The sequence below is a fragment of the Manis pentadactyla genome, chromosome X, assembly GCF_030020395.1.
Source record: "Manis pentadactyla isolate mManPen7 chromosome X, mManPen7.hap1, whole genome shotgun sequence".
Classification (NCBI taxonomy): Eukaryota; Metazoa; Chordata; class Mammalia; order Pholidota; family Manidae; genus Manis; species Manis pentadactyla.
In genome coordinates this window covers 129,752,714-129,824,802 of record NC_080038.1, presented here as the reverse complement: position 1 = coordinate 129,824,802, position 72,089 = coordinate 129,752,714, and the positions used below count along the sequence as shown (strand labels likewise).

Genomic DNA, 72,089 nt, shown 5'->3' with positions numbered 1-72,089 from the left:
AAATGAGGAAGGCGTTTCCAAAGGCCTTCTAGCCAACTTCTCCTCACACAGACCCGGCCAAACCAGACCAAGATCCGTTTCACAAGAGGCATGGAACGAGCTGGTTTAGAAGGGTCAGCATCTGGGCTTGAAAGATCACCAGAAGGGTCTCCATCCCCAGGACCATCCTTTCTGTGTCAACATCAGGCACAGAGTGGCAGAGGACACACCTGTGAATAAGACATGGACCTCAAGTACTGGACCAGGAAGGCAGAGGCATCATATTCATTGAAACTCGATTTCTATTTTAATAGCATCTGACATTTATTGAAAATAAGGAAAAGACGTTTCTTCAGGTAGTGTAGAAGAGCTGGACAGAGTGCAGGGATTACTGTGTTGAACAAAAGGCATACGTCACAGAGACAGCTGCAAATTCAGCAGAGAACTGGATTCTGGGTAAAACTAAAAGGTCCCCAGGAGAAAATGAGTGACTCGATGGGGCTGCCAGGCACCACTGGGACCTGGCGGCCATCTGGCAGGAGCAGAAGATGTCTCTGGGAGTAAGTGGGGAGGGAAGGGGTCCCGCTGAAGGTGAAAGGCTGGCCGGCCCCTCCAAGACAGTGGCCAGCTGTTTGAACCGTTGTCCAGGGGCTGTGGCAGGCTTGGATACCTCCTGGGCGAGTCCAGATCGCTGGAGGCTGCGGTCTGTCGGTGGATGCGCTGGGCGGCGATAGCAGCGGCAGCGCAGGTCTCGGCACTCAGACCCAGGCCTGGTCGTCTGGCAGGGGGCGGTTGACTGCGGCCGAGCTGCGGGTGGTGTGTCCCATGTGTAACAGGAGCCCAGCTTGCAGCTGGAGTGCAGCACGGAGTCCAAGAGTGCGTGGGAGGGGCCGGCTGGCCGGAGAGAGCGGCGGTGGGCTCCAGAGCGAGGCCCAGCCGCAGCAGCGGGAACCTGGAGCTATTCCTGGAACAAAGGCAAGCACTGCGCGGGAGGGGACAGGCGCGCGGGGGACATCGCGGAGACTCGAGGTGAGGGAGGGGTTGGCGCGACGGGACGACGCCCCTGACGATCTGCGCAGCGGCCACTGGCGCGGCCAGAGGACCTCCCGCGAGCACCCGCCCCCAGGCCCGAGGCGCTCCCGGCCTAGAAGTCCTCGTCCTCCACCCATCCAAAGACCCGCTTCATCTCGGCCAGGAAGCCCCGGTAATCATTGAGGAGGGGGCTCTGCTTCCTGATGTAGGGGATCACCCACTGCAGGGCCGGTCCCGTCAGGCGTGTGATGAGGAACGTCACCTTCAAGGCATCGCTGGAGAACAGTGTCTCGTCCACTAGCATGTAGGCGCCCGTCTGCACGATGAACTCCGGGAGCCGGTCGGTGTCGCCGTCAAACGTCTCGGGGAAGGGAATGGGGTTCCTCCAGCGACGCGTCTGGGGTCGAATAGGCAGGGCCAGCAGGGCCTTAATCAGCTGCACTCTGCCGTCCATCTCGCCGCGCTCGCTTTGCTGAGCTGCGCGAGGCTTGTTAGTGGTCCGCGCGGAGGCGTGGCGGGAAGTGCGTGCGTGCGTGCGGGGGCGGGCGTAGGACCAGGATGGGCGGGGACGAGGGCCGGGCCAGGCAGCGGCAGGACCGCCCACAAGGCCAGGCTGGGGCTCGGGCGCAGGGTTGTGATACAAGGGTTGGGTAAGCAATACCGCAGAGGAGAGGCGGGGCGGAATCATGAGCAGACGTGGTCTGTAGGGGGCGGTGCGTGGGTCAGAGGGACGTGGCCTATGTTCCTGACTCCTTTGATCCCGGTTGGGCCAGGGTCCATGGGAATCGCTCCGTAATGGTGTCTCTATGTTGTGAAGGAGGGGGCCTCTTTTTCCCTTCCGGGTGTCGAGGTGTCCTCGCGCGTCACTCCTCCCGCTGTTCAGTCTCCTCCGTAATGATCCTTTGCTGACCTCTTCTCTGGACGCCACTTTAGTGAGGTTCTGGGAGCACATTTTCCTGTTTCTTCATGCATCCCTCAGGCACAGAAATATATTCCGGCTGGTTGTAAATGTGGTTGCTTTGCACCATAAGGGAAAGTCCTAAATGTAGCCAACGTAATCCAGAGCAGCATATTCAAAGGATTATACACCATGATTAACGTAAAGTGAGTTAAAGTTAAAAAATATCATAATTTGTTATAAAGCTTGCCAGCAATTATCTGCCTTATTGTCCTTCCATAGGTAGTTCAGAACACTACATATAACTTCTTCATGGCCAGCAGGAGAAGGGAGAGTGTGTCAGCTTTCATAATGGAGTTAGGTACAATGTAACATAATTATAGTCGTGAAATTCCATCACCTTTGCCATATTCTGTTGGTTGAAGCAAGTTGAATCGCCACTCACACTCAAAGGCATCAGGAGGTTGAGATCATGGGAGTCACTTTAAATCTGTCTGCTACAGTACTGACTTATATACCAGTTTTGTAATTCATTCATCCATTGTGGGGCATTTGGTATGTCTAATGTTTCCAGCAATTACAAATAAATCAGCTATAAACATTTATGTACAGATTTTTGTGTGACCAGATGTTTTCATTTTTCTAATGTAAATGCCTAAAAGAGGATTTTTATGTCATATGTTTCTTGGAAAAAAATAACTCTCATCAAACTGGGAATAGAAAAGTACTCCACAATCTAACGAAGGGTATCTACAGAAACTACAGCTAGCATCATAATTCAAGGTGAAAGCCAGAATGCTTTCCACTCTCAGATCAAGTGAAAGAGAAACATACCCACTCTCACTGTTTCAATTCAATATTGTAGTAGAGGTTCCAGCCAGTGCAATAAGGAAAAAGGGAGAAAAAGAAAAGACAAAGAAATAAAAGACATCTACATTGACAAGAAGAAAGAAAGCAAACTCTTCTTATTCACAGACTACTTGATATATATAGAAAACAGATTCTCTAGGATCTAGGATCAACATGAACAATAAAAAACTAGAGCTAATAAGTGAGTTTTGCAAGTTTACAGGACACAAGGAGAATATACAAAAATCAAGAGAATTTTGAAACTGAAAAATATTTAAACACCATAAAAATGTGCAAAACTTAGAGTTAAATATGAAAATTAATGTAAAAAAGTATACATTGAAAACTACAAAACATTCCTGAGATAAATTACAGAACATATGAGTAATGGACAGATATATGTGCATGGGTTGGGAAACTCAACATTGTTAAGATAATAATTCTGCCCAAATTGATTGATAGATTCAAATCCCAGCAAACTTTTTAATATATAAAAAGTAACTGATTCTAAAATTCATGTGGAAATGCAAAACACATACAATAACTGAAACTACTTTGAAATAGAACTAACCTGGTGAATTAATATTATTTGATTTCAATTTCTGATAATGCTATGGTAATTGAGAAGGTATAGTATTACAATTAAGATATACAAATAGATGAATAGAAGAGAATATGGAATCCAGAAATAGACCCACACATATATGGACAGCTGAGTTCTGGCAAAGGTGTAAATACAATTCAGTGAAAAAAGGATACTCTTTTCAACAATGATACAGGAACAATTAGATATCTATTTACAAAACAAAGTTCAGTCAATACCCCATACCATAAGCAAAAATTAACTCACAATTATTCACAGATCTAAGGGTAAAACCTAAAAGAATAAAACTCTTGGAAGAAAACAAGAAAAACTGCAACCTTAGATTAGGCAACTATTTCTTACCCATGACAGTAAAAGCATACTGCATGAAAAGAAAGTTAGGTAAATTGTGCTTCATTAAATTAAAAAGCTTGTGCTCTTCAAATAACTGTTAAGAGAATGAAAAGAAGAGGCACAGGCTGGGGAAAATATTTGTTAATCATGTCTGATTAAGACATGAATATATTATATACATATATATATCCCTCAAAATTCAACAACAAAAAGTAAGCAATCCAATTAAAAATGGGCAACATATTTGAATAGACACTTCACAAAAGAAGACATATCTATGGCGTATAAGCACACAAAAAAGGTATTAAACATCATTAATAATTAGGAAATTATAAACTAAAACCACAATGAGTTACCACTTTACACCCATGAGAGTGGTTAAAGTAAAAACAAAACAGAAGAAAACAAAACCTGCTAATACTAAGTGCCATTAAGTTTGAAGAACAAATTTATTTCTCATACCTCAATGATGGGAATACTAAATAGTAGAACCACTTTGGAAAACATTTCTGGCGACTCATAAGGTTTCTTCATGCAACTCTGCAGAACATAATTCCTTTTCTCCTGACATAACCACTATTCTGAATTCCATAACATTTAGTTTTGTTCATTTTTGATATTAATATAAAAAGGAATGATAAAAGTATACTATTTTGTGCCTCATTTCTTGTACTGAATATATTATCTGTAGCAGTCTTCCATATCGCTACACTAGTAGTTCATTTTTAAATATTGTCTAGAATTACACTATATGAACTTGCCATAGTTTATCTACTTGCCTAATCTAGTAATGTGTTAAAAGGAATAATACGCCACAATTAAATGAAGTTTATCACAGGAATGCAAGGTTGTTTTATCAATTAAAAATCAACCATGTAATATGTTATGTTAACCAAAATGAATGTTGTAGACAGAATAATGACCCCTCAGAGATGTCTGCATCCTAATCCCCAGACCTTGAGAATATAAAGCAACAGGGAATTAAAGTTGTATATGGAACTTAAGTTTCTAACAGATTGACATTAAACTAGCAGGATTATTCTGAACTATCTAATTACTTAAAAGTGGAAGAAGGAGGCAGAAGAGTGAGTTAGATAAATACCATATGAGAAAGACTAAACTCACTATTGTTGACTTCGAAGATGGAGAAAGGGGGACAGTAGCCAAGAAATGTGGTGGCCTCTGGGAGCTCAGAATGGGCTTCAGTTTACAGAGAGCAGGAAAATGTGACTTGGGTACTACTACCACAAAGAACTGGATTCTGCCAATAGCCCACACAACCAAGAAAGGGACAATCTCCCAGAATCCGCAGAAAGGAATGTAGCCTGCCAATATCATGATTTGGGTCTGGGAAGACCCAAACCAAACCTGTGGCCAACATAACCCTAAGACAATAAACTTGTGTTCTAAATTTGTGATAATTTGTTACGACAGAAATAGAAAACTAATACAATGGGAAAAGTCCATATGATCATACCAATTGTAACTCCAGGGGTGGGGGGTAATCTGTCTCCCAGCCCAGGGCAAATTACCTTTGAAACCTAGTCAAAGGGAGAAATAAAGTGGGAGAAAGATGTTTATTGCGCACAAGCATCGTCCACTTCTGCTCACCCATGTCTCTCACAACCCAGCTGAAAAAGAGACCCCACCAAACTTCTCTAGTCGAGTTATACCCTCACTCCCCCCACCCTTGTAATCAACTGTTGATATGGAGATGGACTACTTCTCTCCACTGCTTGGAAACATCTATTGATATATAGAGATGCACTAAGGCCAGGCAAGAGATTCTGGAAATATTGCAATGTTACCCACATCCTACCCCTCCAGAAATCTCACCTCACAATCTACTAGCTATCCATCTTCTGCAATGGCCCCAGTGTGAGAAAACCGGAGCATTGTAACCAGCAATAAAATGATAATCCTCAAGATGGAGGCTTCAGCTAGGTTGAAAGTCATATGCAGATTAAATCCATAGGTTGCCCATTCCACAGGCAGTCAGTAGCTGAAAGGGTAGGGAGTTCAGAGCAATCATCACACAGCAGCTGCAGCCAGGGGTTGGGTCCAGGACACAGGAACTGGAGAAGAAACTAACCTTAAGGGCGATAAGATACATGCTTTAGAGACACCAGCATAGGCAAATCTTGTCCATCAGGTAGGCACAGGCACAAGAGTGGTCCTGTGATAGGGCAGTAGCAAGAATGGGATGTCGTCCTGGTCTAGTATACCAGACTTTCACAAACCTCCCTGTGGGAGTTACAGATGGGTCAACACATAGGGCTACAGGAGGTACATGCACTGACCGTAATGATAAAACAAAACTTCGCCATAAGATGCTCTTACCTCCTGGACATTTTGGGTACACTACCATGATCTTTGGGGGCCATTCTGCTGTTACTGCAGGAACACACAGGAGGCCAGCTTCCAGGCATTTTCCCCAAGGTGCCAGAAGGGCCAGCCATCACTGGTCCATGTGTCAAAATGTCTAGGGTCATCCACTCAACAGAGTTTCCAGGGATTAATGCAGTTGGGGCTAGCAGCAGGATGTCGCTTTGCTGGCCATATCCTGGCTTCAATAACTCCTCTTTGGTTTGTACATAGAGTTGTATAGAAGAGGCAGAAATGTGTGTTAGTACATCCACAGGGCTCAAGGCTCCTTTTTGGGGCTTCTCATTCAAATGCTATAGCACTGTCCAAATGAACTGAACAGCCCCATAGACTATTGATGTCTGACTTCAGGCCAGATTTCAACAAACTGTTATACCTCTCTAGCATGCTTGCCCTGGTAGGGTTATATGGTACATGAAATTTCCACTTTATTCCTAATTGCTGCACCCATCCTTCTAACTCATGTCCAGTAAAGTGAGTGCCTTGATCACACTCAGTCACCTGCAGCCAGCCATAGGCTGCAAAGAGATGCTCTAGGTCCCTCTTGGTGGTTTGCTGATCTTCATGACATGCAGGAAAAGCAACCAATAGTCCAGTAAGTCAGTCCACACAAGTCATGGCATACCGATATCCTTCTGATATAGGTAGAGACCCAATATAGTCTACCTGCCACCTGACAAGAGGTATTGGCCTCTTTACTATCATCCCATGTTGCTGTAGGACATGGTGTAAGTCCCTCTTAGAGCACACAAGGCACTCCTTCCAGGCTCTGTTGACTTCTTCAAAGGTCAACGGCAAACCCCATAAATGGGCTACAACCCACATTGTCTTTTGCCCCACATGCTACAAACACTGATGTAACCACTGGGCTACATCAGAGACAGGTTTTCCTTCTAGCCAACACCCCTGGGCCAATGTGTCTGCTTCATCATTCCCTGGGGATGCCAAAGGCAAATGGCCAGTTACATAATATGTGGTAACTGTCTTAGTCTGACCAGAGGCCCATAGGTCTTGCCACAGCTCGTGCCCCCAAATGGGCCAGTGACCAACCATCCAGTAGGCATGGTACCATGTCAGTAGCCACAGGGACAAGCCCCAGCAGACAGCCCAGCTGTCAGTGCAGACAACTATGGGGGAAGGCTCCTGGGTGATCACAAGCCATACTGCCCGCAACTCAGCCCACTGACAGCTCTTCCCCTCTCTGTCCTCCATCCAAACTGTCTCAGTCTTGGGATGGAAAGCCACAGCTCTCCACTTCAGGGGCTGCCTATGACTGAAGCTGTCTGTAACCAAGCTTCTTCTGGTATAGGGGCTTTTCCCTCTTGATAGGGACTCTCAGTTACCAATGGCTCTAAAGCAAGTTCTTCCTGCTTCCACTAGTATATGTCACTGGCCCCAATAAGCGTTGGAGTTCTCCACTTAAGCAGCTACTAGAGAGAGCGCTATGCTGCTATAAGTGTGCACCCCATTTGGCCAGTGTAGGCATCTGTACCATGCCACTCTGTGGCCTTTAGGTCCAGTCTCGCACCCACCCCATGATGGGATAGGGGATTATTACCTTGGTCGGAGCTGTTCTGGTGATGGGCTCTGTAGCCATCAAGGTGTGGTGCACAGCAGCCAATTGCTTCTCTATAAAGGTGTACTGGATCTCTGCTCCTTTCCATAGTTGTGACCAAAATCCAATAGGTTGGCATATCCATTCAAGCCACTGCCAAAGGCCCCATCCATAACTATCTTCGGTTACATGAACATCTAGCTCACAGGGCCTTGATGAATCCATTACACTCAAGGCCTGTACAGCCTTGACTGCTCGCTTAGCAGCAATAAAAGCAGATGCACATATTTTATCCCAGTCCCACCTGATGCCCTTTCATACCAACCGGCATAAAGGCTTCAGAATTTGTGCCAAGTGCAGGATAAACACTCTCCAGTAGCCCAAAAGACCCAAAAACTCTTGTAATACTGCCACAGTGGTAGGGGTAGGGACAGCCTGGACCTTGTCTATGACTGCTTCAGGAATACCTTTAGTTTTACTCAACCAAACAACCCCCAGGAATTTTACAGACAAACCAGGCCCCTGAAACTTGGTGCTGTTCACAGCCCATCCTTTCTCCTGTAGATGTTGCAGCAGTCTAGGAACTGCTCCATCTAAATCTGCAAGAGGATCAGATGTGAGCATAATATCATCAATGTAGTGATACAGTTGCACTGTTTGTGGATTCTCCCATGTGGCCAAGTCATGGGCTACAAGTCTGTGACAAATGGTGGGACTGTGGAGGTATCCCTGTGGAAGGACAGTGAATGTCCACTGCCGACCTTCCTGTGTGAAGGCAAACTGTTCCTGACTTTCCTGTGCTACGTCAATAGAGAAGAAAGCATTAGCAAGGTCCATGACATAATGATACATCCCTAGTTCATGGCTGAGGGTGTCCATAAGGGTTTCTATAGAGGGGACAGCAGCATGCAAAGGGGGTATGACTTTATTCAATTATTTGTAAACCATGGTCATACACCAGGAACCATCTGGCTTTTTCACTGGCCACACCAGGGAATTAAAAGGACTATGAGTGGGCTTTATGATGTCCACCATCTCCAAGTCCTGTAGAGTTTCTCTAATTTCCTTGTGTCCCCCAGGCAATTTATACTGCTTAGTATTTGTCACCCACCAAGGTATAGGCAGAGTTACAGGTGGGTGCATAGCATGCCCCTCAGAACTGCCTTTACCACACATACCCTCAGTCTGAACTCACCTGCAGTGGTCTATAACCACAGGCTCTGCAGGTTATCTACCCCCAAAATACATTCAGGGATAGGAGAAATGTACAGAGTATACTCCTCTGGGAGTAAACCTCTTATCCTAAATTGGATTTGGGCTTTCTTCACTCTGTCTCACCCACATAGCCATCTATCACAGCAGGGGTCCCAGAAAAATGCTCAGGGTTGCCATAAATCAGAGATCATTCAGCTCCTGTGTCCACCAGCACCAGGACAAATTGTACATTCACAGGGGACCAATGAATTGCTAATTCAACATGTGGCCCTTGGTCCCCATCGCATCCCCAAATATGGGGGCCTAGAACCCCACCTCAGTCAAACCACAACACCCAATCGACTTCCTGTGGGGGTGAGGGCCCATGCAGAGCCTGAGAACTGTCCCCCAGGCTTGGGGCTTTGCCTCCAGCTTCCATGTCCTGGACCTCAGCAGCCGGAACTGCTGCTCTGGCTTTAATTGGTGCCACAGTTCTAACAAGATCCTATTGGGCTGCCCATCAAGTTTTCCTTTCACTACCCCCGCCTTTATCAAATCAACCCACATCTGGGTCCTCGAGACCTTCACGGGGCCCTTTGCACTCCTCTTTCAGTCATAGCCCATACTTCCTTCCATGCTCTTGTGTTTCAACCTCCCCCAGATATGCTAAAGTATGAGTAGTCTCACTTATGGGTTGCCCTATGTGGGGGGCAAGAATAGTCAATAAGGACCCAAAGAGAGATGGGGATGCTGTATGGAGCACCAGATTTCTCATTTCTATAGTGCACAACTCCTCATTGGGACCCTGGGGGTCCATATTATAGGTGATATTTTCATGCCCAGCTTCTGTAACACCTGCTGGAGCTCTGCATATGTTTTCTAGCTAGTGGGTAAGTATGGTAAACGACTCTGATTAGGCCAAACTGCCCTGATGGCTGCTGTCAGCCAATCCAGAAGTGTGTGCAGGACTGGCTGGCAAGGCCCTGAGGTGTCACGGGCACTTTGCAACTGCTGCTGGAGGGAAGGGTGAGTCATCAGGAAAGCCAGTCTACCCATTTCAGAACCCAGCATATAAATATTTTCCACCCCCTTATCCCAAGACACAGAAGCCATGTAGGGGGAAGTTCTGATGGCTTCTGCCAATACCAGACGCTCATATCCACCAGCTCATCCTGAGCATGCAGTGCTCCACAACCTGGGGAAGGGACTGCTCTTCCCCATGAGGAGATGCTGTAGTTGGATTTTTACTTTCTTAATTACAACTGGGTGGGCCTTTAATTCTGTAGAGGGTGGTGCCTTGGGTGGTGGCCTCGGCAACTGTTCTGCCCTTGACTCCACCTCCTCATCCTCCCCCAACATCTCCTGTACCATTCCTGGGCTGAAGGCTCCACTCTTTCCTTCCCCTCCCCCATGGCTTCCTGCAATGTGGATTCTCCTGGTGCCTCCTCCCTCACTATTAATGTATCATCCAGGTGCACGACCTGTCCTCTCAATATCTGTCTCTCTTTCTTATGGGCATCCCATAGGTCATCATCCAGCTCTTCCAGGTGACACGGAAGTGTGTCTCTCTCCTGCCAAAGTGTGTTTCCCTCCTCATTAACCCTTTCTACTATCTCGACAGGCATCCCACAATCCTGGCTGCTACACGGCCACTCAGGGCCTGTAAACAGTCTTCTATCTCCCAGAGGGCTAATTCCACAGCTTCTGGTGTCTCCATCCTTCCCCTATTCTGGGGAAGGCGCCACCTGTCTAGGAGGTGGGGGGGCGTGATTATACAATGTGTCCTGGTGCTGGTGGACACAGGAGCTGAATGTTCTCTGATTTATGGCAACCCTGAGCGTTTCCTGGGACTCCTGCTGTGATAGATGCCTATGTGGGTCAGGCAGTTAGAGTGAAGAGAGCCCAAATCCCATTTTGGATAGGGCGTTTGCCCCCAAAGGAATATACTGTGTACATTTCTTCCTAGACCAATTTCCTACTAGGGGCTCCCCAAGAGGAAGCCCCACAGATAGTTGGCTCCTGGGTGAAGCTGCACCCTCTACCACTGCAGCCACTGGGGCCTCCTCAACATCCACACTGGCAGCCTGCCCAAGCATGGCACCCATGAAAACAGATTTCAGGTTTAGAGGTCCTGCCCACTACGGTCAGGTGTACCTCCAGGGGCTTTCTCCCAGCCCTGGGCAAAATACCTCTAAAACCAAAATCAGTCAAAGGAAGAAATAAAGTAGGAGAAAACCATTTATTGCTTATAAGGAGTTATCCCCTTCTGCTTGCCACCCTGGCTGCAAAATGGACCCCACCAATCTTCTCCAGTCCAGTTATATGCTCTCTCCCCTCACCCTTGCCATCACCTACTGATATGGAGATGGACTACTTTTCTCCACTCCTTGGATACACCTGTTGATATGGAGATGCACTAAGGCTAGGTGAGGGATTCTGGAAATACTGCAACTTACCCACACCAATAGAAACAGAACATATAGGTGATGTCTTTCATTTCCTACTGTAAAGGAATAGAACATTCATGGAGTGTGTCTTGGAGTGTTTTGAGGCAAGATGCACTGTTTAGTTGCAATGACAGGAAGGACTATTTTACTGAGACGTCTATATGGATGAGGGAAGAAGTGCATACTATACTGCTCCTTAGAACTTTTAACACAGCAGATCAAACTGTTCAGAGTAGTAGGGTGAAAAGTAACCTAGTACACATCATCAATAAGAAAATATACTGACATTATAAGCACCTCGCTATGATACAATGACACTGTATCTCTTCAGTGATATACTGAGAAAAACAAATCATTCTAATCGTGAGAAAGCATCAGAAAAGACAGGGGGATTTCACAAAATGATTCACCGTCTAGTCTCCCAAAGTGCCATCCTCAAAGGCGGGCTAAGGAACACTCAATGGCAGGCGACCGGCTGGCAATCTTGAGCGTGTACCAGGCAGACGCTGCAGCAAGGAGCATTTGCTCCGTCCCTTCTTTAAGGGCACCCATCCCCGCCCTCATCAACTAAGACCAAAGGTCCAGAGCTTCTGTCCAGGTTCCCTGGCCCACGCCCTCAGCCAGCCTGGGAACCCCTCCGACGCAGGACCCTCCACACCGACCTACGTCCAGCCCTCTATCCGACCCCGCCTACTTGAGAGGACGTTAGGCGGAACCTTTCCCACAACCTCGCTCCTACGTACCCAGCCTAGCTCGCGCCTCCAATCCCCGGGTAGCACCTGCGCACTAGCGACACACTGGCCTGTGGGCGGAGCCCCGCCGATGCTAGGTCCCGCCCATGTCCCCGTCCGCCCAGGCGTTAGGTCCGCCCCCGCACGCACGCACGCACGCACCACCCGCCACGCCTCCGCGCGGACGTCTGCTGAGCCAAGCGCAGCCAAGGGAAGCTAGCGCAGCGAGATGGACGGCAGAGTGCAGCTGATTAAGGCCCTGCTGGCCCTGCCTATCCGACCCCAGACGCGTCGCTGGAGGAACCCCATTCCCTTCCCCGAGACGTTTGACGGCGACACCGACCGGCTCCCGGAGTTCATCGTGCAGACGGGCGCCTACATGCTAGTGGACGAGACACTGTTCTCCAGCGATGCCTTGAAGGTGACGTTCCTCATCACACGCCTGACGGGACCGGCCCTGCAGTGGGTGATCCCCTACATCAGGAAGCAGAGCCCCCTCCTCAATGATTACCGGGGCTTCCTGGCCGAGATGAAGCGGGTCTTTGGATGGGTGGAGGACGAGGACTTCTAGGCCGGGAGCGCCTCGGGCCTGGGGGCGGGTGCTCGCGGGAGGTCCTCTGGCCGCGCCAGTGGCCGCTGCGCAGATCGTCAGGGGCGTCGTCCCGTCGCGCCAACCCCACCCTCACCTCGAGTCTCCGCGATGTCCCCCGCGCGCCTGTCCCCTCCCGCGCAGTGCTTGCCTTTGTTCCAGGAATAGCTCCAGGTCCCCACTGCTGCGGCTGGGCCTCGCCCTGGAGCCCGCCGCCGCCCTCTCCGGCCAGCCGGCCCCTCCCACGCACTCTTGGACTCCGTGCTGCACTCCAGCTGCAAGCTGGGCCCCTGTTACACATGGGACACACCACCCGCAGCTCGGCCGCAGCCAACCGCCCCCTGCCAGACGACCAGGCCTGGGTCCGAGTGCCGAGACCTGCGCTGCCGCTGCTATCGCCGCCCAGCGCATCCGCCGACAGACTGCAGCCTCCAGCGATCTGGACTCGCCCAGGCGGTATCCGAGCCGGCCACAGCCCCTGGCCAACGGTTCAAACAGCTGGCCACTCCCTTGGAGGGGCCGGCCAGCCTTTCACCTTCAGCGGGACCCCTTCCCTCCCCACTTACTCCCAGAGACATCTTCTGCTCCTGCCAGATGGCCGCCAGGTCCCAGTGGTGCCTGGCAGCCCCACTGAGTCACTCATTTTCTCCTGGGGACCTTTTAGTTTTGCCCAGAATCCAGTTCTCTTCTGAATTTGAGGTGCTTTTAGTTACGTATTTGTTAGTCTACAATATAACTCCCACATTCTACCCAGTTCCTCTGCACTCTACCTAGACAAACATCTTTTCCTTATTTTTAATAAATGTCACACTATTTAAAAAGAAATGAGTTTGAATAAATATGGCACTTTTCCTTCTCTCTTCTTGTAAAACTGGTGCTTGTCTTTTGGGCTGATAAATCCCATGCTGCTCTGTGTCTGATGTTTGAGACACTCTCCTGTCTTTTGACTCTTCCATATAAAACTTTAAAGTTAGAATCCTGAGGTGGTCCTGGGAATGGAGACCCCACTTGTGACCATTCTGCCCCAGGTGATGAATCTTGTAATCTAGTTAAGAGTGTTCTGAGCCTCTTCAGAAATATGTATTTATTTTTATCAAGGTGGTGTTAGAAATCAGCCAGGAGGCTTCTCTGAAAAGTTTTCCTCACCCAGATGGTCACAAACCATTAATCCCACACAAATGGGGAACAATATCAAAGTTTTATTTAACCCAGTTTTCAGGGAACCAGCAGAATGACATAAGTACTTTAAAAAGCATTTATAGAATTTTCATTATATATGTAGTGGGAGTGGGCAAAGCATGCAGAAAGAAGACTTTATGTATAAACTTCAGGACAATAAAAGCATAAACTTCCCTAATAGAGTAGAAAAAAATCACCTCTCCTTGTTTATCTGCAGTTTAACCTCTTACAGTAGTGTAAAAAGCCTGTGCTCCCTCAGCAGTTGTTGGTCAAGAAAATTAAATATCTTGATAGCTAGATGATCCACAGGTGGGCTTATAGACAATTCCACAATATGATGTTTAAAGATTGTACAATCAACTTTTTGTGTCATTTCTAAATTCTGTTGATTTTCCGGAACACTGGAAAGAGGAATAAATCATACCAATGTCTTTTCGCCTGTTTTCCTCTTTATTCATTTGAACAGGTTAACTTTTGCCTTTCATGTGTCTGAGGTACATTATCTTCATTTTGTGTTTGGATTATTTTTTGTTCCTCCACGTAGTGAAACCACCTTTAACTTGCAATCTGGCATGTAATAGGTCAAAGTCTTGAAGTCAGAGAAAAATTTGAATTGCATAATGAGGTTTTTATGATTCACAGTGTTCTGAAAGTAATTGAAAGCAGGCTAAGTATGATGTTCCAGTTCAAGTTGCTGGCAGCTGGCCTTCCTGGATGGATTCGAAAGATGTGTTAAGTTTATTCACTTTTTGGTTTTAAACACAGATTGTGCTAAAGTGGTTTGAATTTTATGGAGTAGGCCCAGCATGTTCCCTAAGATCTCTGTCCACCTGGCTGTAGAGGTAGGTAGAATGGGCAGGGACTACTGGGTATCATTTGAACAATGTCAGTAATCCCTACTTCCCTCTGCAAAAATGCCTTGCAGTTTTATTCCTCTTGTCAGATGGCTGTTAGCAATTGTTCCTTTGTCTTTACTAGTTGTATTATCTCAAGTCATTTTTTTGTGATATAGATGTCTAGGGGAGGCTTAATAGTTCGCAAGAATTAATCATGAATATTTTTGTAAAATTCCTTAAAGGTACAGAAGGAAGAAATGGTATTTGTTAGGGGAGAAAGGATGATGTTTTTCATTAGTATCTCAGTCAGTTCAGGCTGCTGTAATAAAATATCATAGACTTGATGGCTTAAACAACAAAACATTTATTTCTCATGATTCTGGAGGCTGAGAAGTCCAAGCTCAAGATGCTGGTATATTTATTAGAAGACTTATGAGGACTCACTTCCTGGTTTGCAACGGGCTGCCTTTTTGCTGTTTCCTCTCAGTGTGGAGAGAGACAGGGAGAACTCAGTCTTTTCCTCTTCTTATAAGGGCACTAATCCCACTTGAGGCCAACCTGAAAACCTGATCTAATTGCTCCCCTAAATGCTCTATCTCCAAATACCATTACAATGGGAATTAGGGCATCAACATAACTTGGAAGGGGGACACTAACATTCAGTCCATAGCAATTAGCTGTCATCTCACCCATTACAGTTGTCATTCTTGGTTTGTTTCCCTCATTTTCTTCTCAGCAATCTGTTGTGTCCCCCACCATGAAGCCCTACCTCAGAAATGAACAACAAAGGAGGGAGAAACATCAAGACTGATAAAAATAAGAGGAATGTAAGAGGCATGAGAGAAAATGCAATCTACCTTTTTGTTTTTGTTTTTGTGGTTGTGCCCAATATCGACTTGAAATCTATAAAGCAACATTACACAAATTTTGTGACATGGGAAAAAAATTTAATATAGGAAATGTAGGCACAGAGGGGATAGAGTGATCTTTGAGTGGTTTAGGTCCTGATATCTTGGGTTCCAGGGCAATCCTGGTAGAGAGAGAACTTGTGTAAAAAGTGGCTTGAATGTACAACTCTCATATTGTTACAACCATACTTCTCACACCACTTGTTTGCAAACACCTGTCAAAATTTCTTTAATTTTTCAGGAAACCAGCAGAATGACAGACTTAGTTCAAAGAATCATTTAAAGGTTGTGGGGAAAAGAATGCAGTAATAATAAGGTCATTAATTAAGGTACAAACCTGGTTGATACCCAGAAAAATATCACCTCTTAACTATATTTCTACAAACTAACCTCTTAAATCTACAGTATTTTTTTTCCAATTTTCATAAGACTCACTTTATTCCACTTATAAGATATCCTTGAATTGGAGATGAAGGCTTATATAATAACAAAACAGCTGGAGATTTTTGAACACTCCCATATCCCAGGAAATTTACACAGATGTTCTTGTTTAATCCTCAACATCCCCTGTGAGGTAAGCACAATTTATAGTCGACAAAATAGGCTTAGCATAGGCAACTAATATGCCTGAGGTCCTAGAGCTAAAAAGTGGCAGAGCTGAGACTCCTCAAAGACACCAGAAGTTCTGCAGTCTTAACCAGTATGTTGTCTCTCCTAGGGCAATTTTTATTTTTAACAGCTTTATTGAGATGTAATTTGCCTACCATTTGTAATTTAAAATTCACCCATTGAAAATGTACAATTCGATGACTTAGTTTATTTACAAAGTTACGCAACCATCACCATAATCTAATTTTAGAACATCTTCATCACCCCAAAAAGAAACTTCATATCTGTTATTAGTCACTCACTGTCTTAGTTCAGGCTGCTGTAATAAATAGCATAGACTGCGTGGCTTAAGCAACATTTATTTCTCACAATTCTAGGGGCTGGGAATTCCTAGATCAAGGTTCTGGAAGATTCTGTCTGCTAATGACACTCTTCCTTGTTTGCAGATGCCCTCCTTCCTGCTGTATCCTCATATGTAGGGTACCCTTTGATTTCTTCTTCTTTTTTATAACCACTTTCCTGAGATATGATTGATAAATAAAAAGCTTTAAATGTTTAATGTATACAACCGGATGAGTTTGGGGATAAGTATATGCCTGTGAAACCATCACCACCATCAAGGCCTTAGACATATCCATCACCTTCCTGCCCCTTTTATGATTTTCTTTGGTGTGGTAAGAACATTTAACATAAGATCTGTTGAAACACTTGACACGAAATCTTTTAGAAGAAAACGGGAAAAGCACCTTAACATTGGTCATGGTAATGATTTTTAGATATGACAACAGCAAAATTAAATAAATGGGATTTCATCAAACTAAAAAGCTTCTACACAACAAAGGAAATAATCAATAAAATGAAAAGGCAACTTTTGGAGTGGAAGAAAATATTTGGAAACCCATATATCTGATAAGGAATAGCCAAAATACATAAGGAACTCCTACAACTCATAGCAAAAACCAAGTAACTCAGTTTAAAAATGAACAAGGACCTGAATATGACATTTCTTCAAAGAAGAGGTGCAAATGGCCAACAGGTGTATGATAAAGTGCTCAACCTAGCTAATCATCAGGGAAATGCAAGTCAAAACCACAGTGAGATACCACCGCACACCTGTTAGGATGGCTATTATTAAAAAAACAACAACAAAAGGTAACAGTGTTGGTGAAGATTTGGAGAACTGGTATACTGCTGGCAGGAATATAAATTGGTGCAGCCACTATAGAAAACGGTATGGAGGTGTCTCAAAAATTATAAACAGAACTAACGATATGATTTAGCAATCCCACCTCTGAGTATTTATCCAAAAGGATTGACATCAAGATCTCAAAAAGATATCTGCACTGCCATGTTCACTGCAATATCATTCACAATGGCCAAGATATGAAAACAATATAAATGTTCCTTGATGGGTGAATGGATAAGGAAAATGCAGCATATACATACAGTGGGATATTATTCAGCTTTAAAAAGGAAGGAAACAAACTTCAATTGGTGCGAACCCAGGTAATCCATTTGGGCATCTGCTGGTACTATCCTGATCAATTTAACTGAATTGCTGCACATTTGCAGCAAGCTGGTGTTGAGAAGGTTGCCAAGGAGTTAAGCCTTTACCACCAGGTAAGCCACCAAGAGCTGCAAGATGATATCTGAAAATGATGGAATTTTAGAATAGGTCATGGAGGAGAAAGAGGGTGAGTCACAGTTGTGGCCTAGAGACTGCTTACATCGATGGAGGCTAATCTACACTTAATCCACATCTTTTTAAGTTTTGTCTCATGAAGAGGCCATGGGAACCATGAAGAAGATGCTCTCCCGACCTGCATGGAGGAGTAGATTTGTGCTTCCCACGGGGTGCACTGAGGGAGCCGGTGGGGTGTACCACGCAGATCTCCCTTCAAGACAACATTCTATGGGGATAATAGTAACCTTCCAGCTGCTGCACTTTTGAACCCAATGTAGTATTCACACTGAAGTCATGCTCTCTTCAGGCTGCTGCCATCCAAGTAGAACAGGGCTGATAGAGCTGGGCTGTTCCTGCCTCACCCACACAATCTTTGTTCTGAGCTCCCCATTCGCCTGAATGAAATAATTTTCAGACTTGAACTGCAAACTTGGGTGCTTCCTTCCTTTTCTCTCTCCTTTGAAAGATTTCAGACTGGCATCATGGACTGAAAGCTCCATTCACCCATCCCTTTTTCTCCCCCTCCTCTTTATGCTCCACAGGTGTTTCCCCCGATAAATCTGTTGACTGTTTAATTCTATCTTGCCATCTGCATTCCAGAGGACCTCAAATAATAAAAGACTAAATTATAAATTGAACTTCAACTAAACTATGAAAAATGTCACACTTCAAAAGATAACTTTGAAAAAGGTGAAAAGCAAAGTATAGACCTTCAAATAACATTGAGAATACATATATCTGATGGAGGATTGTTATCCACAATATACAAAGAACCACTGTAACTCAATATTAAGAAGAAAAATGACAATTTAAAAATAGCCCAGCTACTTGAACAGCCCATTCCTAAAAGAAGATATATAAATGGTCAGTAAGGACATGAAAATTTTGCTTAATATTACTATTAATCAGGGAAATATCCGGGGTTGTGAGTATATGTGACTAATAAACTGCTGTTGAGCTTGTCTGCATGGTGTCAGGTGCCGTGTGTTCAGCAATCCCCATAACTCTAGGACAGAAATCACTCCCTCAACAATGGGGTGAATGAGAGGCAATTAAAACACACTCATACACTCACACATGCATATATATGTATCTATGTATTTCAAAATGCATTTTGAAGTGTATACTGGTGAGGAAGTTGGGGTTCCTATGGCCAGGATCCCCACTGACCTTAAACCACCTGATGATGTAACTGGCCTGTTGCTGGGCTACCGCTTCCACACCTGTAGGCAATAAGCTATTATTGCGCTATATAGAGAGCTCGGCCCAGTGCTCTGGGTGGACGCAGAGATGCTAGAGCTTGACCTACCACCGGAGAACAAGCCGGGTAATAAACCCTTTCACCCCAAGAACGATTTACTGTCATTTTCTTTGATCACATTGAATCCATAGTGAACTTGCCCGGGGCTGAGACCCATTGGCAAGACAATACTTAAAATGGGTGATTTTATTGCATGCAAATTATAACTCAATCTAAAGTTAATTTTGTAAATCTACAAAAATGAATGGGTTGAAAATCCACGATTTAATGAGATTTACCCTGTTTCAATATGGTGTTACATGAAAGTTTGAGGACCTATGGGGTGCCCATTAGAAGAACAATTAAAATAGACTTGGTGGTTTAGGAAGAATTTCTGAACAAAATGAACAGATCCAGTGATAGGAAATAGTCTTACTCATCTGGTGAAAGTTATGGGAAAGCAAAGAGGAAATACAAAATATTTCAGACAAAGGAAGGAAAAAGCTAGAGAGAGTCTGGCCCGTGACAGATTCAAGAATGGTCCAATTCCTAAGCCAGAAACTTGGCCCCCTCCCAGAACCCTACCTCTCCCCAACCTCCATTCTCCAACTAATTACCAAACTCTAATAAATCTAAATGTCACTTCTATCTTCCCATCCCCTTTGTCTTTAAGCCCTTGATAACTATCACCTGCAAAATACTCATTACTGGACTTAGCCCACATTCTGTTCTTCCATGATCTATCTTCAATATCACCTCCAAAGTGAACATTAAAACACGAATCTAATGACATCAATTCCCCATTCAATATCTTCCACTGTGCCCTAGTGAATACAAGATAATTGATATATGCCTCAGCAGGACATGTAAGATTTTTCATAATGTAGCCTACTACCTGTGCCATCTGAACACCTCATATCCTGTTCTGACTTTTATATACTAACCACAATCTCTCATTCTTCTGAACCTCAGAGGCTACCCTTTCAGATTGGAATCAATTCTCAACTCGCTTACTACTTCCTCCATTGAGATGATTCCTGCCTCATTTGGACAGATTTAAATACTCTTTATCTTATGCACCCACAGAGCCATATGCAAGCACTCAGTCATTATCATACCCTAAAAATCATCGTTGTTACCAAATTACAGCAAGTCTTGTTTATTGAGTGCTCAGGCTTTATACTTGTTATTTCATTGAATTCTTGTTAGGAACCCAATATATATGTATTACTTCACCTACTTTACATATGAGGTAATAATGGCTTATAAAGGTTAAGAAATTGCATATCATACAGATGTTGTGACTAAGGGCTCAAGCCCTTCTTAATCAAATCCAAAGCTGAGAATCCATACACATGTTGTTTTTCCACTACAGCCAAATGGACTCTAAATTCCTTGAAGACTTGGGCCATAATTTTCAACAATGTATTCACAGTTCATAGTAAGTGCCTGGGACACAGGAAGTACTTAATAAATGATAAGTGACTGATTGACAAATGAGTCAACCAGTAAATTAATCAAAGTTTGCAGAGAAAAGGGAAGGCAAATGAGTTGTGAAATCATTACATTAATATTAAGCATTATAAATATATGTTAACCAACTGAGACACACAACCTGATGAAGATTAGAGGGCTGAATGCACCAGTGTAACTCACCATCAATATAATTTTTCAAATTTCCATATGTTTCTGTAAAACATGTTTCTGGGTTGTTAGCACTCTCTTGTGGCTCTACATTATGTCATATAGAGATTTTGGATGTATAAGAAATTATTAGGGTAACTTACAACTCCAAAAACTACCCAGGTCCAAGACCAATATATAGATCTACTAACTAGGGGAAACTTCTTTTATTTAGTTGAAGAATAATTGACAAAAAGTATTGTGAGTTTCAGGTGTACAACAGAGTAATTTGATATTTATATACATTACAAAATGGTCACCCTGACAAGTCTAGTCACCATCTGTCCATCTGTCACCATACAAAGTTATTACAATATTATTGACCAGATTCCCTATGGTGTATATGACATCACTGTGTCTTATTTATTTCATAACTGGAAGATTGTACCTCTTAATCCCCTTCACCTATTTCATCCAGCATCCAACACCTCCCTTCTGGCAACCACCTATTTTTCTCTGTATCTATGAATCTGTTTCTGCTTTGTTTTTTTTTTTCATTTGTTTTGCTTTTTAGATTCCACATATAGAAGAAATCATGTAGTGTTTATCTTTCTCTGCCTTATTTCACTGATGGGGAGGAGCTGGCAGAGTGAATATGCTGACTTATCTAAAATGTTTTCTAGAAAGCTGTGCAAGATCGACCAGAAAAAATACCAACATTGCATAAGTGTTCAGGGGACCAATACAGAGGTTGAAAGTCTGAATTGCCCTGAGATTAATTTTCTTTCTCTCTCTCCCTTCCTAACTCTTATTTCTATTTCTTCTGAGGCCACAGACCTGCAAGCACTGAAAGGAGCTGAGGGCCTCTTTGTATTTAAAGGGTAAAGAATTACCTCACATTTTCTACTCATTTTAGAGTGAAAAGTCATACAGGATCTAGAATAAAATTAGCCATGTGGACAGAAGAGGAAAGTGAGTTTTGAAGACACTGACATGAACATGGAATCTGTTATTGGCTGAATTGTGCCCACCCCAAAGTAATGGAGTCCTAATCCCCAGTACCTCAGAACATGATCTTATTTGGAGATGGGGGTCTTTAGAGAGGAAATTAAGTTAAGTAAAGTCATTAGGGTAGACTCTGATGCAGTATGACTGGTGTCTTTTTAAAAAGGGGAAATTTGGACACAGAGACAGAAACACAAGGAGGGAAGGGAGAAGATCGCTATCTACAGGCCAAGGAGAGGGGCCTGGAACAGAGCCTCCCCTACAGCCTTAGAAGGAACCAGCCATGTTAACTCCTTGATTTTCAACTTCTAACCTCCAGAACTGTGAGACAATCAGTTACCCTTATTTAAGCCATCAGTTTGTGGTACGTTGCTGTGGCAGCCCAGGCAAACTAATACAGGACCATACTTAAAATATTTCTTTGTGGAAGAAGGAAACTTCTTTACGGTTGCAAATCTACCTGAATTTTGAAGATGTCTGAGTGAAATTCCTCTAAGTTTCATCAGCAGGCTCCCATGCTGTAAGGTGAATTCTCTTCTGGATAACAAAGAAATAACACTATCCCATGCTGTGATCCCTGCCTCACCACAGATGTACCCCCTCCAAGGACATGAACCATTGGGGCTCCTACAAACCTTTACAGCTCAGCACTGGCAGTTGCCTAGTGACTTCTGTCACAGCACATACTGTGTTCCCAGGAGGGAATAGTGATGGCAAGTTCCTTTGAATAATATCAGAAAGTCCTTCAAATTTCTGTAGTAGGTAGTGGCCGTACCTAATTTCCTTATCCTGGGTATTTCACTTGGAACCGCTTGTCATCAAAAGTTAATTTCTTCTGATGCTGGTAGCTCTTGTTGTCCTCTTCCTTTTCTCAGTTGGTTGGTATCCTCTATTTCTCAAGTGTGACTTCTTGTCTAGATTATAGTGGGAAATGAGGGAAAGGAAACAAAATGACTGTTGTGAGGGGTTAGATTGGAAAGCAATGAAAAAGAACCTCCCTTCTCCATTTACGAATTCTGTCCACTTCTGGAATCTTGCTAAGATGTCCAAAAATAATTTTTTATAAAATATTACCCTTCCCCCAAAATTTGTATCATGGGAAAGGACTGGGTATGGTACAACTAGTGTAGACCAAGGCACAGTTCCTTGACACAGCCATTGTCGCAGGAGGATGAAAACTGCAGGGCACTTTTGTAGGAGGCAGGGGGTTGCTGACATTGTTCAAACAACGAGTAGGCCCTGCCCACTCTGCCTACCTCTTGAGCCAGGTGAGCATAGATCCTAGGAAATATGCTGGGCCTAGTCTATAAAGTAAAGTTTCCAAACACTTTTCAAACCACTTTAGCAGAATCTATGTTTAAAACCAAACGGGTAATAAGCTTAACACAGTTACCCTTCATACCCATCCAGGAAGGCCAACTGCCAGCACCTTGAATTGAAACTTCACCCTTGGCCTGCTTTCAGTTGTTTTAAGAACGCTGTGAATCATAACAACCTTATTGTATTAAGAAAGTCAAATATTCCCTCTGATTTCAAGAAGACTATGTTCTATTACAAGACAAACTGTAAAGTAATAATGTTTTCACAATTTCTGGCAATAAAAACATCATGAGATATATAATGCAGATACTGTACCTCCAGCTCGATGGATAGCCCTCCAAACCACTGCACAGGAATGACAAAAGCTTACCTGTTCAGATGAAGAGAGGTAATAAAGTGAAAACCACTGTTTTGATGGATTCCTCTTTTGTATGCCATAGAAAAGTCACCCAAATTAGATTTGGGGCTGAGTCGATCCAGTGCTCTCCTCTAAACCCACGTTTTATCTGACTCTCTGGGAATGTTTAACTTTTCCCAGCCATTGATGTGGCAGCACAGGCTGTTTTCAGCACTGTAGATTTAAGAGGGTGGCATGCGCACAAACAGCGAAGAGTAAAGCCTATTTCTTCTCTAAATTAACAATCACATAAGTTCTGCATTTCTTTTTCCACTACTCACACAGTCAAGGCTCTATGAATGTTTGTGGCTTTTCCAAAACACCTGTCATTCTGCTGGTTCCCTGCATAAAGGAGTAAATAAAATTTTGACAGGCGTTCACTAACAAATGTGTGGGATTCGTGGTTTGTAACAATGATGTATTGTGCTTTCAAGCAGCTTTTGGAAATGAGGAAGGCATTTCCAAAGGCCTTCTAGCCAACTTCTCCTCACACAGACCCGGCCAAACCAGACCAAGGTCCGTTTCCCAAAGGGCATGGAACGAACTAGTTTGGAAGGGTCAGCATCTGGGCTTGAATGATCACCGAAGGGTCTCCATCCCCAGGACCGTCCTTTCTGTGTCAACATCAGGCACAGAGTGGCAGAGGACACACCTGTGAATAAGACATGGACCTCAGGTACTGGACCAGGAAGGCAGAGGCATCATATTCACTGAAACTTGATTTCTATTTTAATAGCATCTGACATTTATTGAAAATAAGGAAATGACGTTTCTTCAGGTAGTGTAGAAGAGCTGGACAGAGTGCAGGGATTACTGTGTTGAACAAAAGGCACACATCACAGAGACAGCTGAAAATTCAGAAGAGAACTGGATTCTGGGCAAAACTAAAAGGTCCCCAGGAGAAAATGAGTGACTCAATGGGGCTGCCAGGCACCACTGGGACCTGGCGGCCATCTGGCAGGAGCAGAAGATGTCTCTGGGAGTAAGTGGGGAGGGAAGGGGTCCCGCTGAAGGTGAAAGGCTGGCCGGCCCCTCCAAGGGAGTGGCCAGCTGTTTGAACCGTTGGCCAGGGGCTGTGGCCGGCTCGGATACCGCCTGGGCGAGTCCAGATCGCTGGAGGCTGCAGTCTGTCGGCGGATGCGCTGGGCGGCGAATAGCAGCGGCAGCGCAGGTCTCGGCACTCGGACCCAGGCCTGGTCATCTGGCAGGGGGCGGTTAGCTGCGGCCGAGCTGCGGGTGGTGTGTCCCATGTGTAACAGGGGCCCAGCTTGCAGCTGGAGTGCAGCACGGAGTCCAAGAGTGCGTGGGAGGGGCCGGCTGGCCGGAGAGAGCGGCGGCGGGCTCCAGGGCGAGGCCCAGCCGCAGCAGCGGGAACCTGGAGCTATTCCTGGAACAAAGGCAAGCACTGCGCGGGAGGGGACAGGAGCGCGGGGGACATCGCGGAGACTCGAGGTGAGGGAGTGGGTGGCGCGACGGGACGACGCCCGTGACGATCTGCGCAGCGGCCATTGGCGCGGCCAGAGGACCTCCCGCGAGCACCCACCCCCAGGCCCGAGGCGCTCCCGGCCTAGAAGTCCTCGTCCTCCACCCATCCAAAGACACGCTTCATCTCGGCCAGGAAGCCCCGGTAATCACTGAGGAGGGGGCTCTGCTTCCTGATGTAGGGGATCACCCACTGCAGGGCCGGTCCCGTCAGGCGTGTGATGAGGAACGTCACCTTCAAGGCATCGCTGGAGAACAGCGTCTCGTCCACTAGCATGTAGGCGCCCGTCTGCACGATGAACTCCGGGAGCCGGTCGGTGTCGCCGTCAAACGTCTCAGGGAAGGGAATGGGGTTCCTCCAGCGACGCGTCTGGGGTCGGATAGGCAGGGCCAGCAGGGCCTTAATCAGCTGCACTCTGCCGTCCATCTCGCCGCGCTCGCTATGCTGAGCTGAGCGAGGCTCTTCAGTGGTTCGCGCGGAGGCGTGACGGGAAGTGCGTGTGTGCGGGGAGTGGCCTAGAAATGGGTCGGTGGGGACGAGGGTGGTTCCCTGTGTCGGCGAGGTCTACCCACAGGCCAGGCTTTTGCTTGTGCTCAAGCGCAACATGGGGTTGAAGGGGTGAGCTAGGAGCGGAGAGGAGAGGTGGAACGGTAGAAAAGGTCCGGGACTAATGCCCAATCCAGCTGGCTGGGCCAGGTAGGGGCGGGGAATGAATGGGAGGGGCGGTACCGCGATCCCCAAGAGGGCCTAGGGCAAGAGGAAGAGTCTTGGATAGGAGCCAAGAGTATCAGGTATTATTTGGTGGGGGGCGGGGCCCGTTGCCCTTAGAGAACGGAGGGAGCAAATGCTCCTTGCTCGAGGCGTCTGCGTGGTACACACTGTCGTTACGCGCCGGTCGCCTGCCATTGCGTACTCTTCAGTCCACCTTTAAGCATGACACCTTGGAAAATTAGTGGATTATTTTGCGAAATTACCTTCTGCATTTTCTGATGCTTTCTTATGATTAGAATGATTAGTTTTAGTCACGTGTTATAAATTATGAGAAACAGGATAGTATGAGCTTCTGCCCACAGCCACACAGACTTCTCAGTAAAAAAGACCCTCCTACCAGTGTAACTAAATGTTGTTTTTTTGCCACAAAACATTCCAATATGCACTCCATAAATGTTCAATTCCTTTACAGTAGGAAATGAAACACATCGAAGACATGCTCTGTTTCTATTGGGAAATTCATATGGACTTTCCCTTTCTCTTAGTTTTCTGTTGCTGTCATTAATTATCACAAGTGTACAACACACACTTATCGAGTTGTGTAGGCCTCAGGTTTATTATGGACCTTCCCAGACCCAAATCAGGGTATTGGCAGGCTACATTCCTGTCTGCAGATTCTAGGGGATAATGTCTTTCTTGATTATGTGGCTTATTGAAAGAATCCAGGCGCATCTCTGGGGTCACAAGCTAGAATGGGAAAAGGGGAAAGGGAATGGGAAGGGTTCCACTGCAGCATCCACAGTAGGGGCGGGGGTCAAACATCAGACCAGCGGAGCCAAAGGTTTCTACGCAGGCCGCGAGCAAATAACAGGAACAAAGTCAGGAGCCAAGGGCCCCTAGACCCCTTGTTGTGGGCGGAGCTTACAGATGTTGGAGATGGAATGGCCAACGGCTATGGAGCAGGCCAGTCACCAGATGCACGCCTTCCCTGACCAACACTACTTTGCCCTGCAGAGGGCCCTAAGCATGACCTTTGCCTGAGCTTCTATGAATACATTTTCCTCCTTCTTCATTCATGCCTCAGCCAGAAATAATCGAAACTCAGGCTGAAGTGGTCCTTCACATTGGACCCAGCCCAGTACTGTCTCATCCCAGAGCCAGAATGGTTGCCTGCATCCCTGCTTTAATGTTTTTCCATGTCCATGTCTAAGCAAAAACATAACTCACATGTACCTCTAGGGGTGAGGGGAATAAAGCGTGAAAGAGTTCCTGGAGGACGATGCCACTTAACTCGTCCTGGATAAACCATGTGAACAACTGTTCCAAAGTCTGAGATGATGGAAACACAGGAAAAGGTATGTGCGAGGGCCTGACATGTGCAGTTAGGAATTGAGGGGTAGACATAGATGTAGAAAGATAATAGACGGAAGTGTGAGTCACTGAGCTGGGCCTTGAAGTATGGGCAGGTTCCACTAGTAGACCCGGAGGGAGTGGGCAGTCTCCCTGTCAACCGTTGCAAACCCACCAATGGCAGCACTGGGAGGTGGGATGATGGGAGGCTATCAAAGTAACCCTAGCACGTGACCAGGGGCGTTCAAGTGTGGATTGTCCAGTGCGGCTTCCGTGGATGGTCCTGCCAGCAATGTGGGAATATGGCGGCTCCCTTTCCTGCGGCCTGAAAAGTGTAAGTTTTATTTACTTTATTTTGAAATTGGCACGTTGTAGGGCGACTTTGAGAGAATCAGTGGACGGGTGGACGGTGTGTCCTCATATGCTTGGGCAGATGTGTTCCATGGGCTTCTGGGTTCATGACAGAGAAGGTCCTTCAGCCGCGTTCTGGAGCAGTGCTGTGCTGTATGTTACCAACACTATGGGTGTTTCAGGTCATTTTGTTTGTTGAAATGTGGGTCTGGAACCCTCCTATTCGTGGCCGTAATGCTTTGCTGGTGTTTGCTGCTTAAAATGAGGATATGGCTGGTGCGAGTGACTAAGTGAGTGTGGGTCCGCGACAGCGCGGTGGCCACTGGCCGCCAGGGAGCTGATTTTGCCTTTTCTTGAGTAGTGTTTTGGGGTGGCTCTTGTCACCGAGTGTTTGTTTAAATCTTCGTCTGGGCCGATGTCATGAGGTTTCTGATCAGTGACAGGATTGCTCTGGTTTTCGCCGTGAAAAGAGAAAGGCCCCGAGGAGCATGTGTGCGATTATGAGAGCTGCTGGCTGTCTTCGAGCGAAGGTTTTTGTTTCATTTACCACCAGGATGTGTGTTTGATATGACTTGCTTGGTTAAATTTTGGAATGATATATGTTCTTCAAAAGGAAAAAGAGAAAATCCTGATAATTTGAACGTGAAAAGGAGTAAACAGACGTCCTAGTCGGCCTGGGGCTTATCCCTGACCACCGTGAATTGTCTTCCGTCACCATTGAACGTTGCTTTGCATTTTTATGTAACGTACTTGTGTATTTCATATTATTGCATTCAACCAAGAGCAGTACAGATTTTCTCACGCGTTTTCCTTTAAAAAAATGTTGTGTTACTTGTCATTTTCAAAAAGAAAAATAGCGTTCTCGTTGACAAGACCTTGTTGCTTTAAGAACCTGAAGGGAATCGGGCCCCAAAGGATCCTATTGTTCATTTTATTCTATAACTTAATGGTGTGGGTTTTTCGTGTTTTTTTTTAATTGACTGCAGTCGTTTGACTTTGTTGATTCTGATTTGGGTCTGGTATCATAAATATTCTTCAAGCAAAAGTATTTTCGGTGTGCACTTTGGGAAATGATTTGGCTGGCTGCGACCTTGAATGTTTAACACTCTGTGAATGCCCCATAGCTGCTCTTATCAGCCAAGCCGGACGCTGTTTGGCATTTAATTGTCTTTGTTCATCTTCCCGCATTCAAGAATTTTGTTCCTGGCGCTCCTCGTGAATTTCTTTTCATTGGTTTGGCGTTCATTTCAATTCACAGAGAAGGAATTTAATGTCTGATCGAGTGCCTTAAGTTTACAATGTAATTGCGTGTTTGCCAAAATTCATTTTGTTAGGTTCTGGTTCTGTTCCCTAGTCATCATTTTTAAAATGATGTACTCCCATTTAAATTGAGGTACTCTCGGATTGCAGTGTAGAACAAGCCATTGGCTGAGAATAGCCATTTTGCGACATTGGTGCTCTATCGTGTGTCGAGGTCCGCTGTAAGCACAGCCTAGCATTTTATTTTATGAAATTTTGTTTTGGTGTCATTTTATTGTCTTGAGTGTGGGTCCTGGTCCTTTCAGTGACCTTTGTGTTCAGACTTTTCATGGTCCTTTTAATTTTTAAGAAACAAATGAGGGAAAGTTTGTTTTGTCCTTGCGCATCTTGCTTTACGGCAGTCCTTGGCTTCGGGTGGCCCGGCACCCTAACCTTTCATTTTATTTTACCATTAAAATTGTTTCTATCACTATATGTGTTCCTAAGCGAGTGATTGTGTCTCGTGTTTCATAGATCTAGTGAAAAATGAAGAGTTTTGTTTTCGATGTACCGTGCCCACATTGACCGTCTGGCCGGGCGTTTGTTGTTTTACGACAGTGAATTTCCGGAAGTGCCTGTCCCTCGCCACCACTCGAAGTCGTTTGGGTTCTCTCGGGACTTAATTTCTGGCAATAATTGCATGTTCAGTATCACGTGGATCAGTACAGTTCTGTTCTCAGTCTTGCATGCATGTCCTTTGAAAATCGTGGAGCAATTTCAATTCATACCCAGAATGCGGTCTCCCTGTTCTCTGGGAGGTAATGGCCCTTGCAGGGTACCGTACGTACTTGTGAATATTATTTTAGAACCCTACGTGTGCACTTAGTACGTGGCCGTTTCTCTAAATGTTGGTTTAGGTTCTCCTTCCCAGGTGTTCTCCTATAGAAAAAGCTGATTTGTGTTATTCTGTCTTTACAGACAAGGAAGATATTCCAAGACAACTCCTATCCTCCTTGTTTGAGGTCCTGGGCCAGACTGCATGCGCTACTGTTCCTGCACTCCACTACCACCCCCTTCCCCTCTCGCCGGATGGTGCGGGCCCTGCCGCTTTGGTCACAAGTGCTGACTGTGCCTTAATGCCTAAGTGCTAGAACACTGGCCTACGAAATAGGCAGCGTCTGCCTATTTATACTCATGCCTCCATTATGTGACACCTAATGTGTATTCAAGGGGAGAATGAAAGGGAAACTGTTGGGTTGCTCAAACCCTGAGGATGGATCTTAATCAGTGAGTAACCTGATGCTTGGTGTTAGGTAAAACAGTTACTTCCTTTTGATGATGGTGCTGGTTGAGTTTGCCTATTAGCCTTGGTGCTGGTGGATTCTTCATAATGATTTGAAATACGTGTATTATCTCCTGTAGAGGTGATTGAATGGCTCTTACCGTGATGGAGCATCGATGACTGCTAAATGCACCTTGATTACATTTAAGGTTGTGACAGATTCAGTGCTGGTATTTGGGTTTTGCTTTCTCTGTGTTGTTCGTACTGGCAGGAATGCAGATTTCTGGAACTAGGACGCGAACCAGCCTCACTAATCCTGACTTTGAATGCATAGCCTCAGATCTTGAATAATATATACATGTGGAATGAAGGTAGTACTTTTCCTACCTGCTCATTGCCCGTGGCATCCCACGGGCCTCTCTGCCAATTAAGAGCAAATCTGCGATTTATATATTGCCGAATGTCCAACTTCTTCTATTCTGTCCTCCCAGACTTACTGTGTTCAGTGTCACGTGGTGACATCATTATGTAATGTATGCAATTCTTCATTAAATTGTTCTGCCTCGAGTAAGTTCATTCCTAGTTTTAGCAGCTTTTGCACTTCCTGTGTTACCATTTACTAAGACTGATGCCACAACACAGTTGTGTATCGTGCATTTCATGGTCTATCGTGTAGAACACAAAACCCATTTGGATGATTTGTTACCCATAAACTTGCATGGTGTATAGGTGTCGGCCATTGGTATCAAAGTGAAAACACGTCACTCATTCCAAAGATTTGTTAGCCATCATTTTGTCTGCATCAGTTGCCTTATTACTCAAGAGAAAAAAAGTGGAGAGCTGTGACTCCCCGTCCAGCAAATAACCTGGAATACCTCTCAACATAATATTTGATAATTCCCCTGTGATGTTTGGTGAAAGGGGGACGAACTGGCTCATTTTGAAGGGGGCATCCAGGCCTCTAAAGAAGCAGCCTTTAGAGGTTTCTCTAAAGAAACCAGGCCTCTAAAGAAACAAACCACCTCTTGTGGTTTGATTCTGGCGGTTCCTGATTTACATTATCTTTCACTCCTTTGGCTCATCTCACACAGGCTGCATAACTGGGTGCTTTGGCCCCACTACCCATTTTCAGAAATTCCTCTGGGTAAGCGAAAGAGGAAGTCTGTCCCAGCAATTCACCTTACATGTGTTTGGAAGGTAGCGAATTTTTCCACACTTGTGCTAGGCATGCAACCTACAGCAAGTCTTCTTGCAGATCTGTATAGTCACCATCTCTTTCAGGACCTGAGGTTCAAATGAAGAGTCCAGGGCTGGTCATCCGGTGGGCCTGCAATGGGAAGAGAGTGGACCAGGAGTCACTATCCACATGAGCCAGACAAGTAAGAGCAATGTTAGGTTATGGGAGGCCACAGGTGTTGAGTGGAGGGCAGCACCCCTCTCCTGTCCCCTGCGCCATCTTGTAAAATGGTGCTGGAATCCCTTTGCTGAGTCCCTAACAGACCCGACGTCAGGGTCGCTCCCTGGGTATCGCTTACTAACACTTTGGTAGGAACCCTGTTTCTGCAGTCAGTTTCTTTCCTAAGCAGTGACATCCTTTTCCAGTCCTTGCTTGTGTCCCTCTGTTTATTGTGGGTGCCACTGTTACTGACACGTTGACCATATTAGAATGCCTATTTCAAAGTAACCTTATCTTGGTGTATTCACATCAGAGTTTTAACTTGTCTTTTTATCCTCAGAAAAGCATCCTAGTAGCGAGTAGAAACAGCAGGGACTTGATGGGAGTGTCCCAAATAAGCTTCAGGAATCCAGAGATTGTTAGAGGGCAGCACATGTGCTTTTCTTCAGGTATGAGAACATGGATATGAATGTAATTTAAAGCCAGCTTTATCTAGAAGAGGGGTTCGGGGGAGGAGATGAGACATGTACATCAAGCAGGTAGCAAAGAATGATGGTCTGCCCGTCTGCCCCACTGTGGGTGGCTGGGCGCTGATTTGGCAATGGTCCTGCAGGCACGGGCTAGCAATCCAAGTACTATCTAGGTCAATACTCCTTTAAATAGTTGCCCTTGCAAACAGTGTCAGACTTTGGGTTTCCGTCCTTGCAGATGATGCTGAGGCCACACATTGTGTTTGCTCCACCACATATTTCTAGGATCTGAGTCTGAAAGACCCTTGGCTCTTTCATACTGTCATCTGTGAGTCTCACAAATTGGGAATTATGCCGTGTTATCAGGAACGCTGTTGAGACTCAAGTGCAAGAATAATTGCAAAGGGCTCGGCACACGTGAGATAGTGAAGGAGTTAGTACACCATTTCTAGAACCCATATATTGCAGCAGAACACCCTGGCTTGTTTTTAACACCTCTTCCTACCTGTCCAGACCCCACTCCTACTTTATTTCTTTAGGCTCTTGCCACACTTTCAGCTAAATGTTTGTTTCCTCTCACAGGGCCAGCACACATTTCCTCAGTGATTACTGGACCTCTCTTTGGGAGCCAGCCTCTTTCATCCTGCTGTGATGTCAGGAGGATGCCCAGCAATTCAGACGTCACCTGTCTGTGAGCCACGTTCTTTGCTGGCTGACTGGGACGCGTTACGTGGAAGTCAATGGGGCTCAGCACCAAGTTCAGGCTGGAGGGTGCTCGTTAACTGGCAGTGCCGAAAAGGTCTCTTCTCTTTCTTTGCCTGTGTAAAGTCACTTCTCTTCTGGGCTGTGGTTAGAGCACTGAAACTCAGATGAGGGCTTCTGACAGCCTGCAGGGGACAGCCCTAAATGGGCACATGAATTATTCTACAGTGCATTCAAAGACACTTCCCACCTTTGGTCTCATAGGTGGTTCCTTTATTGCTTTATTAGCCCAGGTCTTATACAGGAGGTGGCATCACAGAACCTGCGGCTCACTCACCAAAGGCCAACACTATCCCCATTTCTCTGTGAGTGGAAACGAAAGTGTGTAGCCTCTATGCATCATGTTGACATTTCACAAACTTTTTATTTGCCCTTGCAATTGGTCAAATGACTTTAATTCTTTGGAAGATGGGCATCCTTACGGTTTTCCACTCACTGAAAACCTGAGGCCTGAGATACGTAGGAGACCGCATACCCGAACCCGTGTTTCTTCCCCACGTGACGTGGCGGTGACCAAGACTGGCCTATCTGCTTGCCAAAAACAGCTGTGCAACTTAACCTTAACTGTGATGCCTTCTTCCCCTTCCACACACTTGTGCCCACTGCCCATCAAAGTCGCTTGGGCGCAGACCTAAGTGGAGGGCTCAGTGAGTAAATCTGCTGACTACTGGAACTTCAAAATAAGCCCCAAGTTTGCATATTCCAAAAGGGGACCCTCCTTGGTGGCGTTCTCAAAATTGCACACTCTCAGGGGTGGAGGAGGTGGCCCTCCCCAGCATGGCAGGTGGGATCCAGCTGGTGGTTCTTTCCCAGGAGTTCACTCCTCGGCCAGCCAGGCCCGTTAGCCTGGTCGTGAGGCATGTACTCAGTGAATGTCTGCTCACTTGTGGGACTCTTAATGTGCTGTAAATACTTCGTGTAAAGTATCCCACAGCAAACCCTGTTTGCCTGGGTGTTTTCTCATTCCTCTGAGTTACGTAGGTGATGACAAGAGAATGGATACGTCACCCACATGATGTAAAGGGAATGGGCGCTTACCTTAAGGCGAGGCCTTAGAAGTAGAATGTGTTCCTCGTTTTACTGTACCCAGGTTGTATGCCCACTTTGTATGACTGCATAATATTCCATCGTATATGTGTGCCACATTTGCCTTTATCTGTTCATCTGTTGACAGACACTTAAGTGTTTTTCATGTCGTGGCTATCGTGAATAATGCTGCATAGCGTGTGGGGGTGCAGCAATCTCTTTGAAATGGTGATTTCACTTCCTTCAGAGATATCCCCAGAAGTGGCATTGCTGAATCACCTGGTAGATCTGGTTCTAATTTTTGGAGGAACACGCATACTGTTTTCCATAGTGGCTGCACTAGTTTACGTGGGAGAGAGAGCACATCTTGAACTAAATGGATATAATGACAGTTTCTCCAGCCACGTTACATTGTCTGTTCTTTTCAGGACAGGAACAATGGAGGTTAGAGGCCTAAAAGGGAGCAGGGCTATTATCATCAGGAAAGATGGAAAGAGCACCTTGCTGTGGTCCTTTTAGGTGCTTAATGCCTAGAGGTGGGGAGAGGTCTGTGCGGGAGTCCAGCTCCAGCCTAGGGGTGGGATGCCTGAAGGTGCAGGATGGAGTCGGCGTATGGAGAGACAGGACATGGAGTCAGATGGAGGTGGTCTCTCGACAAAGTGTCGATGACAGCTTTATTTATACCATTTTGCACAAGGATATGATTATTTTTTATTCTTCTGATGATTCATTAGGCAGTTGGTTAATAAGTATAGGCAAGCTTTTCTCTTTCTTTTCCTTTCTGATCTATTTATGTTTGGTCAAGTGTTAGACAGGTGATTGTTTTTCTGTTTCTTGACCAAAACTTTTCCCATCAACATGTACTCTATTGTGTTTTACGTTTCTATGGAACTCAGTTTCTAAGAAGTGCATGTGTCCGTAGGAGCGTGCAGTATGTACCAGCGACTCTGGAGTCTATCAGCTCAGGGTGAAAAACAGGTCACCTAGTGCCACAGTTAGCTAGGATTCTTTCCCACAAAAATATTCTTAGAGGCTTTAATAAATTTATAATCAATCTAAAATCATAAACTCATATCTTCATCTTATACTCCTTTATAGGGCACAGTAGGCAGCAAACTAAATTTCCCCTTCTTATCTACATTTCTCTTTCTTCTATGTGGATACTAAAATCTCCCTAACATATGCTACACAGGTCTCCATGACTCCACTACTGCAGGGACTAAACAAGTTCTTACATGGGGAACAATACAAGGGCATCCATATCACAGAAACTGTTTCTGTTTTCACTACAAATTTTAAACTATAAACAAGCACTCAAATATAATGTATGATTATTCATTTGACCTTCACACTTTATATGTGAATCTAATAAAATGTTAATGTAGTAGGTAAATGCAAGACACAGATAGAAAGCATGATCTAGAACTGCAAGAAGGCAGGTGCAGACGATCAGGCCTGCGCCTACAGACCAGGTCCCAATCCAAGCTGAACAAGGGCAACAAAACATCCACAGGTGCAGAAGATCTCCCTCAAAACTGGGGGGGTGAGGTTCCAAGCCTCACCTCTGTTGGCCCCCTTTTTTCTCACCTGATGGCCCCCCCGCGACTGTGCCTGTCTTAGGTTGTTCCTCCCTTGAGGAATCTTACCCGTCTCTGGCTAACCAGCCATCTTACGGGGCCATACGGGGAGATGTAAAGCTGGTAAGTGAGAGAGAAGTAATATTCTTTGAAAAGGTTAGTTTTTCACTTCTTTGCAGATTTATGCTCCGTGGCTTCTATGCCCAGCACTTGTTTTGAGGTATCTTTAGTTCCTGGAGAATTATGGTACTTGGGAATTTCACGTATGAGGCACAAATTCTAGTAAAGGGCCGTAATTAGGAAAGAAGCAAAACAAACTATAGAGGTAGTAGAGGGAAGAAAACATGAGATGATTAATTAAGTGTCAACGGGGTTATTCTATTCAATATTTTCTCATGACTCTATTTCTATAAAACTTTCCATCACTAGTTTCACTAGCATTGTAAACAAGGGGGGCATTCTCAGTGGAAATGGGGTGGTCAGTGTTTGACTAACAGCAGGTTTCCGTACTTTATGCTAAGATCGCCATTTGGCCCTGTGTGTGCTATTCTTCAGGAGCACCGTCCTGAAAAGCTTTTGGGAAGTTCATGTTCTCATCATTTCTGTGCTGCTTAGCAAAGGTTAGCTTAATCTTTGGCAACAATGCAAGTAAAAACAAAGCCAATAGTGTAATGGAAAACAACAAAATCAAGGTGGGTAATAGAGGGAGCCAGCTGCGAAGGCCCCTGATTTGTGGGGGTCTTCCTCCAGCCTGAGCTTTGCTACACAGCTTGAGTAGCATGGCTCCCGGCATCTCCCCCTTTTTTATTTTTTAAGGCAAGTTTTAAGGTCTTCAATTCTAGGGCAGTATCTTTTATCCCTTTGCTCAACAGTCGGAGGAAGACTGGAAGAAATAAAACAAGAAAAATAATTATTAAGGCTATAATTCCTAGATTAATAAAAGATGGAAACCAGGCTTTGGAGGTGGTGTAATGTTGCAGAGTGGCAAGAAAAGATCTCGCCTACTTTAGAGGCAGAGGCAGAGGATACGTGAGCAGTACTAATATCGCTGATAGTTTGCTGCAACTGGCCCATATCCAGGGGTAAATTGGTATCATCCCACACTCCTATAAATGATTTTTTATTTTACCCCAGGAAATTTCTGTATCATTATATAAATGAGGTGTAACACAAATCTATTTATAGCTACTGTGGCATCTGGTGGTTAAACGTGTCTTTAAATTTTGCACTTGGGTCTTTGCATAAAGCAGGGTCTCTTCTAGGGCATTAACTTGAGATTTTAATTTTTGATCAATAATCTCTTAAGTGACTAAAGCTAATGATACATTCTTAGACAATGGTCAATAAGCGGCAATATGGATTTCTTGTTCTAGGGGCTACAAAACACTTTTTCTGAAATAAGAGTGCTGGTATCACGAAATGCTTGTAGTTTATAAACATTAAACCACATAAAATTTAAAGTAACGGGTTATCAAATATGGGCGATGGTACACAACAGAAATAACCTTTGCATTATTTTTTACAGAAATGCAGGTAGAAAGTATAAATTATTACAATTTATAATGAATTTATGTATAGTTTTGCTAATATTTATAGATACATAATTCTAAAATAGCAAAAAGACATATGAAGTTTGCAAACAGGCTTGACGTTGATAAACAGCCTTTCCTGTGGGTTTCTGCAGTGTTACTAGTCCGACAGAAGCTACAACTCGCCATAATTCAAACTGTAGGAAAGATTTTTCATTTAGAGATGTAGTTAATATGGGTGGGACTTAAGCATAGCAATAAACAAAGTTTTACTAGTAATAGGCAAACTCTGAAGGCGATCTACAGCTTCGGCTTCTTGCGTCAACTTCTCTATCTGGTCTCAGGTCGGAGGGTCACTTTCTCGAGTTGATTTGCGAATCACCGCTGCGAGGGAAGACTTGGTCGTGACTGGCGAGCTTCTCAGGAATCTTGCAGAGGGAGGCCCTGTAAATGCTGTACTAGAAGTTCTTCAAGGTTCTTTGTTGGGCAGGGACTTTCACTTGTCTCGGGAAGTTGTGTGGGGGAGTTGGTGGTGGTGGAGACTTGTCTGATGAATCTGTCTGGTACTCGCACGGGTGTATCTGAGTCCTGTTTAAAAATACAAGCATATCCTCTCCCACAGGTTATTAAAACATCAGGCCCTTTCTCTTGCCTTGTAAGCAGGTGTTTCTATCTTATTAAAAGGTTTGGAATTAGTTGAAGACAAAAAGCCACAAAATCATTTTCTTTAGTTTACTTAATCTTATATAACCAATACCTGTTCTGCTGAAATCTAGTTCTTTACTAATTTAGGAGTAAACAGTGACTACAAATGACCACAGACTTAAAAATGACAGTGTTTAAAGATTTGATGAGAGTTTACTGTAAGACAATTGATATAAGGAAATTTGGGTATTTCTGTAACATAAAACATTCAGTAACAAAGTTTAGCATCATCCTCTTTGACAGTGCTTTCCAGGTAAATATATATATTAGGTAAATAAGCCAAATTAGCCAAATGTTTTCTCCAATGAGGAGAAAAAATTCCTCTGCCATGTTCCAGGGGCCCTCTGGAAAATATCAGAGTTAACTAGAGGTAAAAGCAACGTTTTAAATTTGATTTTGGGAAGCTGTCAAAAAGTTTTTACGGCACTTGCCTAAATAATCTAAATAAAATCATAAGTCACTATGAAACAATACTTATTTAACCAGAATGATAACAAAAGATTTCAAAGACAAATACGAAAGGCTTCATAGTTGTTAGCAAAATTTAGTTTTTACTCCTTTTAATATAATTTTTTCTAAATACTTTGACAATTCATTGAGACTTTACACATGAAAAACTGCATTGATAAAAACAATTAGAAAGCTCTTTGCCATCTTTCAATATTAAGAGCAGGCTAACAGTTTAAGAAAACTTTGTCCATTTATCTGAAAACAAAATTCTAATTTGCTGTGTACTTGATATCGAGACTCATTGACTTTAATTTCACATAGCATGATGGTATCAATTCTTCCATAAACTTTCTACAACTTTCTTTTACATTCAGAGTCCTCCCTCTTTAAATAAACAGCTGTACTTTAGAAGTTACCTTCTTCTTCCCTGAATAAAATGAATTTCTATTCTTTACACCTTCTCTTATTTAACACACATCTTTTCTAGCAAGCAGAGATATTATTATTATTTTTTTTATTTTAAGTAGTTTTAGTTAGAATTTAAAAGTATTAGGAACTTTAATTTTCAGTGAACACTGAGAAGTGGGCTATTGTAAACTGTTACACTAGCATTCTTTAGCAAATTTATGAACACATTTTATAATTTCTGGAACTATGTGCTTTATAGCACAATCTCTAAGCATAAGTATATCTGCTTAATTTTACAAAACTGTAGGGTTTTAGGTTACTGTAAAGATTTTCAAGCTGTTTATAAGTATACATAGTGTAATACACTGTAATACATTAACACACTATTATTAAGATGTTTACTTGCTACTCTTATTTAGTTTACTCATTCCTAACAACCATGCTCACAAAACTTTTACCAAACAGTAGACAATGTCAAGCCTCTCTTTAAGCATTTTCTCTTGAAAGATTTAATAGATAATATCAACTTCAATGACTTTAGGTAAACGTAGGCAGCTGATAACCATAAGGACATGTCCGTTTCAGTTTAATTTAAGTTAGCATTAATGCTTAATATCTTTTATTAGAATTTTCTAGAAGTTTTAGAATGCCCAATTTTTATAAGGGCTTGTCTTTAAATCAATATTTATTAATACCATCCTGAGGTTAAAAAAATATTTTCTATTTACACACTTAGACACACAAACATATAGACTGAGACACAATGACTACAGATAGCAACACTTTTCACAAAAGAACATACACACAGATAGACAAACTGACACAAAGATTTGAGTTATTAATATTCAGTTGCCTTCTTTCTTTTTAGTCTACTTGATTACAGATACTTTAAAATCTGGAGGCTTTTTAACTAGTTAAGCAGCACCTATTCTAAAAGGATTATATTGGGCTGCAGTTTCTCAAAAATTCTCTTCTTTTTCTGGAGTAAATCTTTCATCATAAGGGGAGGCAGAGGCCAGCATCACTCGAGATTTTGTTACAGAGAGTAACGGTGTCATCCATCTATTAGATAAGGCCTCTAACAATATCAAAAGTGTAAGGTGTCAAGGGACCATAGTCTTTGCACGCAATCTTTAATTCTTTTAATAGTTTACATGGGATGGGCTCCCAGGATACACTTTCATCATCAAATTCTCCAAAAATAACTGCATAACACATAAATTCTGTGTCTCTTTCTAGTTCTGCTTGCTTTAAGGCAGCCCTTACTCCAGTAGGAGTCTTTTGATCAAATCTGTGCTGTTTAAGTTCTAAAACCTCCTTGATTAAATTCCACAGTGCAAAGGCATCTGTAGGGTCCTTCTAAGGTCCGAGGTGATAACAATAGACCTGCATACCTTCGCCTACTTTGTCCCAGATTTCCATATCTACACATGAATCTTTAGGAAACCATGGGCAACACTCCTGCACAAAATGTAGAAATTTAGTCAGCTGTCCTGAAGAGACCTTAATTCGTCTTTTTTCTATCATATGCTTAATGATTTCAATGAGGAGACCTCTTTCTTTGGACTCTCCATGGCTCATCTTCTCAAGTAGTTCTGACTATCTGCCCACTCCTAACTTTGCTTTCCTATGCAAAGGGGCTTGCAAGACCTGGGACAGAGTCCTATCCATCCTCGATTAGAGGGAAAGGGAAATGGGAGAACTTACCTTCGAGCCCCACGTTGGGCGCCAATTGCGGGAGTCCAGCTCCAGCCTAGGGGTGGGATGCCCGAAGGTGCAGGATGGAGTCGGCATATGGAGAGACAGGACACGGAGTCAGATGGAGGTGGTCTCTCGACAAAGTGTCGATGACAGCTTTATTTATACCATTTTGCACAAGGATATGATTATTTTTTATTGTTCTGTTGATTAATAAGTATAGGCAGTTGGTTAATAAGTACAGGCAAGCTTTTTTCTTTCTTTTCCTTTCTGATCTATTTATGTTTGGTCAAACATTAGACAGGTGATTGTTTTTCTGTTTCTTGACCAAAACTTTTCCCATCAACATGTACTCTGTTGTGTTTTACGTTTCTATGCAACTCAGTTTCTAAGAAGTGCATGTAACCGTAGGAGCGTGCAGTATGTAGCAGCGACTACGGAGTCTATCAGCTCAGGGTGAGAAATACAGGTCACCTAGTGCCACAGTTAGCTAGGATTCTTTCCCACAAAAATATTCTTAGAGGCTTTAATAAATTTATAATCAATCTAAAATCATAAACTCGTATCTTCATCTTATACTCCTTTATAGGGCACAGTAGGCAGCAAACTAAATTTCCCCTTCTTATCTACATTTCTCTTTCTTCTGTGTGGATACTAAAATCTCCCTAACATATGCTACACAGGTCTCCATGACTCCACTACTGCAGGGACTAAACAAGTTCTTACATGGGGAACAATACAAGGGCATTCATATCACAGAAACTGTTTCTGTTTTCACTACAAATTTTAAACTATAAACAAGCACTCAAATATAATGTATGATTATTCATTTGATCTTCACACTTTATATGTGAATCTAATAAAATGTTAATGTAGTAGGTAAATGCAAGACACAGATAGAAAGCATGATCTAGAACTGCAAGAAGGCAGGTGTAGACGATCAGGCCTGCGCCTACAGACCAGGTCCCAATCCAAGCTGAACAAGGGCAACAAAACATCCACAGGTGCAGAAGATCTCCCTCAAAACTGGGGGGGTGAGGTTCCAAGCCTCACCTCTGTTGGCCCCCTTTTTTCTCACCTGATGGCCCCCCCGCGACTGTGCCTGTCTTAGGTTGTTCCTCCCTTGAGGAATCTTACCCGTCTCTGGCTAACCAGCCATCTTACGGGGCCATACGGGGAGATGTAAAGCTGGTAAGTGAGAGAGAAGTAATATTCTTTGAAAAGGTTAGTTTTTCACTTCTTTGCAGATTTATGCTCCGTGGCTTCTATGCCCAGCACTTGTTTTGAGGTATCTTTAGTTCCTGGAGAATTATGGTACTTGGGAATTTCACGTATGAGGCACAAATTCTAGTAAAGGGCCGTAATTAGGAAAGAAGCAAAACAAACTATAGAGGTAGTAGAGGGAAGAAAACATGAGATGATTAATTAAGTGTCAACGGGGTTATTCTATTCAATATTTTCTCATGACTCTATTTCTATAAAACTTTCCATCACTAGTTTCACTAGCATTGTAAACAAGGGGGGCATTCTCAGTGGAAATGGGGTGGTCAGTGTTTGACTAACAGCAGGTTTCCGTACTTTATGCTAAGATCGCCATTTGGCCCTGTGTGTGCTATTCTTCAGGAGCACCGTCCTGAAAAGCTTTTGGGAAGTTCATGTTCTCATCATTTCTGTGCTGCTTAGCAAAGGTTAGCTTAATCTTTGGCAACAATGCAAGTAAAAACAAAGCCAATAGTGTAATGGAAAACAACAAAATCAAGGTGGGTAATAGAGGGAGCCAGCTGCGAAGGCCCCTGATTTGTGGGGGTCTTCCTCCAGCCTGAGCTTTGCTACACAGCTTGAGTAGCATGGCTCCCGGCATCTCCCCCTTTTTTATTTTTTAAGGCAAGTTTTAAGGTCTTCAATTCTAGGGCAGTATCTTTTATCCCTTTGCTCAACAGTCGGAGGAAGACTGGAAGAAATAAAACAAGAAAAATAATTATTAAGGCTATAATTCCTAGATTAATAAAAGATGGAAACCAGGCTTTGGAGGTGGTGTAATGTTGCAGAGTGGCAAGAAAAGATCTCGCCTACTTTAGAGGCAGAGGCAGAGGATACGTGAGCAGTACTAATATCGCTGATAGTTTGCTGCAACTGGCCCATATCCAGGGGTAAATTGGTATCATCCCACACTCCTATAAATGATTTTTTATTTTACCCCAGGAAATTTCTGTATCATTATATAAATGAGGTGTAACACAAATCTATTTATAGCTACTGTGGCATCTGGTGGTTAAACGTGTCTTTAAATTTTGCACTTGGGTCTTTGCATAAAGCAGGGTCTCTTCTAGGGCATTAACTTGAGATTTTAATTTTTGATCAATAATCTCTTAAGTGACTAAAGCTAATGATACATTCTTAGACAATGGTCAATAAGCGGCAATATGGATTTCTTGTTCTAGGGGCTACAAAACACTTTTTCTGAAATAAGAGTGCTGGTATCACGAAATGCTTGTAGTTTATAAACATTAAACCACATAAAATTTAAAGTAACGGGTTATCAAATATGGGCGATGGTACACAACAGAAATAACCTTTGCATTATTTTTTACAGAAATGCAGGTAGAAAGTATAAATTATTACAATTTATAATGAATTTATGTATAGTTTTGCTAATATTTATAGATACATAATTCTAAAATAGCAAAAAGACATATGAAGTTTGCAAACAGGCTTGACGTTGATAAACAGCCTTTCCTGTGGGTTTCTGCAGTGTTACTAGTCCGACAGAAGCTACAACTCGCCATAATTCAAACTGTAGGAAAGATTTTTCATTTAGAGATGTAGTTAATATGGGTGGGACTTAAGCATAGCAATAAACAAAGTTTTACTAGTAATAGGCAAACTCTGAAGGCGATCTACAGCTTCGGCTTCTTGCGTCAACTTCTCTATCTGGTCTCAGGTCGGAGGGTCACTTTCTCGAGTTGATTTGCGAATCACCGCTGCGAGGGAAGACTTGGTCGTGACTGGCGAGCTTCTCAGGAATCTTGCAGAGGGAGGCCCTGTAAATGCTGTACTAGAAGTTCTTCAAGGTTCTTTGTTGGGCAGGGACTTTCACTTGTCTCGGGAAGTTGTGTGGGGGAGTTGGTGGTGGTGGAGACTTGTCTGATGAATCTGTCTGGTACTCGCACGGGTGTATCTGAGTCCTGTTTAAAAATACAAGCATATCCTCTCCCACAGGTTATTAAAACATCAGGCCCTTTCTCTTGCCTTGTAAGCAGGTGTTTCTATCTTATTAAAAGGTTTGGAATTAGTTGAAGACAAAAAGCCACAAAATCATTTTCTTTAGTTTACTTAATCTTATATAACCAATACCTGTTCTGCTGAAATCTAGTTCTTTACTAATTTAGGAGTAAACAGTGACTACAAATGACCACAGACTTAAAAATGACAGTGTTTAAAGATTTGATGAGAGTTTACTGTAAGACAATTGATATAAGGAAATTTGGGTATTTCTGTAACATAAAACATTCAGTAACAAAGTTTAGCATCATCCTCTTTGACAGTGCTTTCCAGGTAAATATATATATTAGGTAAATAAGCCAAATTAGCCAAATGTTTTCTCCAATGAGGAGAAAAAATTCCTCTGCCATGTTCCAGGGGCCCTCTGGAAAATATCAGAGTTAACTAGAGGTAAAAGCAACGTTTTAAATTTGATTTTGGGAAGCTGTCAAAAAGTTTTTACGGCACTTGCCTAAATAATCTAAATAAAATCATAAGTCACTATGAAACAATACTTATTTAACCAGAATGATAACAAAAGATTTCAAAGACAAATACGAAAGGCTTCATAGTTGTTAGCAAAATTTAGTTTTTACTCCTTTTAATATAATTTTTTCTAAATACTTTGACAATTCATTGAGACTTTACACATGAAAAACTGCATTGATAAAAACAATTAGAAAGCTCTTTGCCATCTTTCAATATTAAGAGCAGGCTAACAGTTTAAGAAAACTTTGTCCATTTATCTGAAAACAAAATTCTAATTTGCTGTGTACTTGATATCGAGACTCATTGACTTTAATTTCACATAGCATGATGGTATCAATTCTTCCATAAACTTTCTACAACTTTCTTTTACATTCAGAGTCCTCCCTCTTTAAATAAACAGCTGTACTTTAGAAGTTACCTTCTTCTTCCCTGAATAAAATGAATTTCTATTCTTTACACCTTCTCTTATTTAACACACATCTTTTCTAGCAAGCAGAGATATTATTATTATTTTTTTTATTTTAAGTAGTTTTAGTTAGAATTTAAAAGTATTAGGAACTTTAATTTTCAGTGAACACTGAGAAGTGGGCTATTGTAAACTGTTACACTAGCATTCTTTAGCAAATTTATGAACACATTTTATAATTTCTGGAACTATGTGCTTTATAGCACAATCTCTAAGCATAAGTATATCTGCTTAATTTTACAAAACTGTAGGGTTTTAGGTTACTGTAAAGATTTTCAAGCTGTTTATAAGTATACATAGTGTAATACACTGTAATACATTAACACACTATTATTAAGATGTTTACTTGCTACTCTTATTTAGTTTACTCATTCCTAACAACCATGCTCACAAAACTTTTACCAAACAGTAGACAATGTCAAGCCTCTCTTTAAGCATTTTCTCTTGAAAGATTTAATAGATAATATCAACTTCAATGACTTTAGGTAAACGTAGGCAGCTGATAACCATAAGGACATGTCCGTTTCAGTTTAATTTAAGTTAGCATTAATGCTTAATATCTTTTATTAGAATTTTCTAGAAGTTTTAGAATGCCCAATTTTTATAAGGGCTTGTCTTTAAATCAATATTTATTAATACCATCCTGAGGTTAAAAAAATATTTTCTATTTACACACTTAGACACACAAACATATAGACTGAGACACAATGACTACAGATAGCAACACTTTTCACAAAAGAACATACACACAGATAGACAAACTGACACAAAGATTTGAGTTATTAATATTCAGTTGCCTTCTTTCTTTTTAGTCTACTTGATTACAGATACTTTAAAATCTGGAGGCTTTTTAACTAGTTAAGCAGCACCTATTCTAAAAGGATTATATTGGGCTGCAGTTTCTCAAAAATTCTCTTCTTTTTCTGGAGTAAATCTTTCATCATAAGGGGAGGCAGAGGCCAGCATCACTCGAGATTTTGTTACAGAGAGTAACGGTGTCATCCATCTATTAGATAAGGCCTCTAACAATATCAAAAGTGTAAGGTGTCAAGGGACCATAGTCTTTGCACGCAATCTTTAATTCTTTTAATAGTTTACATGGGATGGGCTCCCAGGATACACTTTCATCATCAAATTCTCCAAAAATAACTGCATAACACATAAATTCTGTGTCTCTTTCTAGTTCTGCTTGCTTTAAGGCAGCCCTTACTCCAGTAGGAGTCTTTTGATCAAATCTGTGCTGTTTAAGTTCTAAAACCTCCTTGATTAAATTCCACAGTGCAAAGGCATCTGTAGGGTCCTTCTAAGGTCCGAGGTGATAACAATAGACCTGCATACCTTCGCCTACTTTGTCCCAGATTTCCATATCTACACATGAATCTTTAGGAAACCATGGGCAACACTCCTGCACAAAATGTAGAAATTTAGTCAGCTGTCCTGAAGAGACCTTAATTCGTCTTTTTTCTATCATATGCTTAATGATTTCAATGAGGAGACCTCTTTCTTTGGACTCTCCATGGCTCATCTTCTCAAGTAGTTCTGACTATCTGCCCACTCCTAACTTTGCTTTCCTATGCAAAGGGGCTTGCAAGACCTGGGACAGAGTCCTATCCATCCTCGATTAGAGGGAAAGGGAAATGGGAGAACTTACCTTCGAGCCCCACGTTGGGCGCCAATTGCGGGAGTCCAGCTCCAGCCTAGGGGTGGGATGCCCGAAGGTGCAGGATGGAGTCGGCATATGGAGAGACAGGACACGGAGTCAGATGGAGGTGGTCTCTCGACAAAGTGTCGATGACAGCTTTATTTATACCATTTTGCACAAGGATATGATTATTTTTTATTGTTCTGTTGATTAATAAGTATAGGCAGTTGGTTAATAAGTACAGGCAAGCTTTTTTCTTTCTTTTCCTTTCTGATCTATTTATGTTTGGTCAAACATTAGACAGGTGATTGTTTTTCTGTTTCTTGACCAAAACTTTTCCCATCAACATGTACTCTGTTGTGTTTTACGTTTCTATGCAACTCAGTTTCTAAGAAGTGCATGTAACCGTAGGAGCGTGCAGTATGTAGCAGCGACTACGGAGTCTATCAGCTCAGGGTGAGAAATACAGGTCACCTAGTGCCACAGTTAGCTAGGATTCTTTCCCACAAAAATATTCTTAGAGGCTTTAATAAATTTATAATCAATCTAAAATCATAAACTCGTATCTTCATCTTATACTCCTTTATAGGGCACAGTAGGCAGCAAACTAAATTTCCCCTTCTTATCTACATTTCTCTTTCTTCTGTGTGGATACTAAAATCTCCCTAACATATGCTACACAGGTCTCCATGACTCCACTACTGCAGGGACTAAACAAGTTCTTACATGGGGAACAATACAAGGGCATTCATATCACAGAAACTGTTTCTGTTTTCACTACAAATTTTAAACTATAAACAAGCACTCAAATATAATGTATGATTATTCATTTGATCTTCACACTTTATATGTGAATCTAATAAAATGTTAATGTAGTAGGTAAATGCAAGACACAGATAGAAAGCATGATCTAGAACTGCAAGAAGGCAGGTGTAGACGATCAGGCCTGCGCCTACAGACCAGGTCCCAATCCAAGCTGAACAAGGGCAACAAAACATCCACAGGTGCAGAAGATCTCCCTCAAAACTGGGGGGGTGAGGTTCCAAGCCTCACCTCTGTTGGCCCCCTTTTTTCTCACCTGATGGCCCCCCCGCGACTGTGCCTGTCTTAGGTTGTTCCTCCCTTGAGGAATCTTACCCGTCTCTGGCTAACCAGCCATCTTACGGGGCCATACGGGGAGATGTAAAGCTGGTAAGTGAGAGAGAAGTAATATTCTTTGAAAAGGTTAGTTTTTCACTTCTTTGCAGATTTATGCTCCGTGGCTTCTATGCCCAGCACTTGTTTTGAGGTATCTTTAGTTCCTGGAGAATTATGGTACTTGGGAATTTCACGTATGAGGCACAAATTCTAGTAAAGGGCCGTAATTAGGAAAGAAGCAAAACAAACTATAGAGGTAGTAGAGGGAAGAAAACATGAGATGATTAATTAAGTGTCAACGGGGTTATTCTATTCAATATTTTCTCATGACTCTATTTCTATAAAACTTTCCATCACTAGTTTCACTAGCATTGTAAACAAGGGGGGCATTCTCAGTGGAAATGGGGTGGTCAGTGTTTGACTAACAGCAGGTTTCCGTACTTTATGCTAAGATCGCCATTTGGCCCTGTGTGTGCTATTCTTCAGGAGCACCGTCCTGAAAAGCTTTTGGGAAGTTCATGTTCTCATCATTTCTGTGCTGCTTAGCAAAGGTTAGCTTAATCTTTGGCAACAATGCAAGTAAAAACAAAGCCAATAGTGTAATGGAAAACAACAAAATCAAGGTGGGTAATAGAGGGAGCCAGCTGCGAAGGCCCCTGATTTGTGGGGGTCTTCCTCCAGCCTGAGCTTTGCTACACAGCTTGAGTAGCATGGCTCCCGGCATCTCCCCCTTTTTTATTTTTTAAGGCAAGTTTTAAGGTCTTCAATTCTAGGGCAGTATCTTTTATCCCTTTGCTCAACAGTCGGAGGAAGACTGGAAGAAATAAAACAAGAAAAATAATTATTAAGGCTATAATTCCTAGATTAATAAAAGATGGAAACCAGGCTTTGGAGGTGGTGTAATGTTGCAGAGTGGCAAGAAAAGATCTCGCCTACTTTAGAGGCAGAGGCAGAGGATACGTGAGCAGTACTAATATCGCTGATAGTTTGCTGCAACTGGCCCATATCCAGGGGTAAATTGGTATCATCCCACACTCCTATAAATGATTTTTTATTTTACCCCAGGAAATTTCTGTATCATTATATAAATGAGGTGTAACACAAATCTATTTATAGCTACTGTGGCATCTGGTGGTTAAACGTGTCTTTAAATTTTGCACTTGGGTCTTTGCATAAAGCAGGGTCTCTTCTAGGGCATTAACTTGAGATTTTAATTTTTGATCAATAATCTCTTAAGTGACTAAAGCTAATGATACATTCTTAGACAATGGTCAATAAGCGGCAATATGGATTTCTTGTTCTAGGGGCTACAAAACACTTTTTCTGAAATAAGAGTGCTGGTATCACGAAATGCTTGTAGTTTATAAACATTAAACCACATAAAATTTAAAGTAACGGGTTATCAAATATGGGCGATGGTACACAACAGAAATAACCTTTGCATTATTTTTTACAGAAATGCAGGTAGAAAGTATAAATTATTACAATTTATAATGAATTTATGTATAGTTTTGCTAATATTTATAGATACATAATTCTAAAATAGCAAAAAGACATATGAAGTTTGCAAACAGGCTTGACGTTGATAAACAGCCTTTCCTGTGGGTTTCTGCAGTGTTACTAGTCCGACAGAAGCTACAACTCGCCATAATTCAAACTGTAGGAAAGATTTTTCATTTAGAGATGTAGTTAATATGGGTGGGACTTAAGCATAGCAATAAACAAAGTTTTACTAGTAATAGGCAAACTCTGAAGGCGATCTACGGCTTCGGCTTCTTGCGTCAACTTCTCTATCTGGTCTCAGGTCGGAGGGTCACTTTCTCGAGTTGATTTGCGAATCACCGCTGCGAGGGAAGACTTGGTCGTGACTGGCGAGCTTCTCAGGAATCTTGCAGAGGGAGGCCCTGTAAATGCTGTACTAGAAGTTCTTCAAGGTTCTTTGTTGGGCAGGGACTTTCACTTGTCTCGGGAAGTTGTGTGGGGGAGTTGGTGGTGGTGGAGACTTGTCTGATGAATCTGTCTGGTACTCGCACGGGTGTATCTGAGTCCTGTTTAAAAATACAAGCATATCCTCTCCCACAGGTTATTAAAACATCAGGCCCTTTCTCTTGCCTTGTAAGCAGGTGTTTCTATCTTATTAAAAGGTTTGGAATTAGTTGAAGACAAAAAGCCACAAAATCATTTTCTTTAGTTTACTTAATCTTATATAACCAATACCTGTTCTGCTGAAATCTAGTTCTTTACTAATTTAGGAGTAAACAGTGACTACAAATGACCACAGACTTAAAAATGACAATGTTTAAAGATTTGATGAGAGTTTACTGTAAGACAATTGATATAAGGAAATTTGGGTATTTCTGTAACATAAAACATTCAGTAACAAAGTTTAGCATCATCCTCTTTGACAGTGCTTTCCAGGTAAATATATATATTAGGTAAATAAGCCAAATTAGCCAAATGTTTTCTCCAATGAGGAGAAAAAATTCCTCTGCCATGTTCCAGGGGCCCTCTGGAAAATATCAGAGTTAACTAGAGGTAAAAGCAACGTTTTAAATTTGATTTTGGGAAGCTGTCAAAAAGTTTTTACGGCACTTGCCTAAATAATCTAAATAAAATCATAAGTCACTATGAAACAATACTTATTTAACCAGAATGATAACAAAAGATTTCAAAGACAAATACGAAAGGCTTCATAGTTGTTAGCAAAATTTAGTTTTTACTCCTTTTAATATAATTTTTTCTAAATACTTTGACAATTCATTGAGACTTTACACATGAAAAACTGCATTGATAAAAACAATTAGAAAGCTCTTTGCCATCTTTCAATATTAAGAGCAGGCTAACAGTTTAAGAAAACTTTGTCCATTTATCTGAAAACAAAATTCTAATTTGCTGTGTACTTGATATCGAGACTCATTGACTTTAATTTCACATAGCATGATGGTATCAATTCTTCCATAAACTTTCTACAACTTTCTTTTACATTCAGAGTCCTCCCTCTTTAAATAAACAGCTGTACTTTAGAAGTTACCTTCTTCTTCCCTGAATAAAATGAATTTCTATTCTTTATACCTTCTCTTATTTAACACACATCTTTTCTAGCAAGCAGAGATATTATTATTATTTTTTTATTTTAAGTAGTATTAGTTAGAATTTAAAAGTATTAGGAACTTTAATTTTCCGTGAACACTGAGAAGTGGGCTATTGTAAACTGTTACACTAGCATTCTTTAGCAAATTTATGAACACATTTTATAATTTCTGGAACTATGTGCTTTATAGCACAATCTCTAAGCAGAAAGTATATCTGTTTAATTTTACAAAACTGTAGGGTTTTAGGTTACTGTAAAGATTTTCAAGCTGTTTATAAGTATACATACTGTAATACACTGTAATACATTAACACACTATTATTAAGATGTTTACTTTTTTTTGTGGGGGTCTTCCTCCAGCCTGAGCTTTGCTACACAGCTTGAGTAGCATGGCTCCCGGCAGGTCTGGGTCTCAGAGCCTGAGGCAAAACGGGGACAGGAGGATAGGGGGCCCTCAGTGTGAAAAGAGTAGTAGTGGGTTGTGTGTGTTCAAGAGTGTCTCTTGCCCACTTCCCGATGCCTGGCACTTCCTGGCATCACACAGCGGGAGGACAGAGGACCAGAGTGCATACTGTTGAGTGGGACACAAGAATATGTGGTCCTGTGGCAAGGCGAGGCTTTGATTATGGGGGCTACTTCTTATTTTCCGGCTTCCCTGAGGATTTGGGGCTCTGGTACTGAGGTGGTTTGCGCTCTCATCTTGGCCTTGGCCTGTGCGAATGCAGTGTCTTGCTTGGCCTGTGAACAGCCGGCTCAGGAAAGGTGGCCCTTGGCCTTCCTCTGCTGTTGTCCAGAGCAGTGACCTGAGGGAGTCCTGTGAGAGGCCACCACTGTGGTGTCTGGCGAGTGGTGCCACTTGGCTGAGTTGACTATTGGGCCTCTCGTATGGATAGTGAGCTGTGTTCCCACAGAGAATGGCTGTCGCCAGCATCGTCCTCTGGATACACTGGGAGTGCCGGACACTTCTTCCTTTGACACTTGCCATGGCTGAAATTCCTCATGAATTCCTGAGGAAAGTTCATACTGGCATGGAGGCATCTGGGGCCTGGGGAATGTCGGGCCCGGGAAGATGCTGAGTGTGACCGGTTGTGGGGCTTCTGAAGATGCTGAAAGAGATTGCTGGCTGCGCCACAGAGCAGTAGCATTTTAGGAGTCTTGAGGAGCCCTCTGCTCTGTGTGGGAATGGGGCTGGAGTGGTAGCCGGGTCTTCCCGTAGTCGCCTTCTGCACGCTTCTGCTGAGTATAGTCTGCACATTGGGGGGGCAAGAAACACCAACCACGTGGTTCCTGTCAGTGATGGGTTCTCTGGCCACGTTTGATTGTTGGTTCTTTTCAGGAGACGAACAATAGAGGTTAGAGCTGGGGACGCTTGGATCGCCAGGCCTGTGCGGCTGAGCCTGGATGTTCAGGATCCTCCTGGATAGCTCTCCAGGCTGGAGGATTAAGCCCTCCTGTTCCCCTTGTTGAAGAGGGGACATACCTGCAGGCTGGAGCTGCCCCTTGTGCTGTTTGTCTGCTAGGAGGCATCGCCACTAGGATGTGTGACTCCTCTGCCATCTCGGTCTTCTCAGGAGGGGGTGACATTGCCTCCAGGGGACCTTGTGTGCACTCTCAAGGAGGAGGACGTCGTAGACCCAGCTGGGCGCTTCAGGAATGGGGTGCGGTGCCGCAGCTGCTGGAGGGCTGAGCGGATATCGGGGGGCTTGGGGGAGCTGCAGTGTGAGGCGGGTGCTTGGGGGGAGCTCTGGTTGCCTTATTTTGCCTTTTGGTTGAACTTAGTGACTGAACCATGGGGCTGGCACATAAGGGGCCCAGCCGGGATATAAGGACAGTCTGCGAGCATAAGGAAATCACAGACAGTGAGGAGGCTGAGACTTTCGTGAGAGTTGTGCTGGGCATTGTGGTTCAGGGGTGTGTCTGTCTCCTGCCCCCTTTGCCCACCCCTCACGCTGCCTTTGGCCCAGCATGCCTGCGGGACAGCAGACCACCGTGGACACTGACAGATATGATGTGAGAAACTGTGGCTCTCTCGTAAAGCTGAGATGCTTATTACGGGGACAGGCTTTATTTTCGGTTTACCTGATGAATTGTGGCCTTCTCCTTGGGGGAGAGGTTTTGCTATCTCATCCTTATTCTGTGTTGCCTCAGGTCTGTGAAAACAGACTACTGGGGGAAGATCGCCTTCATCCTGCCATTTTTCTGTGTAGTATGGTCACCTGAGGGTGCTCTGAGAAGGAATTGCAAGTGCTGTTGCTGGTCTTCTTCAGAAGATCGCCCTGTTTGCTTGCTGTGTCCTGCAACTGAATTCTCTTAGGGGAGCTGCTCAGGTTCTTTTCCCTCCCCGCTTTCAGCAGGGTTTAAACTCCATTTCTGCTGCAACTTCCTAAGTTGTTCCCTGTGCACTTCATTCTCAGCTTCTGTAAGCATTTTTGCTGCCAGTCCTTGAGGGTTGAACATTCCTGGGTTGTAAAATTGATAGGATGCCTTTTTTGCTTTGAAATATTTGCATACATTACAAAGAGGCAAAGAAAGAACTTAGCAATATTCTAACGTACATGTTCTAAGGAATGGGAAGGGAGATGTCTGTTATCTTTTATCAACAGGGATAATTTGACTTTTATTTGTCATTTTATTTTTCCTTACTACACACTGGTATGAGAAACATGGTCTCCTTGGTATCTGTGCCCCACCCAAATTGGTGAATCTCGAGTCGTGGTCAAAGTCGGGCCTGTGCAGAGAACATTGTCGAGAAGAAGTTGTGCTAAGAGCACCTGAAGGGTGGTTCATAAGTACCTGCATTTGCTTATGCAATGCATAATAATCTAGCCTGCTTATGCTTGTATCCATACCTATGTTCTCAGGGGCAGTGCTGTATGATCAGTGTGATCAAGTGGAACGAGGATTAAAACTGCCGACCTTGTTTAGAAATGGTGTATGCTGATACGCTGATGTCAGCCTTTGGTTGGCAAGTTGAGCCGTACCTTTCCTTTTATACCTTCCATTTCTTGAGTGCCATGAGGGATCAGCTGTTTGATTTCTGTCTTTTGATACACAGGATGTGATCAGGATACATGTTAGGAGGTAAGGACTGAGATCTACATTAGTGGATATTTAGTGTGCAGGCCTCTCAAAATGGTGGGGAAAATGTGCAAAATGTGTGCACTTCTGTATACTTTGGTCTCCTCTAGATCCCTGTGGATTTGAATTAGCCCTCTCATTCTGTCAGGCTGACTCCAGGGGCACAGCGTATGGGTTGCTGACTTTTGCCAATCAGGCCATCTCACAGTTTAGATTTGGGTTGGCGTTCTGGGCTTTCCTTGCCTCTTATTCCTATGCAGACCCACTGTACTGCATCTTTTCAGCCTCAGAAAAGTACAGCAGTAGGCTGTATTTAGTGAATCCTAAGGAGATTCACTGATTTTCTCAGTTTCCCCCATCAGTAGACACAGTGGCCTTGCAGAATGCGGAAAGGCCTGCTATGGTCTCTGCTACAGGTTGTGCGGTCCGGGTGCTGACCCACAGGATACGGAATGTGGTTAAAGCCAGGAGCCAAGCACCTGTGTTTCTCCTCCAGAGCTCAGAATACATGGCTTGTATACTTAAAAATGTGCTATGAGGTTAGATCTTCTTCTACCTTCTGTCATTCTTATTAGAACAAAAATATTAGTACTAATTAGGGTGGAATGAAACTTTGGCAGGGATGGATGTGTTATGGCATAGATTATGGTGATATTTCATTAATATATACTTATTCCAACCTCATTAAGTTGTATAAATTAAATATGTACAGCTTTTTGTATGTCAATCATACTATCATTCCTCAAATAAGAGGTTTAAAATAATAATAAAAAGACCTTCACATGATTACAGATGAGTGCTCCCCCTCAAATGTTTTTAGATTTTAGAACTGAAGGGGAAGGATATGTCTGCATGGGGAAATGGGTAATGCCATTTACTGCTTCTGTATTATTGTTTGGCTTGATTTTTTCATTTGTATGTAGCATTTACATTGACCGTGTATAAGGTTAACCTTTAGTCCATAGGATTTTGAATTCCACAGAGCTACAGCAGTTCTATAGAAGCCATGTACTTCACCTGGAGGACCTCGACTCAAGGAGTGGCCCTGTGTCATCACCTATTTGTCAGATGAGCACAAATTGACTTTGGGGTACTATGAATTTGGGATTCGCTTGGACTCTGGATTGTTTTCATTGTTTACAATGTGTGCTTTTGTGCATACTCAATAAATCTTTTAAAATATTTTACATATGGGGACATGTCCAAATGTACATGTACTATATTTGCATTCTACAGAGTGGAAGGCAGTAATCTCAGGCTGACTGGTGTCTCTGATTGGCACCTTTTCTCTGAGACCTACCCACTCCTTCTGTTCACCGTGTGACTGAGTTCCCAGGCCATAGCTATGTGGTTTGGTACTTTTGACATTATTCTACTTAAGCTGATCATACTTTTGTTACATTTAGAGTTTGGGACTAGACCTCAAGATTGAGCCATAGCCTGCAAAGGCTCATTAATATCCTTTCATTGCAGAGAATATTATTTAAAAGTCATATTGTTGAGTCTCCCTAAGCTGTCCTCACTTGCCTTTGAAATGTATCTGTTGCTTGTGTCTTGCATCTTATAAAATACTTGTGTTCTTCCAACAAAATGTCTCAGAAGATCCTACTTACAGATTTTTTTATTCACAGTGAACACCAGCATGATCAAGAAAGCTGTGGCTCTGCCATGTGAATCATCTCCTGAACCAGGGCAGAGCTCAGAGCTATATAATCGGATGCATTAATGACAGGGGCTTGGTGGCAGGGGAATGGGGTCTCCAGACAATGAGGGGAAGTTCCCCCCTTTGTTAAACTCTCCCCTTTCTTTAGGGAAGTACTCTCCTAAAGGGAGTAGATAATCTAATACCTCTGAAAAGTGATCCTTTTAGCCACTTCAGGGAGGCCATAAACACATATTTGGGGATTGTGGAGGTGATAGGGGAATCTCCCGATTTTCCTGATCCTCCTAAGGGTAAGTCAGGGGTAGGGTCACCAGCATAGTTGTACAGAAGATCAATTCAGAAGTCAGTAGGACCAAAACTAGAAGCATCAAGCACACAGTTAATTCCTGGTGAAGCCTGCATTGGAATCTTGGGCCCTTGTGTCTTAGGCATCTTTCATTACACCATACCACTAGGTCTTATAAAGGCTTTGTAATAGCAGAATTAAATTACTTAAGTGGGTTAAATAATTTTTTGGCATTGTATGTTATTTAAACATACCAATACAGATTCCAGTTTCTGTATAAATTTCCAATTAACTAAAATTACATGCCTTCTGTAGAGCTTACCATAGCTTAACATTTCAGCAAATAGCCTTATGTTTGTAGTTATTAAAATCTGCCCCAAAGGAAAGGATAGCTAGGCTGTGGCAGTCTCTTCTACATGTCGATATGTTGGGTGGTTGTGCACAGGTCTCTCCCTAGGATTTCAAAAAGATCTTGGGGGCAGGTATCAGCAACTCTGTTCTTGCCATCCAGTCTGGGGGGCCCTAGCTGCAATGTTTCATTTCCTGCCTGAGAAGTTCCTCAGTAAGCAGAGTTCAAATCACTTCTCTTTTTCTCCAATTGCTGCTGGAGCTTTATATTCCTTTTATTACTCTCTTGTGTTACAAAGTGAGATACACATTAGGCTATGAGCCATTTCTCTATTTCAGGTCAGTGGTTGTGATTTTACCTGGGGCATTTGCTAAGCACCTTTACCATACCAACCACCACGAAATTACATTAGCGCTGATCAATACCTTCCCAGGCATCACCAGAAGTGCACTTCGTGGAGGCGGGCCGGGTCAGAGGCAGGCGGGGCCATGGGTGGTACCTGATGCTGGAGTGAGTTCCATCCGTAAAGCTGGTTGGTCGCTAGTACGCAGGCGCCATATGGTGGCGCGAGCCGGGGCTGGAGAGGTGGAGGGGTTGGAGTAGTGGCTGGGCCTAACGACAGCTCGAGGAGGCGGGGTCGAACTCGAGGGGGCGGGGCCAGAGTTGAGAGGCGGGGAACTACGGTGGGAACCCAGGACACCCGATCACATGGTGAAGGCAGAGCCTGCTGCATTTGGAGAGGGGAGGGTCAAGTGCTCTGGAGCCTAGGGAGTCGTCCTGGTGCACACCCGCCCTGCCCGCCACTCCCCTGCTCTTGTGTGTTCCTTGGGGGACCCTCGGCCTCTGCAGGCCCCTTGCACAAAGTTCTGTGAACACATTTTCCTGCTTATGCATGCATCTGTAGGCCAGACATCATTGGCACCCAGGCTGCAGAGGTGGTTGCTTGCCACATTAATGGAATAACCCCAAATGTTAGCCAACATGAACCAGAACAGCATATTCAAAGAATAATGCACCATGTCCAGGGAATGTAAGGAAGGCTAAATGTTAAGAAATCTATTAATTTGCTATATTTAGTTTCCAAAGGAAGACAACCATATGTTCATCTCCATCAATTTTGAAAAGATAAAACTGAGGGATTGTATGATTTTATGTTGGTCTTTGCCATCCATCTGCCACAGTCGATATGAGCCAATAGCTAGAGCAGAGTCTTGTAAGTGAAATACGGACTCATAAAACAACATGAGCTAATATATAGGAGCAAAGTCTTCATGTGGGATATGAATTTAACCAAGGTGTGTGAATCCCTTCTAACCCACTGTGGTGAGCACTAAATCAAAAAGCTGTAAAGGAACCATCTGCGGGTTTGCAAGTGGTTGGAATATCAGCTCACCCTTCCCTCTTTGTACCCTAAGAGGAATATAAAATAGAGGGAATCTCTTGGCTACCTCCAGAAGAGTGGAAGAGAAAATAAACACCTAGCCCACAACTTGAATGTTGTGCTAAGTTCAGATGCAGGGTTAAGGTTTTAGACCACTGTCTGGGATCAATCACACACTGCTTTGTGATGACAAATAAGGCGTGGCTTGTCACCATTTAAGTTAGAAGAAAGAATGTGGTATGGACTTGCATTCTGAGCAGGTTCAGAATATTGGTTCCTGTTTTGGTTGCAGTGTTAATGAAAAGGACAACCTCCACCAAAGGGTTGGTCATCACAATAATACTTTGTTCTTTGGTATTATCTTTCATTTGAGGCATTAAGAACACTTTGAAAACACACACCCCTATGAGGTTAGTCTATTCTTTTTTTCCCATGAGAAGTTCCTTAATATAACGAGCAATGATTGATCAAAAGAGAATGGTTCACTAAGAATCTTAGGATGTAGACTCAGAGTGGCCTTGGCTATCTCCCAGTGCTACTGAGGCAGATGACAGAGGGACACAGGCAGATAGAGTTCAGGGCCTCTGTAAGTTTCAAGAAGCTTCAGGGGCCTTGTAAATTTCAAAAAAGCTCCAATCCAACTCAGCCATTCAGGAGTACACCTGTACACCTACAAACCTCAGCTCTGATTGGTTATGCCCTATGCAAATGAAACATTGTACTTTCAGCCAATCAAGAGGGGGTTGTGATGTCATCACTTCAGTTCTCTATTTGGTCCAGAGAGGGTGGGACTTTCTCCTCTCAGGAGGCAATATAAATCCCTGCCCCTCATAGCATCCACCCTTGGAGCCCTTCCTGAATAGCAGGAGCCTTCTCTTTTCACTCAATTAAGAGCCTTGCTGGTTGCTCCTTACTCTTGTCTGCTGGTTTCATTCCTTGTCGCCTGAGACATGATCTTGGGAAAAACAACATCTCGAGTGGTAATACTATAACCTAACTTGAATCCTCCCATCCCCCAAATTCATGTAGAAGCCCTAACCTCAATGTGATCGTATTTGGAGATAGGCTTTTAGGAGAGAAGGTTAAATGAGGTCATGAGGGTGGAGTCCTAATCCTATAGGATTGGTGGCCTTATTAAAAAGAGGAAGAGAGAGGAAGCTCCTTGCTGCCCACACACATCAAGGAAAGGCCATTGAGGATGGAGCAAGGCAGTTATCTGCAAGCTAGGAGGAGAGCTCTCACCAGGAATCAAATTGGCTGTCACCCTAGTCTAGGGTTTTCCTAAGTGTAATCTCAGTAACACTGGTGTACCTGAACTGTTAGTAGGTGTTGGTACTTTGGTCAAACACCTTTGAGAAGGCCGTGTAATATTAACATCTATTGCACATTAGAATATTACGTGTTTTCAGCCAGAGCCCTAGAGTGAGGAAACTTGATTACCACTATTGGAGAAGCACCTATTAAAACATCACAGATTCCTTACATGGAGAGTGCTTTGGGAGCACCAGTGGAATGTTTTTTTGTTTTGTTTTATAGGCCCTGACTCTGTTCCACATTTACTGAATCAGAATATTTAGGGGTAAAGCATGAGCATAGATATATATTTCAAAGATCACAGATAATTTTGATGAACAGCCCTAATTACAAACCACTAAAGGCAAACATGCCTTGTGGAGCTGAGTTTGAGAACTACTGATCTAGGACAACACCCTCATTTTTAAAGGCAAGGACATTGAGGTACCAGTAGGAAAAATGACTTCCTTAAGTGTGCATGCACAGCAATAATGTTTAAGTTCTTTTTCCTCTGGTATAAATGACCTCTAGATGGCAGTCTATTTCTTGGTTTTAGTCAGCCTGCACGGGCAGAAAACTGAACAGTTACTGGATGAATTTGAGCATTGAAATACAACAGTTTAGTCCAATGAGTGTCTGTTGTGATAACGTTGCCTTGAACCAAGCAGGGCCATTTCTGTGTATTCCTCACAGGCCAGGTTTCCAGCCTGGAAAGAACTGTGGGAAGAGGAAGTCTAGACTAGGTAGGGAGAGGTGAGGGGTGGCAGCACCTTTCCGATGGAGCCTATTGCAGCCAAGAAGCCTCTATTCTGCCCGAAGCACTATCTCCTGAGTTCTGGCTGATGGACAGAGATGTACGTCAGGCTGAGACAACTGGTTTCCACAAGCCACCCCTCAGTTGATATATTCCTTTGGAAGGAATACGTTGAAAAATATATCTGATGAAGGGCCCTTTAGAGAGATGCTTTTTGGAATCTTGTCATTTTGAGAACCTTTTCTCTCATCCCTACTGTCTTCATTAGAATCCTAAAATATTTGTAGAGTTTCAGACTCTCCCGGGCCAATCCCAGGGTTCTAGTTTTAAATCTGTCACTAATTTCCAGTGTGACTGAGCAAGTTGCCTCCCCTCCCTCATTCTCAGTTTCAGCATCTGATTTATTTTCATTAAACTCTTCCAAAAAATCAGTGACAATTTGGATGATAGCTACTACTTGACTTCAGCGACTCTAATAATCTATGTCGGGCAAGATAGATAATCACACACACACAAGAAATGCACATATGCATTTCAATACCTGTTACATACTTAGTAAGGACTTTGCCTTTTTAGTGCCATCAGTGGAGAAGTCCAGAGGTATAGCGGGCTGCAGACACTAAGCTGCAGTTCCACTTCTCTGTGATTCCTTTGGATCTATAATTCTACATGATTTGGCTTCATGGTCAGGCTCTTGGCAAGATGGCTACAACAGTTTCCAGGAGTCACATCTAGATCTAAAAACTACCACAGGAGAAAAAAAGGACAGCCCTTTCTGCATTTTCTTCTTAGGAGAGAGGAAACCTTCCTTGGAAGCATCCTAGTCACTCCACTGGCCCTGATTGGGTCATATTCCCATTGGTTTCTTTTTCCATTTGCTGATAAAAGGAATAGCAGAATCATGATTATAGGTGAGTTTGCATTAATCACTGTGGGGGCAATGAATATTGAAGTGTAAACCCTCTTTCCTCCCCAAGTAGAGAAGGTTAAATGCTTATGTAGAAGCCCTAACTCCCACTGTGACTGGGTTTGGAGATAGGGTCTTTGAGAAGGTAATTAAGGTTAAAATGAGGTTGTAAGGGTGGGGCCCTAGTAGGATAGCACTGATGTCCTTATAAAAGAAAGAGACGCTAGATGTCTCTCTCTCTGTGTGTACACACAGACAGAAAAAAAAAAGGCCACGTGAAGACACAAAGAGAAAGCAGCCATCTACAAGCCAGGAAGAAGGGCCTCACCAGAAACCAGCCCTGGCTGACTTTGGACTTCCAGTCTCCAGAACTTTGAGAAAGTAAGTGTCTGCTGTTTAAGTCACCCAGTCTGTGGTATTTTCTTATGGCAGCCTGAGTGTACTAATACACATGCAGAGGTCTCTGCCTATAGATAACAAAGCTTGCAGTTCCCAGGAATGAAATCTACAGATAATCCACCAGCGCCTTAGTTGATCTGTGTAACCAAAATGATTCTTAGGTCTGGCCGGCAAACGCAGCTGGCTTTGGAGTCACCACACTTAGCCTAACAGCTAGAGGAATAGCTCACAGAATTCCCAAGCATGAGTCATTAATGACACAGACCCAGGGTCCTTAGAATGGAGGGTTGGTGTGGTGAACCTGAATAAGAAGCTTGATGTGACACTTGTGCACCTTCCCCTTGGCTTTCCTGTCAAAGCACCTGCAGCCAGTGACCTTGGAATGTGCAACAGGGAGCGGGACAGCCCCAAACCTTGCAGACTAAGTAGAAACTGCCTTTAAGTCAAGGCTAGTGCCAAGGGACCCAGAACACCCCTGCAGGAGGGTCTGCCACAGAGCAGAGGGGTGCTGCTAGAGGTTAGGGGGACATGGAGTTCTCCTCTGAGTCTGCCCCTGGGAGGCTGCCAGTGAAACCCTGGCCCCTTCCTCTGGGATCACCCTACCAGTTCCTGGATGTACTTCCCATCAAGCAGCATCCACACAGTGCTTTATGTTATTGCTGTTGTTCAGCCCCCACTCCACCACCAATGTGGCTGAGGTCCCTCTTAGAGAGGGACAGTTGGGTCTCCTTTTAAACCCACCAGACCAAGTCCCCAACCCCTCTCCAGGTGGAGTGTTCTTTCTCTGGCTAGTAGCTGTGGTTCGGTTGCTTCCTTGAACTTCTGCTCCAACACAGTGTAATGGAAAACACTAGTCATCTTCTGCACCCTCTGAGAGAGGCAGAGAGAAGGCACAGAGTGGGAGCCTGCCCCCATCTTTTTTTTCTGAAGCCCCTACTCTCCTGCTGGGACAGGCTGCTCCACCAAGCCTCCTGATTTCAGAAAATCTCCAGCCAGAGACACGTGCCCGCCCATCTCCTATATACTGCCACACTGGATAGCTTGGCCCCAGGGGAAGGGATATTAGGGTTAGAAGGTGCTGTAAGACCACCCCCTCCATATCAGCAGAGAAAGGAAAACACAATAACTTATCCTTATGGGAACTGCAGAGATTTTTTCCACCATCCACCACTTGAAAAATGCAGATGTTGTTCCTGCCATACACAGGCTAATGTGCAGTGCTCTTTGTTCCTACCACACACACAGCTAAAGCGAGCTCTCCAGCTGATGCAGGCTATGCTACTAGGTCTGCTCCTTAGCTCCTGTAATCTAGCAGATCCAATAGTGCCCAGAATGTTTTGGGTAAATCAGTATGCAATATGGGGCCTATGGCAAGCCCTGATAAGAGAATCGCAGCAGAGCCTGCTAGGACGTGACAAATAGTGCTGAACAGCAACCAGTATAGAGTGCTGTTTCTCCCATTGCCAAGAGTTTGCAAGTCTGGTAACAAAAGGGTGGAAATAAAGGTGATGCCTCTCATAATTACACCTGACCCATCTGCAGCTCTGATCTCTGCTGGTTTAGAAGTTTAGCTCCCTAGAAGAAACACATCCAGTGTGGGATGAAACAATGGATCCACTTAATTTAAGCCACTCTTAGCTCCTGGAGCCATGTAGAATAGGTGATGATGGTTCATGCTACAGAATGAGGATAGGGAGGAGTATGAATGAGACCAGGGGATCCCCTAAGGTGACTTCTTACACTACAACCCTGAGGGGGTCCATGACACAGCAGTGAAACCCTACAAAGGACCGCCTAGGGCTCTGACTCCTCAGGAATGAAGGACTGAGCCTGCCCAGTAGGAAAGGCAAAAGGAACATGGGATTGACAGAGAAGGCATAAACAAACAGGACCACCTCATGGCTATGTCAGAATGAGGACTGTACGTTCTACCTGTATTTCCCTGCTGTCTTTTTTATTCATTTATTTAATTCTCTCATCTCTTCTTTAGTATTGTAAATAGGATAGAGTGGTGGTGGTGAATTCACCACTGAGGTAATAGAATTGTAGAATAGTAATATCAAGTTGGGATAATGGCAGAACTAGACAAAGAAGAAACATCGGCAGAACTTGAACTATAACCAGAGAACTAATGACCTCACCTCTGACTATGGTAATTAGAAGTGTTTGTATGTGTTGTATCTCTCTGGGTAGTTTGTGGTTATACACGGAGTAATTAAATTACGCCGGGCCAGCATTTTTGGAATCACGTGACTGGAAGGATGTTTGTGCGTGCTAGAAATCCAAGGAGTGTAAGGCAATGATTGTCTCTATTGCTTTTCTGTCTTCCTAACATTCCCTCCTTTTGAAAACTACTGAAAATCATGGGGATTTACTACTACTCCAGGACACAGAATACTTGGGGTAGAAATAGAGGTGACAGAAAGACATCAGTATCCAGGAAAGCCCCAGAATATTGGCTATCCTTGCCTATCCTGGAACCTCCACTTTTTAAGACTTTGGTTTTACCTTGCCCAGAATCATTCAGATTATTTGGCTTAACAAAAATTGAAATTATGAACTTAGGAACTCAGGAATGAAGGACTGAATCTGCCCAGTAGGAAAGGCAAAGGAATGTGGGATTGACAGAGAAAGCCTAAACAGGACCCAAGCATTTTTAGTGTAAAATTTGCAAAGTAAAATACACTTATACTAAAACCAGTAAAGGAAATATGTTTCCAAGCATTTTTCAGGAAGAATTTGAAGCACGCTCTTATATTTCCAGTAGAACTACCAAAGTGGGAACTTGTGGGAAATCATGTCTTGAAACATATAGTGACAGAAAGAGAGAAAGATAGACCACTCCCACCCCTATCCTGGGATGACAATTCTAGAAACAGTCTCTCTGAGTTGCTGGAAAAGGGAGTTAATGTCAGTAAGTCATTCAGGTCACTGGAACCAGTCTGCGTCTAAAGGCAATCACGGAACTATACAACGAAGGGGATCAAGAGTCACCACAGAAGCCCAGCCTGCGGAACAGTCTGGGGAGATCCAGGGCCTGGAACCTGCTGCCTATAATGTCAGAAGTTCGGTCATGTTGAGATAGAGCAGAGAAATGGGGCAAGGGTCATGTCATTGTAAAATCTACTTAGCCTGTGAAAAAGGCCCAGTTTGTTCTTTAACTTAACCTATATGCTGTTCTTCCTCTTCTTCCAGCCCCTTAAATCAATTAGTAACTGCAAGCAGGACAAGAGAGACCTCCAGGGTATAAATGAACCTATATGGGTAAAGAATGCTGAGATCTGGACCAACACAGTCACCTAAATAACCCTATTCTTAAGACAAAACTTCCAAGGAATTATGAATCACCTGTATACATCATGGTTTATATAACCCTCTATCCAAAAGGCCCTATAACACCCCAAACCTTAAATCCTTAAGCGTGCCTCCTCTCTGAGGTTGCCCACCCTCCCGTCTGAGTGTGTACTGTCTTGTACCAAATAAGCTTTCTTGTTGCTAAGCCAGCTGCACTTGTCTTTGACTCTTTTCCATGATAAGGACAAGAACAGTCCATTCTCCACCTCCGGTGGTAAATGTCTTTGTCACTGTACTATTTCATTCAGCTTCCTAGTCTTAACAGAATCATTTTCTCTCTCTGTGTTTTAATTTAAACCAGTAGGTAAGTGGAAGTTCTCAAAATACAAACTCACTCTGTCCAATGCTCTGTGGCTCCCCCAAATTCTGGAGTGGTAGGGATGTAATTCCCTTGCCATGCTGATCCAGTGGACACTGGATGCCCGGTGACCCTGGCTTTAGGAGTTGGCAAGAGATTTTTCCCCTATGCTCAACAGTTCAGTGACCTTCCCTTTCCTCCCTCTGGACTTCCTTGTTCTCTGCTGCCTGCACGCCTGCTGACATTCGCTTCTACTCTTGCTTTAATGAATTCCTTCCTTATCTACACTCATCCAACCTGTTTGTGAATTCTTTCTCAGAGTCCAGAACCCTCCTCTGTCCAAGTTGAAGTTTCACCTTGTGCGCAGGGAGAGACCTCCCCAGACGCAGCTGCCTGACAGAGTCAGGAGAGGACCAGGAGTCCAGGTAGAAAGACCTGGTATGTAAGAGAGGAGCTCTCTTCCATCTGGTGCTTTCAGAGAACTGCATCTTTGGAAAAATCTGAGTTAAAGGACATTTCCTGGTGTTCTAGGGTAGTGTTAGCAGTGCTCAAGAGAACCGCACCTAACTACAATGAAGCCTGTGCCAGAAGTTGCCAGAGGTAATCAGCTCATGAAGGTGGTACAATTGTGGAAGTGAAGAGGTTCCTAAGTCTGAGGAAGCTATAGTTTCGCTGGCTTTTTTTTTTTGGTTGGGGGCTGTAGGATAAGAGAAATTATATCTGCAGTTAATCAGGGGAAATGATTTGAAAAGTAAAAACCATGAAACCAAACCCCTGTGCTCTTTGCAAGTTGGAATTTTAGAACTGTCTCTTTAGAAACCGTGTGTATTTTCTGTTAATGGGTAAAAAGTTGCTTTCTGAGGAGAATCTGAAATTTGTTCTACTTTCCACATTGAAACCAACTTGCTTTGATTAGAATGCAAGTCCTCTCTGAGCGACTGAGTTCCACCTGGCCCTCCCTTAATGTGCTCTGCTGCAGATACCTGAGAGTGCCTAGCCCTGTTTTCCCAAAGTTCGGCATCCATGGCACCTGTTTGGATAGTGAGTTTTACATTCAAAATTTCAAGGAGGCCTCACAACTTAGTATAAATACAATGAAAAACGAATCATAACAATGAATGTCCATTATCAGTAGGAATAATATTGTTTGCAGTATTTCATCATTCTACCACTAGTGTGTGCTTCTCTCCTCTCTTTAGGGGTAATAGTCCCTATCTCTAGGTGTTGTAAGGATTAAATGGAATGATGTATATAAAGTGTTTAGAACATTGCATGGTATGTCGTAAGTGTGCAATAATGCTGCCAAAGTATTATTTCTCTGTATGTGGAGTGTATGAATGTAATATACATCTGTTTCTCTCTGGCTCAATCACTGTTGGACATTTTTTCCACTGTCTTGCTATTATGACTTATGCTAAAATGTAAGAACCTTGCCTAAACATCATGAGGCACTCATCCAAGTATCTACCAACATACTGTATGATCTCACTTATATGTGGAATCTAAAAGCCAAACTCAGAGAGTAAAATTGTTGGTTCCAGGGGTTGGGGGTGGAGCACATGGGGAAATGTTGGTCAGAGTATAGAATTTCATTTACTCAGGTTGAATAAATTCTAGGGATCTAAGGCACAACGTTGTGATCATAGCTTTCAATATCGTTTTATATACTTGAAGGTTGCCAAGACACCAGATCTCGAATGTCCTTACCACAAGAAACAAATGGTAATTAAGTGATGGGGACAGAATGGAAGTGCTGGCTAAAGCTGGTGGCAATAATATTGCATGATATGTACCCAATTAACAGTGTACATCTTAAATTTACACAATGTTGTGTGTCAATTCTATCTCAATAATGCTGGGGAAAAAAAGTTTTGAAAATTTTAAGTTTTGAAAAATTCATCACATTTCTGGTTTTCTTTTTACCTGATCTATGACATGGCAGAGATTTGCTCATGCAGTTTCAGAGTGAGGAAGCTCTAGGCTACCTATAGATTACTGGCCATTTTTAGTTTTTAAGCATTTCTTTGTGGTCTACAGTTTGCTTGGAAAGCACGGAAACTAGATTTCATGTAATCATTCAGGAACATTTTAGGACATACATATACTTTTGCAGTAAGATAGGAAGCAGAATCTACCTGGCCCCGTGTGTCATTTCCCAACTCCCCCTCTCCACGCCCAATTTCTTTCTAATTGCAGTAAATTCATTTTTAATCAAAGCAATGCACGCATGTATAGTTTTAACAATCAAGTAATAAAAAAGGGCATATAATGAAAAGTAAATCCCTGCTCAATTTCTCAACTCTTCCCTAAGCCACAAAAACTTTTATAGTTTTAAACAATAAAAAAGGGCATATAATGAAAAGTAAATCCCTGCCCAATTTCTCAACTCTTCCCACAAAAACTTTTACATGTGTCTGTTTAGTGGTTACCTCCGCTTTTCTTAATAATATGCTTTTATGACTATTTCTTGAATTGATGACATGAGGTATTTTCTCACTGGCTTCCTGATGTCTCCCCCCTACCCCTTTCCTCCTCCCTGGATATGGCTGTGCCACTTATCCGGTTTGTTGCCTACCTTCTTCACTTTAATAATATAATCCTGACACCAATCATTCAACTATCTGAACTTACTACTTTGAGAATAACACCACTATTCCATTTCTTCCCCTCTGCCTGCCAACTTGTTGCCAGGACTTTTACATTGTCCAAGTTGCTAACATTCCCATAACATTCTATAACCATAATTAAATCTTCCCTTCTTTGCCTATGACTTACTCTAAAAATGGAAAACCATTAAGTAATTATTTCTATTGTTATGATTATTTCAATATTGTCCACCAAACAGCAAAGTTGAAATGCCTATGACTGGATTTTCTCATCTGTGGCTACAGAGTCTTGGTCCACGTGCCAGTGTTCAAGCAGATTCCCTTTCTCACACTCCTGGCAATGTTCACAACCAGGCCACATCTGAGGTTGCTTCATATTTGAAGCATGCTTTCCTTGTACAGTTTGAAATGACTGTTTTTTCCTGTAGTTTCTGTTTTCCATTGGTTTTTTTCTTTGGGGATGAAGAAATGTATGCCTTCCAGATCATGTTATTTTCCTCCAGCTTCTGTCTCAACCCCATCAATTGCTTAGAGTGCATTCCATTAATTTGGAAGTGTATTAACTTCTTATTCTAACTTGGAAGATTTGCCCCCGATTTGGACCATTCTTGTAGTTTCTTTCATTTGTTAGTTAACTGCTCCTATTTTTCCCCCTTATGACATCCTGGATTCATTGTCATTTCTTAACGTTCGTGCCGTTTTTTGTTTTATGGATGCAAGAACTTCTGAAGTATTTCTGAGGATTTTCTGAGTTTTAAGTTCTGTTCCTTGAAATAACTATTTCCTTGAGGGTCAACTTTTCGTTATATTTTAGGCTTTTCTGGTTATATTGCAGGCTTTCTGCGAAGTGATTGAAAAAAATGAGGCACTGGAAAGACAGCCAGGCAGGTTGCCGGCGTGTGCGAGATGAGCGGGTCGCTTTGCTCTAGGGCGGGTGAGCTGGCGATGGAAGTCAGCCATCCTGCTGGGGGCCCCGAACGACACAAAGTTGCTCTAAATATGTACCTGCAGACGGACGTTGAGAATCACGGAGGCCACGACGTAGAAGTACGGGAAATTCATGCGCAGCCGCCAGGCCAGGTCGAAGAAGGTGATCAGCGTGCGCGTGAGCCCCTTGCAGAAGGCGCGGTACGAGCCGCCAACCCCAGCCGAGCGCGAGAGCCGCACCGCCAGGCCCGACAGGGCCGCCGCCGGCGCCATCGGTCTCGGGGAGCTTCCCAAACGGTGCTTAAAGCCCAGGGACTCCAGCCGCGGCGTGGACCCGCTGACCGTCGGACAGAGGGACGCTCCGGGGGGAATCCGTGCGGGGCTCTGGACGGCCGCAGAGGTGAGCTGCGCTGCCCGGGAGTGCCCTCCTTCCCCTGCAGCGCTCGACCTGCGGCGATTGCTGGTGCGCCGGCGGCGCCCGCCGGACAGAGCTGCCTCGGGCCGGGCGGGGCGCCAGAGATGGCGAACCCCCGGACGGGGGACGGGGACGGGGAGGGGGAGGGGCGCGCGGCTCTCCCTGACGCCGGTGGGCCCTTTTTTGTTCATTTTAAAATTTTAACGGAAGCAAAACGAAACTTGCTCAAAATGTTTAAAAATTTCCTTCATTAGCATGATCTTGAGCAGCTTAGAAGCTTGAACTCATCCTCAACTGTAAGCTAGTACAAATAATAAGAAACCTACGCATTTTCAGAACTTTAAAATGTATGCATTGTGTTTCAGTGATTCAAGTGACTTTTTTGTTTTAGATCTTTGGTATTCTTTTTTTTTTTTTTTTTGCCAGCTTTGAATTTATTTTCTTTTTTTTTTTTTTAATAATTATTTTTTTATTGAAGGGTAGTTCACGCACAGTATTACATTACATTAGTTTCAAGTGTACAACACAGTGGTAGAACATTTATATACCTAATTCGAGGTTCCAGCTATCACCCTACCAAGCTGTTACATTATCTTGACTATATTCCTTATGCTATACATTACATCCCGGTTACTTATTTATTTTACCATTGGAAGTCTGTCCTTTTTTTTTTTTTTTTTTTTTTTTGTGAGGGCATCTCTCATATTTATTGATCAAATGATTGTTAACGACAATAAAATTCTGTATAGGGGAGTCAATGCTCAATGCACAATCATTAATCCACCCCAAGCCTAATTTTCGTCAGTCTCCAATCTTCTGAGGCATAACAAACAAGTTCTTACATGGAGAACAAATTCTTACATAATGAATAAGTTACATAGTGAACAGTACAAGGGCAGTCATCACAGAAACTTTCAGTTTTGCTCATGCATTATGAACTCTAAACAGTCAGTTCAAATATGAATACTCATTTGGTTTTTATACTTGATTTATGTGTGGATACTACATTTCTCTCTTTATTATTATTATTTTTAATAAAATGTTGAAGTGGTAGGTAGATACAAGATAAAGGTAGAAAACATAGTTTAGTGTTGTAAGAGAGCAAATGTAGATGATCAGGTGTGTGCCTGTAGACTATGTGTTAATCCAAGCTAGACCAGGGCAATAAAACATCCATGTATGCAGAAGATTTCTCTCAGAACAGGGGGGGTGAGGTTCTAAGCCTCACCTCTGTTGATCCCCTATTTCTCACCTGATGGCCCCCCTGCGACTGTGCCTGTCTTAGGTTGTTCCTCCCTTGAGGAATCTTCTTTGGTATTCTTATAATGGGAAAAGCTATAACTAGGTTTTAGAAATTTTCAATTGCACAATTAGAACAATGGGAAGCAAATTCCCTGCTTAATGTCACACTCCCACCCTCCACCACCCCTCGCCCTGAACTGCTGTCCTGTTTCCTGTGTACTCTTCCAGACTTGGTATGCTCCTATAGTGTTCCTACCATATCACTAATATACAACTACCTCACTCTCTTTGACGACTGATTATTACACCAATATATATGCTATTAATGTTCAATAACCGATTTAACCAGTCCCCTATTGGACACTCTGAATGTTTCCAGTTTTTCTGATGCCAAAATTTGTTGCAGTGAACACTTGCACTGTATACTTGAGTTTACAGGTGGCAGAAGAGTATGAACAATACAATCCTGTCTTTATTTATAAAACAATCATATAAACATATATATTTAGCTTCCGAGGTCAAAAAATTTTACTAGTACATGTGGTCGATCAAAAAGATTTATAGAGCAGGGCTTTATACAACATTGAGTGTTAAACTTGGAAAGGTTTTCGCCAATATGATAAGCAATAATTACTCATTATTCTTTTAATTTGCATTCATTTAATTATCAATGAAGCTGAGCAACTTTTTAAAATTCCTTAGTTTTTCAGTATTGTTTTACTGATTGTTTCTAAAACATGAAAACATATAGATATGTATTATGAGAAAAGTAACATTCCTCAGATCAGAATCCCCAGAAAGACAATTAACAGATTGATACGTTTTTATCAATTATTTAGATATGTTAATAAGCAAGGCATATATACATATATCACACACAAGTCACCAAACATAAGTAGAATCATACAAATACTGCTCTGACAATTGATTTTAAACATAATGATATATCTTCCATATCTTTCCATGCTGATACCTCATAGACTGTGAATAACTTATGGATGGCCACTAATTAACTGGTGGGTTTCAAATTTTTCACAGTCATAAACAATGTTGAAATTACTATCCTTGCATGCACTTCTTTGTACACTTCTCTGATTTCCCCTGGGATGCATTCCTTGAATTCTTGGATCAAACGTTTTTTTATCTGTTTAAAGATTTTTTATTTTTATTTATTATTTATTGAAGAATAGTTGATATACAATATTATATTGGTTTCAAGTATATAGCACAATGATTCAACAGTTACACACATTATTTAATGCACACCCCAACTAGTTTAGTTACTATCTGTCAACATAAAAAGATGTTACAGAACTACTGACTATATTTTCTATGCTGTACTTTCATCCCCTTGACTAATTTATATTATGATGGAGATTTTGTGCCTCTTTATCCCCTTCACCTATTTCACCCATCCTTCCACTCCTCCTCCCCTATGGCAACCACCAGTCCTTTCTTGGTGTCTATGAGTCTGTTTCTGTTTTGTTCTTTTCCTTTGTGTTGTTTTGTTTAGATTTCACTTGTAAGTGAAATCACATGGTATTTGTCTTTCTCCACCTGGCTTATTTCACTGAGTATAATACCCTCTAGGTCCATCCATGCTGTTGCAAATGGCAAGGTTTGTTTCTTTTGTATGGCTGAATAATATTCCATTCCATATATGTACCATAACTTCTTTATCCATTCATCTGTTGATGACCACTTTGGTTGCTTCCATATCTTGGCTATTGTAAATAATGTTATGATTTATAAACATAGGGGTGCATATATCTTTTCAAATCAGTGATTTTGTTTTCTTCAGGAAAATTTCAAGAAGTGGAATTGCAGCATCATGTAGTATTTCTATTTTTGTTTTGTTGAGGAACCTCCATACTGCTTTCCACAGTGGCTGCACCAATTGACATTCCCACCAACAGTGTAGGAGGGTTCCCTTTTCTCTACATCCTTGCCAACACTTGTTATTTTTTGTCTTTTGGATAGTGGCCATTCTAACTGGTGGGAAGTGATATCTCACTGTGGTTTTGATTTGCATTTCCCTGATGATTAGTGATATGGAGCATCTTTTTGATGTGTCTGTTGGCCTGCTGTATGTCTTCTTTGGAAAAATGTCTATTCAGGTCCCCTGCCCATTTTTTCATCAGGTTACTTGTTTTTTTGGTGTTGAGTCATCTGAGTTCTTCATATATATTGTATATTATGTTTAAAGATTTTGATACATATCCTCAAACTGCCTTCCACACAGCTTGTACTAATATATCCATGAACACTTTCAACTTTGCTAAAAATGGGCATTGATGTTCTTTTAAATCTTTGATACTCTGGTAGGTAAAACATATACTTCATTTTAATTTTCATATTTTGATTACTAGCAAAATTAGACACCATTTTTGTGTGCATATATCTTTGCGCATTTGTATGAAAGGAACTACTAAGTTGTGCAGTAGTAACTTTAATCAGTATTTCCAATTCCCGTGTAAAAGAGTTGTGCCAATTTCCACTCCCTCAGACAATGTATGAGGCTGTCCTTTTCTCCACCTCCTCACCCATATTATTAAGCATTATTTTATTGTGACTAATCTAAAAGCAAAGCATTATTCTCATTATTTTAATTTGCTTTTATTTGATTACTACTGAGCCTGAATATTATGTTTATTGGTCATTCATAGTGGTGTCAAAAATTAGGAGTACTGAGTGGAACTGATGACTGGTGGACAGGTGAAGGGCTTACAATGAACACGCAGACTAAAGGGTCCAGGAGACCCCAGGGATGGGGGCGAAGGCCAGGAAGAGGAGAGTCAGGCAGACGCCCACCTCTCCCCTGTCTGTCTGCCCCTCAGGCTGCCCAAGTTCTGGCCCCTTTGTTTATTTTTACATTAAACTTATGCCTAAGGCATAAACAACAGCCTGAGTAGCCTGAAAATGATAAAATCTCAACCACAGCCCTGAGAGAAACAGAGAGTAGATAAAATGGTGTAAAGTAATGCATTAAAGAAAGGAAATGCCTCCTCCCTTACACCACATACCACACACTGAATATAAGATAATAATGGGACAAAACTGCACAAGTGTTCTAGCTCTTCCTTTCCACAGTAGAGTGCATTACACCTTAATTCTTCTCTCTGAAGCACCCACTCTTAATATATATATGAAGGGAATATATTTTTTAACTGCTATAGTGGGTAGAGATAATATATTTAAATTTAATCAGAGGCTTTGT

General features: G+C 42.9%; 4 protein-coding genes and 1 long non-coding RNA gene across 6 annotated transcripts; 1 reads left to right on the top strand and 4 right to left on the bottom strand.

Moving 5' to 3' along the window:
• Positions 1-440: 440 nt before the first annotated feature.
• LOC130681821 (uncharacterized) lies at positions 441-1,113 on the bottom strand (the record flags this gene model as incomplete). The annotated part of the gene is made up of 1 exon (XM_057495393.1): positions 441-1,113. A coding segment is annotated over one exon (672 nt), but the record flags the coding sequence as incomplete, so codon positions are not given.
• Positions 1,107-2,473, bottom strand: LOC118935129 (uncharacterized). The gene has a single exon (XM_036931182.2). It carries the CDS (start codon positions 1,961-1,963, stop codon positions 1,124-1,126), a length of 840 nt encoding a protein of 279 aa, XP_036787077.2. The 5' UTR covers positions 1,964-2,473; the 3' UTR covers positions 1,107-1,123.
• A 22,139-nt stretch (positions 2,474-24,612) lies between these two features.
• On the bottom strand, positions 24,613-24,906 carry LOC118935140 (CAAX box protein 1-like). The gene has a single exon (XM_036931217.2). The coding sequence runs from the start codon at positions 24,904-24,906 to the stop codon at positions 24,613-24,615; it is 294 nt and encodes a 97-aa protein (XP_036787112.2).
• A 2,074-nt stretch (positions 24,907-26,980) lies between these two features.
• On the top strand, positions 26,981-54,598 carry LOC118935141 (uncharacterized). Of its 2 annotated transcripts, none has more exons than XR_008995189.1 (5): positions 26,981-27,275; positions 31,095-31,192; positions 31,550-31,658; positions 32,262-34,013; positions 50,324-54,598. It is a non-coding gene; the product is annotated as an uncharacterized LOC118935141 (long non-coding RNA). The 2 variants fall into 2 exon arrangements; XR_008995190.1 differs by lacking the exon at positions 26,981-27,275 and adding an exon at positions 28,728-29,818.
• An 11,255-nt stretch (positions 54,599-65,853) lies between these two features.
• On the bottom strand, positions 65,854-67,735 carry LOC118935162 (small integral membrane protein 10-like protein 2A). The gene has a single exon (XM_036931246.2). It carries the CDS (start codon positions 67,486-67,488, stop codon positions 67,282-67,284), a length of 207 nt encoding a protein of 68 aa, XP_036787141.1. The 5' UTR covers positions 67,489-67,735; the 3' UTR covers positions 65,854-67,281.
• Between the last annotated feature and the right edge of the window lie 4,354 nt (positions 67,736-72,089).

Coding starts and splice junctions, on each gene's coding strand:
- LOC118935140 (XM_036931217.2), bottom strand. CDS start 24,906: ATGGCCGCTGCGCAGATCGTCACGGGCGTCGTCCCGTCGCGCCACCCA.
- LOC118935162 (XM_036931246.2), bottom strand. CDS start 67,488: ATGGCGCCGGCGGCGGCCCTGTCGGGCCTGGCGGTGCGGCTCTCGCGC.
- LOC118935129 (XM_036931182.2), bottom strand. CDS start 1,963: ATGTGCTCCCAGAACCTCACTAAAGTGGCGTCCAGAGAAGAGGTCAGC.